This window comes from Bidens hawaiensis, unplaced genomic scaffold (genome assembly GCF_021521415.1).
Source record: "Bidens hawaiensis isolate Kalapana, Puna unplaced genomic scaffold, B.hawaiensis_p1.1 tig00000369_1, whole genome shotgun sequence".
Taxonomy (NCBI): Eukaryota; Viridiplantae; Streptophyta; class Magnoliopsida; order Asterales; family Asteraceae; genus Bidens; species Bidens hawaiensis.
Window position 1 is genome coordinate 5,654,691 of NW_027491028.1, and position 72,089 is coordinate 5,726,779.

General features: G+C 37.0%; 4 protein-coding genes across 4 annotated transcripts; 3 read left to right on the top strand and 1 right to left on the bottom strand.

Annotated features, from left to right (window-relative positions):
- Window positions 1-13,908: 13,908 nt before the first annotated feature.
- On the bottom strand, window positions 13,909-15,646 carry LOC143623165 (uncharacterized). Its single transcript, XM_077094134.1, has 7 exons — window positions 15,529-15,646; window positions 15,312-15,451; window positions 15,124-15,226; window positions 14,617-15,075; window positions 14,333-14,460; window positions 14,191-14,251; window positions 13,909-14,039 (listed from the first exon to the last, which is right to left on the bottom strand). The coding sequence occupies exons 1-7, from the start codon at window positions 15,644-15,646 to the stop codon at window positions 13,909-13,911; spliced, it is 1,140 nt and encodes a 379-aa protein (XP_076950249.1).
- A 1,509-nt stretch (window positions 15,647-17,155) lies between these two features.
- On the top strand, window positions 17,156-20,349 carry LOC143623174 (multiple organellar RNA editing factor 3, mitochondrial-like). The gene is made up of 5 exons (XM_077094142.1): window positions 17,156-17,170; window positions 17,260-17,615; window positions 18,719-18,819; window positions 19,869-19,934; window positions 20,021-20,349. The coding sequence occupies exons 1-5, from the start codon at window positions 17,156-17,158 to the stop codon at window positions 20,281-20,283; spliced, it is 801 nt and encodes a 266-aa protein (XP_076950257.1). The 3' UTR covers window positions 20,284-20,349.
- A 1,800-nt stretch (window positions 20,350-22,149) lies between these two features.
- Window positions 22,150-25,131, top strand: LOC143624433 (uncharacterized). Its single transcript, XM_077095093.1, has 2 exons — window positions 22,150-23,848; window positions 24,748-25,131. Exons 1-2 carry the CDS (start codon window positions 22,499-22,501, stop codon window positions 24,919-24,921), a joined length of 1,524 nt encoding a protein of 507 aa, XP_076951208.1. The 5' UTR covers window positions 22,150-22,498; the 3' UTR covers window positions 24,922-25,131.
- A 3,273-nt stretch (window positions 25,132-28,404) lies between these two features.
- Window positions 28,405-37,158, top strand: LOC143624440 (phospholipase D zeta 1-like). The gene is made up of 20 exons (XM_077095099.1): window positions 28,405-28,768; window positions 30,088-30,189; window positions 30,269-30,390; window positions 30,484-30,625; window positions 31,572-31,742; window positions 32,194-32,367; window positions 32,458-32,700; window positions 32,788-32,904; window positions 33,003-33,142; window positions 33,227-33,376; window positions 34,096-34,252; window positions 34,347-34,814; window positions 35,305-35,415; window positions 35,486-35,632; window positions 35,699-35,896; window positions 35,983-36,084; window positions 36,167-36,298; window positions 36,396-36,461; window positions 36,551-36,612; window positions 36,693-37,158. The coding sequence occupies exons 1-20, from the start codon at window positions 28,544-28,546 to the stop codon at window positions 36,940-36,942; spliced, it is 3,279 nt and encodes a 1,092-aa protein (XP_076951214.1). The 5' UTR covers window positions 28,405-28,543; the 3' UTR covers window positions 36,943-37,158.
- Window positions 37,159-72,089: the final 34,931 nt, after the last annotated feature.

The window sequence follows — 72,089 nt, forward strand, 5'->3', positions numbered from 1 at the left end:
AAACGGACAGACACTCGTATCCCACATAGTCAGGTTTCAATCTTTGAACAAATCAATCACCAATCAAAAAACAACTGCAGTCTTAAACTCAGTTAAACGCAGCTTTTCAAACACGAATTACCACCCGAATTGAAGTAATTTTTCAAGAAACCTTGCAAACGTAGAAAGATACAAGCCAAATAATCTCAAATGAAAGTTTTATCTCCCCATTTTCTTAACAAATTCGGCAAGGTCTTAAATAATCTTCAAGGTTTACAAACAAACACACTCCTCCTTAAATTACACGAGATCTCCCCCTCGGTCAGTCGAAACGCATTAACAGTCAGCCGGAAAATATATTACCAAAATTTGCACGAAGAGTCTCCAATACATTTGGAACATCCTAGAAAAATTTCGATTAAGAAAATTTTTCCGATTTTCCCGCCAAAAATTCATCGAAATTTTTCGAAAAATAAATATTAACGCCAAAATTTTCAAAAATGAAATTTCACTTACGAGGAGCATTCAGGAAAAAATTCGCGCAAGAAAATTTTTCCCGCCATTTTACTCGTTTTTTTTGTTTTTTTTACGAATTGCCTCTCTAATTCGTTATAGATATACACCATTCGTTACATTAGTTCGTGCTCTCCAATTCGTTATAAATTAAACTCCAATTCGTTATACACTTAACGAATCAACTCAATTCGTTATAAATTACCATTCTTAATTCGTTATAACAATCCTCATTCGTTATAACAGTTACACGAATGGCCTCCCATTCGTTAAGATTTCCAATTCGTCATACCCATTAACGAATTACCTTACTTCGTTATCATTAACCTAACGAATCTCCTTAACGAATTAACTTAATTAAGTGCCTTAATTCGTTACATTTAACTCAACGAATTACACTAACGAAGTACCTTAATTCGTTACTTTAACTTAGCGAATTACCCTAATTCGTTAAAAATTACATAACGAATTGCTACAGTAGATTCGTTAAACATCCTTAACGAAGTAGCTACAGTAACTAACGAATCAGGTTGTTGGATCTAAACAGTTCGCCGGAAAAACGATTTTTGCCTGAAAAAACTGTTACATGGCGGAAAAAGTAGATCTGGCCGGAATCTGCATTTTCAAGCTGCATCCATGGCAGATTCATCAAAACCAAATAATTATCCATAAAAATCTACCCGAACACTCGGTTTTCATCACAATTCCGAATCCATAATCAGTATAACTTAACACTCACTGAATTATCACCAAATAAATCAACCCGAAACCATGCTCTTTCATGGCAAAACCTTCAATACACCATAATTAACCACCAAAATCCACAGAAACATGCGGATTTCAATTATAATCACAAATCCATCATCCAATTAACTTAACAATCACTAAATCATCATAAACCGAATCAAAAGTTAACATGCTCTTCCATGGTGAATCACTCAATACACCATAACTTAACACCAAATTACACAGGAAGCATCATCTTCCATCCATAAACACGAATTCACACTCAAATCCATCTATAACACACTAATTTACTCCAGATCTGACCAAAACCCGAAGAACACGAAAAACACGAAAACTCAGATTTACCTTATTGATGCATCGAGAGCAGCTCCTGCTCTGATACTAATTGAGAAGACGTCATAGAGACCAAGATCTAGCCGCTAATACGATACATCAACATGAAATCGATACTTTAAATATAATACTTTATTGATAAATATTGAGTAAATACATTATGGTGGAGATAAGTTATGGAGAGAATAATTTAGATCTATGTACGAGTTCTCTACTAAATTATGAGCATGAGATCCCTATTTATAGGCTATTTACAATATACATTAAATACAAAGACTAAACCTTCTATAACTTATTCGATCGCTACGGACACCAAAACCGTGCACTAACATACACACATTCGTACTACATGATTTTGATCAATTGGTGTATTTACAGGTTTGGAAGCAGTTAAACCAAACTCAGCTAAAAGTTCAACACAATATTTTCGTTGAGACAAACAAATCCCATTAGAGGACCTTAACACCTCAATTCCAATAAAGTATTTAAGTAAACCAAAATCTTTAATCAAAAAAGACGTATTTAACATAGACTTAATTTTGTTTATCTCAGTTTCATCATTACCCGTTATAACAATATCATCCACATATACTAAAAGAATGATTAAAATGTCTTTATCAGACTTTATGAACAAAGATTAATCACTCTTACTTTGTTCAAAACCATAACCAATTAACACACTAACAAGTTTTTGATTCCACATTCGTGGAGCTTGTTTTAAAAAACCATATAAAGACCGTTTAAGTTTCCACACTTTATTTTCATTTTTTGAAAAATAAGCTTTAGGAGGTAACATATAAACGTCTTCACTTAGTTCTCCATACAAAAAAGCATTATTTATGTCAAGTTGATACAAATTCCAATCTTTTTCAACAGCTAAGCTAATAACCGTTCTAACTGTTACCATTTTCACAACCGGTGAAAATGTTTCATCGAAATCAATACCCTCTTTTTGGCTAAATCCTTTAGCAACTAATCTGGCTTTATAACGCTCTATTTCACCATTGGACTTATACTTAATCTTATAGACCCATTTACAACCAATGGGTTTTCTATTTTTTGGTAACTCGACCATTTCCCAAGTATTATTTCTATTTAATGCACTCATTTCTTCATTCATAGCATTTATCTAATTTTCATCATTGCAAGCTTGTTTATAACAAGTTGGTTCAACACTCTTATTTAACACAGACACCGAACACAAATTGTCAGAAGACAAATTTGAATAATTCAAGACCTTTTCTAGACCATATTTTACCTTACCCTCAATGACATACTCTTGCAATTTCTTTGGTAAATAGGTATTTCTAGTAGATCTCCTTACTGATACATGTTCATTGATATAAAAAACATTTGAGCCCTCAGGAGAGAATGTTTCATCAGATATTTCAACCTCATGATCTACACCATTAAGATTATCCGCCGATTCCGACAGCTGCTGATTCATAGCCTCACTGTCAGAAGGTGAACTATCACTAGGATGCTGATCATCGGCTAAAACATGTTGTGCCCCCTCTTCATCATCGGGAATTTTCCCACTTGCACAATCATTGTTTTTTCAGAAAAATACATATTAAATTTTTTTTGATGATTTAAAGAAGTGTCAACATCAAGTTCCAAATCCTTAGGAACTTCAATATTTTTAAAAGGGTAGATAGACTCATAAAATTTGACATCTTTAGAAATTAAAACTTGTTTTTTTCTTAAATCCAAACTTTATACCCTTTTTGAGTATTAGAATAACCAAGAAAAACACACTTAATTGACCTTTTTTCAAATTTATTTGTATTATTTAAAACTTTACTAAAACATAGACAACCAAAATTGCGCAAGTGCTTAAGAGAGGGTTTAAATCTGAACAATGTTTCTAAGGAGACCTACCATTTAACACCGAAGAGGGGTCCTGTTAACCAAATAAGTGTTGGAAGTTTTAAGTGTGTGAATGAAGGAAGTGGTGGAAGTGGTAAATGTTTGTCCCACATCGGTTTGGGAACAAATTAATGAATGGTTTATAAGGTAGAGCCCTTACATCCATTTGAATTCTGTATGACATGTTTTACCACAAGTCCTACACGCGCGCAGGGGAGGTGAAAATTTGGGTTTCTGGACTAGAAATCCATCGAACTAGTGTGTGCCCGCACGTCTCGCGGACACGAATGCAACTCCGAAAACCCGAGCCCGCGTGAGATAGTTTTTGAATTCGTTTTTGAAATTCAAATTGGTTTTCTAGTCAATACCATTAATAAATCATAATGATTATGATTATTGTGATTCAGTTTCAATTCTTTTTGATAATGGTCATTAGATGAATATTATTATTATTTAATATTCTTTAATGGTCATAACTAAGAATTGATTATACGGTTATGGTTATGACTCTTGGTTATAAATACCATGACCAGATTCTAGTCAAGACACACCAACTCGAAAAACACACTTCACTTCATCTTCTTCCTACTGCAACAACATTATTTTCATTTTCGTTTCAGGCAAGTGTCCGAGTCCGGCAGAGCACCGATTCTGTTTCGAACCGGAGTACCCTGGGAACAGACCGAGAATCTGTTTAAGGGAATTGTGTTAAACACAAGCCCGGTTTACTGTTTCGATTATTTCTTATTTCTTTATTTTCTGGTTATTATTAATACAAGATTTTCCAACAAACTTAAACAGATTACTTATTCTTATTCTTGTATTTTCGTTTTCGTTTCAGAATGGAATCCGAACCCATGAGTGCTGCCGTTTCTGCCATCGTGACTACCGTTGTTGCTGTCACAACCGGTTTGGTCGCTCCGCTACCTGCTGCTGTCACGTCTCATGCTGAGAAACCGGAAAAGTTCACCGGTGTGAATTTCAAACAGTGGCAACAAAAGATGTTCTTTTATTTGACCAATCTGAACCTCGTGAGGTTCTTGACTAAAATCGTTCCTTATGTTGATTAAGGGGTAACAGATGCGCTGTCGGTGAGCGCGGTTCACGCTTGGAATCATTCGGATTTCTTGTGCCGGAACTATGTCTTGAATGGCATGGTGGATGCACTTTATAACGTGTATTGTAAGGCCAAGACTGCCAAAGAATTATGGGAGTCGTTGAACCGCAAATACAAAACCGAATATGCCGGTACTAAGAAATTCGTGGTGGCTAAGTTCTTGGACTTTAAAATGATAGACTCAAAAACTGTTACGAGTCAAGTCCAAGATTTTCAAGTTATTCTTCATGATATTCATGCGGGAGGGATGTCGCTTAGTGAGACATTCCAAGTTGCATGTATTATTGAAAAGCTACCACCAAGTTGGGTCGATTTCAAGAACTATCTCAAGCATAAGCGAAAGGAGATGACCATTGAAGATCTTGTTGTTCGTCTTCGTATTGAAGAAGATAACAAAATTGCTCTAAAAAGAATTGACGGTCCCGGAACAACAAAGGCCAATGTTGTTGAACATGGTCAATATTCAAAAGGTAAAAATGGTGGAAAGAAAAATCATGGGAAAGGCTTCAACCTTGGTCCTAAGGGGGGGGGGGGAGTTGGGAAGAAAAAGAAGTTCCAAGGAACTTGCTACAATTTTGGAAAGCAAGGCCATAGAGCCAATGAGTGCAAGCTTCCAAAGAAAGAAAATGCTCGACAAGTTAACATGGTTCGTGAGGTTGAGAACCTTGTTGCGGTGGTCACGGGCCTCTTGATTATGGTCACCGAAGTTAACTTGGTTGGGAAAAATAACAAAGATTGGTGGGTCGATACGGGGGCTACCCGTCATGTGTGCTTTGACAAAAGTCTCTTTAGCACTTTCAAAGAGGTGACTAATGGAGAAAAGGTGTTTATGGGAAACTCCGCTACGGCCGAAGTCAAAGGTGAAGGGAATGTGGTTTTGAAAATGACTTCGGGAAAGGAACTTACTTTGTCAATTGTGTTGTATGTTCCTGAAATTCGTAAGAACCTTGTGTCGGGGTGGCAGTTGAACAAGTTTGGGTTCAAAATGGTGATTGAGTCTGATAAGGTCGTGTTGACCAAAAATGGTGTGTATGTTGGTAAGGGCTATGCCCTTAATGGTATGTTCAAGTTGAATGTAACCGTGTTTAACAAAATGAATGAGAATGCTACTAGTTCTGCTTATATGCTTGAGTCTTCTAATGTTTGGCATGGTAAACTAGGTCATGTTAATTTTAATTCCATTCGACGTTTGATTAAACTTAAATGCATACCAACATTCGGTATCGACTCAAATCATAAATGTGAAACTTGCGTCGAAGCAAAACAAACGAGATCGTCATTCAAAAAGATTGAACGATTTACCGAACCCCTCGAGATGATTCACACCGATGTGTGTAATCTAAAAGCAATTCCTTCTCGTGGTGGGAACAAGTACTTCATCACGTTCATTGATGATAGTACAAGATATTTCTATGTTTACTTACTTAAAAGTAAGGACGAGGCTATTGACAAGTTTATCTTATTTAAAGCCGAAGTTGAAAATCAACTAAATCGGAAAATTAAAAGAGTAAGGAGTGACCGAGGAGGTGAATATGTTTCACCTTTCATTGACTTGTGTGAAAAAGAAGAAATCATACATGAAGTCATGCCTCCTTACTCCCCTCAATCAAATGGCATAGCGGAACGTAAGAACCGAACCTTGAAAGAAATGATGAATGCCATGATGATAAGTTCTGGGGTAAGCCCGGACATGTGAGGGGGAAGCTATCGGCTAATTATGTCTTAAACATGATATCAGATAAGAAGAAAGATCTAACTCCATATGAGTTATGGACAATAATTAAACCACCATATAAATACTTGTGAGTGTTGGGGTGCCTAGCCAAGGTAGTGGTGACTCCACCAAAACGCCTACTAATAGGACCCAAAACCGTGGATTGTGTGTTTATAGGATATACCCTTCCCGGTGGTGCATATCGATTTCTTGTGCTTGATTCCAAGAATCCCGGAATATACAATGGCACCATAATAGAAGCAAAGGATGCATCATGGTTTAAATATAAGTTCCCATGTTTGGATAAAGGAAAACCGAGCTATTCTAGACCGGTTGAGGAAAGTATTTAAAACGAGAGTACTGGAGATGAACCTCGGGAACAATCTGAGACAGAGGAGGTTGAAATCAGAAAAAGTAAACGGCAAAGGACTGAAAAATCCTTCGGCCCTGATTTCCTTACCTACATGGTATAAGAGGAACCTCAAACGTATCAACAAGCGATGAACTTCGCTGAAGGACCTCAGTGGAGGGAGGCCATCAAATGTGAGATAGATTCTATCTTACAAAATCATACGTGGGAACTAGTGGATCTTCCTCAAAGGTGTAAACCACTAGGATATCGATGGATCTTTAAGAAGAAGATGAAACCTGATGACGCCATCGATAAGTATAAGTCAAGGTTGGTGATCAAAGGATATAAACAACGAGAAGGTTTAGATTACTTTGATACATATTCGCCGGTTACGCGAATAACATCTATAAGGTTGGTGCTTGCCATTGCCGCAATTAGAAATTTGGAAGTTCACCAAATGGATGTAAAAACGGCTTTCTTGAATGGAAATCTAGAGGAAGAGATTTACATGGAACTAGGGGTGTTCAAAACCGGATATTCGGAGTTTCGGATATTCGAACTTCGGATATCCGAAATTTCGGATCGGATTCAGATTATCCGTTCGGGTATCCGAATTCTTAAAAATAAATAAATAAAAAATATATGTATATAAAAAGCGCACAATAATTTTAATACATATACAATCAAAATCAGTTTAGATTTTTTTACACAATATATTAACAGATCTTGGTGCTGCAAAAAAACATACAAAAATAATTTTAATGAATTACTCTTTGCCACAAACAAGGGATCTTGGATCTTGAAGCTTTCATATTCAGTGACGTTTGATTGTTTGAAGAAGGTTCTCAAAGAATCTGCCATTAACAGAAACAATGGAGTACTGTAGCGAGATGCAGCGGCGAGTGTCGATAACTACGGGGGACGGTCAATATAGCAGGCTTGCAGCGGCGGATGCGAAGCGACCTCCGGCGATAGCGGCGTCGATAGCGACAGTCTAACAGGGAAAGTTGAAGGCTTGTAGATTTAACGACGAGAGGCGATTTGACGGCGAGAGGCAGATTTGAAATTAGACGCGTGGGATCTGATAAAGTTTGGATTTTAGGGTTCCAAGATTATACATAAATATAAAAATAATTAAAAAGTTTATTAAATTTAATATTTCGGATAGTTCGGATATCCGAACTATCCGAAAATTCTCAAAATTGCTATCTGAATCCGAATCCGAATTTTCGGATATCCGGGAATATCCGAATTTTCGGATATCTGAAATTTCGGATATCCGAATTTTCGGATATTTCGGATTCGGATTTCCGGATAATTCGGATATGGATACGGATACGGATTCGGATGTTTTTGAACACCCCTACATGGAACAACCCGAAGGCTTCATAGCCGTTGGGCAAGAAAAGAAAGTATGTAAACTTGTGAAATCCTTTTATGGATTGAAACAAGCTCCTAAACAATGGCACCAAAAGTTTGATCATGTCATGCTTGATGCTGGGTTCAAATTAATGAATGTGACAAATGTGTATACGTGAAGGACACATCCGATGGATATGTCATTTTGTGTCTATACGTAGATGATATGCTCATTGCTGGTAGTGATGACAAAATCATAACGTCCACTAAGAACATGTTAAAAGCAAGATTTGACATGAAAGACATGGGTCTTGTGGATGTGATTTTGGGAGTTAAAATCACATGAACCCAAAATGGACTTGTTTTAAGTCAATCCCATTAGGTGAGCAAAATTCTTGAGAAGTTTAATGCGAATGACTCTAATGTAGCTAGAACTCCCATTGACATAAGTCAACATCTAGCTAAGAATAGAGGTGAACCCATTAACCAGTTGGAATACTCAAGAATAATTGGCAGTTTGATGTATCTTATGAGTTGCACTAGACCCGACTTAGCATATGCTGTGAGCTAGCTAAGTAGATACACAAGCAACCCAAGTTCAAGTCATTGGAACTGTGTGATTCGGTTGCTTCGGTACCTAAGATACACTAGAGAATACAGGTTACATTATAACAGATATCCTGCAGTTGTCGAAGGACATTGTGATGCAAATTGGATATCTTACACGAATGATTCCAGAGCAACAAGTGGGTATGTATTCACACTTAGAGGTACTGCTATATCGTGGAAATCGTCTAAACAAACGGTTATAGCTAGATCCACGATGGAATCAAAATTCATCGCCCTAGATAAAGCGGGCCAAGAGGCAGAATGGTTACGTCAATTTGTTGAGGATATACCAAGATGGCCTAAGCCGACATCGGCCATCTGTATACATTGTGATAGCCAATCTGCAATTGGCAGAGGTAATAGCACAATGTATAATGGTAAGAATAGACATATTAGACGGAGACATAATACGGTACGGCAACTAATATCTACTGGAATTATCACTGTTGACTACGTGAAGTCAAAGGATAATATTGCGGATCCGCTAACAAAAGGCCTAAGTAGAGAGTTAGTTCAGAAGTCGTCCATGGGAATGAGACTGAAGCCCTTGAAAAATTAAAGTTCTTGCGAAGGAAACCTAACTCAACAGACTGGAGATCCCAAGAGTTTATTTCAATAGGAAAACCTAATTGTATGAATTAGTGCGGTCACTATGGGGGGGGGGATAACCCTAAAATTTTAAGAGGGAGTTTACCACGTGGCAAGGTAACTTTCCTAGTCCATTCCTAAAAGGGACAAGTGTGAGGCTAAGCATATGGCTTTTAATGATTCAACCAAGGTAGTCATACATGGTGAATCACCTATGTGAGAGAGAAGTGGGGTCGCTTCGAAGGGTGTTGTTGGGCACAATACTTAATAGCTCTTGCAGAACCAGGCGTATGTTCATGACCATAACGAACATAACTATGAGGACTTGACGTTGTCAGGGAGAGTCTTGTGTGAGGTGTATTGTCGTCTACACAAACGGCAGACGATTTCAAAGACATCACAGTCTACTCAGCGCCAGTGGGCTAAGTATGCTTCATAAGCAAAGGTTCAAAGGATAACACCTACCTATCATATGCAAGATTCAACTGCTGAAATCTAATCAGAATAATGTTGTTGTTTCGACCTCCATTCCTGTGGGGGATTGTTGGAAGTTTTAAGTGTGTGAATGAAGGAAGTGGTGGAAGTGGTAAATGTTTGTCCCACATCGGTTTGGGAACAAATTAATGAATGGTTTATAAGGTAGAGCCCTTACACCCATTCGAATTCTTTATGACATGTTTTACCACAAGTCCTATGCGCGCGCAGGGGGGGGGTGCAAATTTGGGTTTCTGGACTAGAAATCCATCGAACTCGTGCGTGCCCGCACGCCCCGCGTACACGAATGCAACTCCGAAAACCCGAGCCCGCGTGAGACAGTTTTTGAACAAATTGGTTGTCTGGTCAATACCATTAATATATCATAATGATTTTGATTATTGTGATTCAGTTTCAATTCTTTTTGATAATGGTCATTAGATGAATATTATTATTATTTAATATTATTTAATGGTCATAACTAAGAATTGATTATATGGTTATGACTCTTGGTTATAAATACCATGACCAGATTCTAGTCAAGACACACCAACTCGAAAAACACACTTTACTTCATCTTCTTCCTACTGCAACAACATTATTTTCGTTTTCGTTTCAGGCAAGTGTCCGAGTCCGGTAGAGCACCGATTCTGTTTCGAACCGGAGTACCCTGGGAACAGACCAAGAATCTGTTTAAGGGAATTGTGTTAAACACAAGTGTAAGGCCCCGTTACCGGTGCCTCACATTTGGACGTTGGATTTACTCATAAACACAGTTCTAAATATCAGAGTTAATTAAAACATTCGCGGAATATAAAAACTTTCATAATCATTCATAACCTATGTTGAAACATTCATCTTGTCTTTCAATAATCAAAACATAACTTATAGAACACAACAAGTCTTCAGATGCCAGACTCTTATTCTTCTGCCAAGTGTCCCCACTCAAGCCAGCTGTCGCATCCTACTCACCTGCGTGCATACTAAAAGTCAGCTACGCTGAGTGAGTTCTAGTTAATCAAGCAACTTACATACAACCATTACATGCAATTATATATGTGTCCGAAGACACATAGTCCACTATCTATACTGCTTACCTTACCGCTTAACCACTTACTTGTCACTTACGTCTTAGCCACTTGTTTACGGGAGTACGTAGAGGCTTATCCTCCCACATTCTCTCGTTATGCCACTTAATAACGAAGGTACGTATAGGCTTACCCTACCACGCACTCACGTTATGCCACTTAATAACGAAGGCACATATAGGCTTACCCTACCACGCACTCACGTTATGCCACTTTAATAATGAAGGCACGTATAGGCTTACCCTACCATGTACTATCGTCATGCCACTAACACCCTTAATAGACCCCTTACCACTTCTATCACACTTTCATCTACTTGTCTACAACACACTTCCTATCAGTTTAACATTTACATAATAAGCAAGTCACACCATAACATTCACACACTTATAATCACTTAGAGATCATTTCCTCTGCCGACACGTGCAATATCCGAAGATCGTTCACATACCGACAAGCAATCATTTGTATCTATCACATATATCATACATGGCATACACTTACCATTTAAGGTAAGTGTATTAACTATCACATCGAGTATGCACACAGCCCCGAAAACATAACAAGAAAAGGGGCTAGAAACTCACTTGGATCCTGTTTCTTTCCTCGTTTATCGTAATTTCCTTCTCTAACTGCACCCTGGTAACTGTATATAGGGTATGTGTATTAATATTCATTCTATTTGCATTCCAGTTGGAAATGACTAAGTCTGGTATGATCGGTTGGCCTTGTTTAGATTTCATTTACTTATTATATTTCTTACAACCCTAATATAAGGTTTTTAATTATTTTATTATTAGTTTCTCTTTCATAAAATATTTATTATTATCTTAAGACTCGATTATTTAAATATTCTTTTAATTTCTTTTCTTTATCGAATTCACGTCCCTCCTCGTAGACTGGCATGTGTTTATAAATATGCTCGTATTTAGACGTATGTGTGTGTATGTATAGGACACACGGGTTATCCCATACTTTTGAACCCCAAGTGAAATCTTAGGTGTATACTTAAGCGAGTATCTCTTTGTACTCTCGGGTTCTCAACGAGATCAATTACAAATTAATCAAGTCACTTCGTAATGTAATCGAATTATAAGTGATCGGGTGTAGGAGTGTTATAGGGCTCGGGTTTGTATTTGGGTTAGGCTAAGCTTTGGGCTAGACACAAAAACAAGTCCTTGGCTTATATGGGTCCAAGAGCCCACAACTGGGCCACACACAAATCTGATTTGGACCTGGCTAGTGTTTTGGGCCGGGTTTTGATAAAATAAATAAGAAACATAGGCCCATCCTTCTCATCCCATCCATCTGCTCATCCTCTTTATCGTCTCTCTCTTCTTCCTCTTTTTTTTCTTGTCTGGTTCCCCTATAGCAGCTCCTCAAAATCGATTACAATGAGATCGCTGATGATGAATCACTGATTATACGGACAGGTTCATTGTAATCGAACCTCCCTTGTATGCGAATCCTTAATAGCAGCTCTAAGGGTAATCGGGTTATGTGGAAGTAAGCGAGTTCTATATTGTAATCGAATTCAGTTGTATCTTCTGGTCGCGTGTGCGAGTCAGATTGTGTTCGAGCTACAGGTTGTAAGCGAGGTTCATTGTGTTCTGGTTGGATTGTAAGCGAGTATCTATTGTAATCGATTTACACATTTGTAATCGAGTTCCTCTATGAATCGATTACAATTGTAATCGAGTTGTATTGTAATCGACCTACTGATCTGGTCTTATTGTATGCGATTTTCTGTATATTGTATATTGTATGCGAGTTTGAGTTTACAGTGTCTTCGACAGGGATGAAGTTGAATGGCTAAACGGGTTTGGGCTGGGCAGATGGGTTTTGGACATTTTGAGGGTCAAGGGTCGGGTCTTGGGCAACATGAGGGTTACGGGTTGGGTTTCAACCCACTGCTCGTTTATTATTATTATTATTATTATTATTATTATTATTATTATTATTATTACTACTACTACTACTATTACTTAACACATAAACCTCTAACATGATGCTATCTTACCCCTTAAGCGTTCTCGTGTCCATTTTCGGGTAAGACTTGACTCGGGAAATCATAAAGCTTGGATCTTTTAAGCTTAAAATGTTTAGTATAGGTCTAGGGTGTCTTTAAACGAGCCGTTCATAGTTACGAGTTCGTTAAGTTCCATTTTAACATAAAGTTTTCAACTTTAAGGTTCGTTTATACCCGATCTACTCTCGTTTTAAGTTTCAAGGCCAAAAATTAAGGAAAACGTAATCTTTAAGAATCAAGAACATACCTTTTTGTGTTCGTTTGTTGTCGTTTGGCTTGGTTATGAACTTAAATCCTTGGATCTATCTTATATATAGAATATTTGATAATAGTTATCTTGATTTGGTCTCGGATCTCTTTCTTTCTCTCTTGGCCGTTTAGGCATAGTAAAGAAGGTGTGTGTGTGTGTAGAGATTATGGAAAGGATGGAATGAGAGTTAGGGTTTTAGGATGGTTTAAGGAGATATTTATACTCCTCAAAGCCCATGGACCTAAGGCCCATCCCATCATCTTGATTCATTTTAATTACCCAAGTCCATAATTCTTTCTATACTTAATATTAATTAACTATTAACACTCGTTTATAATTTCATGGACTTTCTTTTATCTATTATTTGTTCTTTTATTATTTCTCTATTAATCCGAGTAACTATTATGCCATAAATAAATTATATATTTAAATATTATTCTTTGAAAATCCGGGATGTTACAACAAGCCCGGTTTACTGTGTCGATTATTTCTTATTTCTTTATTTTCTGGTTATTATTAATACAAGATTTTCCAACAATAAGTTGCAGTCAAAACACAATCAGACCAAAAATTCAAAGGAACATTACTTTCAAATAAAAGAGATCTAGCAACACTAACAAGATGTTGATGTTTTCGCTCAACAATCCCATTTTGTTGAGGTGTGTGAGTACACGAGGTTTGATGTATAATACCATGATTTTTGATAAAATTTTCCATTTGAGAATTAACAAATTCTGTCCCATTATCACTCCTAAACATTTTTATGTTAACTTCAAACTGATTTTTTAGCAACTTATAAAATGTTTGAATATTATCAAAAACCTCACTTTTATTTTTCATTAAGTATACCACACAGCCCTTGAAAAATCATCAACAATAGTTAAAAATTATCTATATCCTTCTTTACTTTGAACTATATAAGGACCCCACACATCTAAATGTAATAACTGACCAACCTTATTAGTTTTCTGATCACTTAAAGGAAACGGATCACGACGTTGTTTAGCTAAGTGACAAACTTCAAAAGGATAAGACTCATCAATGGAACTAATCCTAGATCATTTTTAAGACATTTAACACTTGATGTGCGGGATGTCATAGCCTAGTGTGCCACATATTAACTTGATGAAAACTATTAAAACAAACTTTAAAATTGTTTAAAGACTCACCACAAAGATATAAACCATCAACTTGACTATCAGTCACCAGGGTTCTCTTTGTGAATGAATCCTGAATATAACAATTTGCTTCATTAAATAAGACCGACATCTTGTTATCCTTAGTTAACTTATAAATGGACATCAGATTAACATTATATTCTGGAACTACAAACGCATCAGTGAGAGTGACATCATCGTTTAGTTTAAAATTTCCAGTTTTAGTTACCATAGCATTAGATCCATTTGGATGTTTCACACTAATACTAAACCCAGTTACATCTATATTATCAAAAACGTTTTTGTCACTCATAACCATGTACTGATTAGTACCAGAATCAACCACCCAACTAGAATTAAGGTTAGGTGTGTTTCTACTATTAAAACAAAATATATTTTTTCTAAAGTTTTGGCTTGAGAAATTTGACAAAAAATTACCTCCAACATTGGAGCTTAGTTGCCCATCATCAGTTTTTTCATCTAACAAGCCTAACAATTTAGACACTTGATCAGGAGTTAGGGTACTAACAGCGGAATTGGATGAAGAACCTTTAGTGGGAAAAGAATTACTCGAAGAAAACTGTTTAGAAGTAGGTTTAAACCTATTTGAGTGAGGATAACCAACAATTTCAAAACATGTTTCAACCATATGGCCAATTTTATTACAATGAGTACACTTGAGATTTGGATTAGGACCTCTGTTAAACCTTTTCTTATTGTCAAAACTTTGAGTGTTTTTAGATAAGAAACCAACATTTTGCGATCGACCTTTGGAAAAACCACTAGAAAACCTGTGTGATTCTTCCCTAGATATAATCGAAAAGGCTGTTTTGACAGTAGGTAAAGGTTCACAAGTTAACATATTGGTTCTAACCGGTTGATATACATCATCTAATCCTATTAAAAATTGCATAAGTTTAATTAATTGACTAAAATCATTAAAACCTTTTGAAGCCTGACAATAACATGAGGGCAATTGTACCACGATATCAAACTGTTTCCACATTGTGGTGAGCCTATGGTAATACTCAGCCACGGTTGATCCATTCTGATTTAGAGAATTTATTTTGATACAGGTTAAAAACGACAGAACCATCAACCTTGTCATAAGTATCCCTCAAATCTTCCCATACCTCAAAAGCATTTTGAGAGTAAACTTGACCCACATAAAGTTCTTCAGAAACAGAATTTAAAATCCAAGTTAACACAACTGAGTTACATTTATCCCATTGATTAGCTAACACATCATTTTCAGTTGGTTTTATACACTTGCCTGTAACAAATCCTAGATTATTTTTAACTTGTAAAGCTAACACATAGCATTTGACCAAACCGAATAATTCTCAGTACCATTCAGTTTTATGCTAACAATAGACAAGTTACTCAAATCACTAGGATGCAAATATAGAGGATTACTAATATCAAGTTTACTAATAAGAACCTCATCATCAACACCACTATCACCCATTTTAATAAATTAGATAACAATTAGTAAGAATTAATACACAAGAATTAAAACCACAAACAAGCGATGCACAAATATTCCTAGAATGCCTGATGTACACAAGACTAGGCTAAGTAACCTCTGGCATCACCAATTTATGCCTAAATGCAAGAATATGTAAGAAATTAAAAAAACGAGTAAAGGAACGATCTCACCAAAAAACACCGCAATAATAGAACAGCCGTAACCTTCACTTAGGGTTACACGCCGCTAGCTAATAATGAGAATCACCGTCTTCAAACGTAGACCAAATCAAGAACAACCAATAATGTCGTTAGGGTTTCAAATCTGAGAACCCAAATACACCATAAACAGATCCAAGCGGAAGAGCAACGGATCAGAGCCTCAGAGCTCTGATACCATGTCACAAAACCAGTAATATTACTTCTATTAACCGCAAACTCGTTACAAACAAAGATCTCTGAAACAACTCGAATCAGAGAAGAACAAACCACAAATAATATTTTACACTATATCAACTGAGTATCTCAGAAAGTAGCAGATGAAACAGAAGCCCTAATTTGGTTTGAGACTTGAGAGAGCTAAAGACAGAGAAGACAACGGCTAGAAAACATGAACCCTATCTTCTATTTCTTGAAAATATATATTTTATTGTTCTGCTTCTTTGAGGGACTTGAAAGACCATGAGCCCAAAAAACTAACAGCCTCCAAGAGTCCAAACTCCAAGCCCATGGTAAAAACCAAAAAAAGAAAAAAACAAAATATTAGGCAAAACACATATAAACGTTTAAATGACTTAGAGCATCCACAACAACAAACCTTTACAAACTGCCATATCAGCGGCACATCATATTTCAAACTTTTATCACAAACTTTCACTTTTTTCACAACAACAAACCTCTCCAAACTACCACATCATACCTATTCCTTCAATTAATTTTGTATTTAAAAGTGGGGTTGGCCCACTTTTCTTGTCCCTTGAAAGTTTGCAATTTCAAACTTAGATCACAAACTTTAACACCACATTAATGAAATCTATCTCTACATCATCCATCCATCCATCCATCCATTTGCCACATCCTTTCAAACCTTGGAAAAAGGAGCCCCTTGTGGATGCTCTTAGAATTGACAAAACAAAAACACTAAATATTTTGACAGACGGTGAGGTTGGGACTAACGATTAATCATGATTAATCAGATCAGGCTTTAATATACAATTTTCAGTTGTATATACACACATTTTTATATGTAATTTTCAGTTTTATACATGCACAAACATAATTTAGTCGGAATCTCGCTGGAAACCACTGGCTTTTGCTGGAATCTCGCCGGAAAATGTTGATTTTTGTTGGAATTACGTCGTAAACCGTCGATTTTGGTCGGAATGTCGCCGAGAACGCTTGATTTTGGCCGGATTTAACTATTGACCGATTAATTAACCAACTAACCCAAAATTAAACAGTAAAGTGATAACTAACGATTAATCGTTACCTTATCGAGATGTTTGCAACAATGTTATGGACCACAGTAACTTAGCGTACAAGAAACATATTATATTAGGCCACAAAACGCCAAAACACTTTTTCAGTGTGAACTGAAGACAACTTTTCCGGCAGGAAGAATCTAATCTCCGGCAAGCAACGGCGATATTGACCAGCAGACGAACTCTAACCTCGCTCTTCACTCGCATTCGATCATCACCGTCTTTCTCAACCTCTTCTCGCTCTCGATTTCCTCTTCTCAACCACCACTATCACTCTCCCCAGCTCGCTCCATGGGTTCCGGTTCGATTCCAAACATCCGGGTCGGGTTATACTCCGTCGGACGACTCGTCACCGGACTGCAACGACAGTCCGCCGGGATGTGATCGCAAGCATTGGCTTGTGGTTATGGAGTTCACCAATGGTCCTAAACCCTCTGAAGACCAGATGGTTCACTCCTTTGTCAAAACCCTAGCTTCTGTTCTTCCAAGGTATTATTTATTATTATTATTAATAATTTATTTGTATATAATAATTTATTGTCTTACATATATGCATATCAAAGTACGTTTTGGTAAATAATTTATCATGTATATTATCAAACAATTTAAATGTTATATATACATAGAGTGAATCTTTTCAGAATAAGTATTATGTACTTGAGATATGAGAGAATCGTGTAAATCACTTGTACGTGGTGCATTGATGGCTAAATGAGATAGTCGAGTAGGTGGTTATGTAACCACTAACCACAGACTTGTGTATGCCATGGAGTCTGGAAATTTGACTTGAGCAAATGATTTGATTACCGGAACAAAAGGCCCAATTAGAGGGCTATTTTCCGATTACAAGGATAAATTGAGATACTTAAACATGAATGCCAACATAACTGAACATCTAAGCTATTAATAGTACTGAAAGTAAAGATAAATAACTGCCCCTCTAGCTAGTTTAGCTCCTCTACAAACTTGATAACTGGTTAAGGAGTGGGATACTAATCGGCATCACACTTGGTAAGCTATAAGTGCATTATGTAGTTCTTGTGGTTCTTTAACAATATTGGTTGAAAACAAAGTCTATATATATGTGTGTGTTATTTTTATATATGTTATTAAACTTCCCTTTTGTATATATTAAAGGTTTAACAAGTAAAATAATATTTTTCGTTTCTTTCTTAACATTTAAGATAATTTGGTGATAGAAAAATAAATATGTAAAGTGATGTTTGTGGAAGATGTATTGAAGAGAAAATGATCACTCTTTTTAAAAGAGTTGAAATCCGATGTGATGACGAACGTGATACATTTATTTATTCATTTGTTTTCGTGTTTTGGGATGGTCTTATTCTTGAATACACCGTGTTTTTGAATACTCAATGGAGTTGTGAGATTATTACTTATTAAACATTGAATTAAGCATACTGAATTTGCTACATCCTTGAGTGCATTGTGTTTTTGAATAGTCATACTGAACAGCTATGTTGTTATTTGAACTTACTTTTTGAAAGATCTTTGCATATTTTCATATAATCCATCTTTGATGTCTGTAATGTGATTATAATATGAAATGTGTTCTTTGTGTGATGGTTTTTCAGTGAGGAAGAGGCAAAGAAGAAGATATATTCCATTTGGACCACAACTAATCATCCCAGTTTTGGTGCTTTGATATCCGAGGAGCTATCCTCCAAAATCGAAGGTTTCCCTAAATCATAATTCTTTCAGTCACTTTAATATTTTGTTTTACTATGAGAACCTATTAGGAAAACTATATTGATTGCTGATCGTATTAAAAGTTTTCATTTTGAACAGTTCAACCTGGTGTTCTTTGGGTGTTGCCTGATCAGTATGCTGATGTTCCCAACAAAGATTATGGAGGTTTGTATTGATGAATCTCAACTGCAGTTCTATTACTTCATTCGTGTATCAATTTTCATCTCTAATGTGCATGCAAATGTGTTCAAACCATTTTTTGGATGCTTGTAGGAGATTTGTTTGTTGATGGGAAAGTCATACAGCGGCCTGAGTATAGGTTCCCAAAGAGGCCACAACCTCGGTATGATAAACATCGCTTATTTTAGTTATCGGTTATTGTTTGGTTATCTTTGCTCGTCATAACTCCCACACTAATTTCTTGATTGTGTAAAACCCATGTTGATCAATTGTTATGTTTCTTTATCTTGAGTTTTGTAAATGCAGTGAAGGGATTTCTGATTCTGATTCGAACAATCAAGTATTTAAGGGCTTCAGCTGGGACAACTTTTTATCCTAATTCACGATTCAAGAAGGGTAGGATAACAGTATTACTTAGTTCTAGTATGAAGAATTTCTGATCCCGCACGAATAGCATTTTGATGCTTGATATTTTGAATATCTCGTTCGGTTTGAACAACATGATAGTAGGATTATTTTATGTTTTGTAAATGGTCAATCTTGAATCTGATTTGCTAATTTGATGCTAGATTCTGTTTGGGTAAATCATGCTTGATTTCTTAAACAAAAGTTGGTTCAATCTGATTTGCTAATTTGATGCGAGATTCCTTGTTCATGTTTGTTCATTGATTAAACTAACAAACATAAACGAATTTCCCGTCGAACAGTTCGACGAATGCTCGGTTCGTTTACAGATCTTCTGACACTGTTTTTTTGTTAATTAGGTATTAGTTATTATAACGACAAATATACTATACATGTTTAGTAAGCTCATCTTGATTGGTGACCAAATTAACAAGTTGTCATTTTGAGCAGGTTTACCTGGTGTTCTATGGGTTTTGCCTGATTCATATCTTGATGTTCCCAACAAAGATTATGGAGGTTTGTATGAATCAAATTTTAGTTACAGTTCCATTATTTCATTGTTATTTTACATGTATCTAAACATTTTTTATGTTTGTTTGTAGGTGATTTGTTTGTTGATGGGAAAGTTATACCGCGGCCTCAGTATAGGTTTACTGACAGGCAGCAAAACAGCAGGCCCTGGTCAAGACCGCAATATGATAAACGTCGTGAGACAATGCAGACTATACGCAGAGAGCCCGTTCAAAGAGACGGGTGGGTCCAGGGTCAGGGACAGAATGTGGCCCAGCCGGCTGTAAACCAGGGTTTGGGTCAAAGTGATGGTGGGTTCCAGAACCAGGGTGGGTCTCAAGGGTCTAACAGTTGATGCTTAAATGATGTTGGTTGCTACTTAAATTTTTTAGTGGTGTTGCTTGTTTAGTTACTAATGTTACGTTTTGTCATAATTATACATTTGTTCACCAGGTTTCATAATTACTTTGTAGTTCTTGGTTATAGAGCTGGACTGGCAGGTGTTTCGCTGCCCGGGCTAATCTTTGTGAGGTTTTTTGCTCTGGCCCATGCTTTTTGTTGCATCGCCGGTTGAGCTTTAATGCAGTTTAGACCCAATTTAGGTTGGGCGTGTTAATGGCTTGGAAAAAACGTAACTAAACAGGGGTTCAACCGTGTAACCTGTTTATGACACAAATGACCCGTTTACCTAACCGTGTTAAATGAGTTAATAGGTTTATAAAACACGTTTAAACCTTGTCTATCAAATTAGTGTAGATTTATAATCGTATAAATAATTAAATATATCAATATTAAATTTCCTTCCCAAATCTAGCAAACTAAAGTCGTTAAGGAACTTATCAATAGTGATATTTGGCAACTTTTATTGTATTGTATTGACTATTGAGTATAAACTAGGGTTTATTATTCTTAAACACTATTAGGTGAGTCGTGCCTATAATCATATTAAACGTGTCATTCCATTCATGTTACATGTTATTAAATACCTTCTATTTAATCATGTAAAATGTGTCGTGCCACCAGGGCCGGCCCAACGATTTTGGTGGCCTAAAGGGAGTAAAAAGTTAGGGGCCCTTTTATAAAAAATTTAGAGTTTTACTTTTCAAAAACGTTTTTTATTCCACTTCACTTTGAATTAAATGAATAGGTTAAATTTTTAACTAAAATAGTTTCACTTTAGATACTCAATTTTATAATATAACTTACTACATAAATTTTTTTTAAACCAACCATAATTTAGATATGTTGAAACACGTCATGATATAACTTGATCGGAGAATATAAAAAAATATCATGTGGACAACAAAACACGTTGGTCATTTTCAACATTAGGGTTTACAATTATGATGCCGATATATTATTTTAATTTCAAGAAAAAACAAGTTGTATAAATAAGATAATGTTAAATATTAACCTTGTGAATTCGAAACATATTTTGATCGCTAATAAGGAACTACTAATCTATAAATTAATTTAAGATTACATTAAAATGTTGTAACTGATCATCATTGTGATTTGTGAGAAATAGAAAAATGTACTTTAAATACTAGAAGGGAGATGATTTTTTATAGGCGTTTTGGGCTTTAATGTTGTTCTACTTCTTGGGGGTTCCAAAAAACTTTAATTATTGAAGCATGTGTGAATCGATCCCTGGTCCCCAAAATAAATATAGGCAAAATACCACTGGAGTAAAGCAAGATATTGTTAACAACATTAAAGTAAAATTTATATGTATATATATGTCTTTGTAAAATAGGGGTCATAATTTTTTGGGGGCCCAAAGCCCTAGCTTGGGCTTAATATATAGTTGGGCCGGCCCTGCGTGCCACTTTTGTCATTGAACTAGTTAAATTATGTTAAACGTTTCATGTCGTGTTATTCATGTTATTGAGCTAGTTTTATTTAGTCATGTTAAATGTATTGTTTGCATATTAAAGATGCTTGTTTTAGTATATAAATAAACAACACGCTAATTCAACATGTTGCGCTAGCATTGAACTATCGTATTAAACCTGTCTTACGATTACCAATCAAGGTTAGTAAGACATGTTACGTTAATGATCTAACTTTAATTTAAACAAATAATGTTAGCAAGAAGCTAGAAAGAGGATACAGTTAGAACACAAAAGAATAAAAAAGACAACAACGTAATTACAAATTAACGATCTAACAGACTAATGGTCAATGAATGTGGGTTTAAAAGTCAAAGGGGTAAAACTGTACTCAACACACACTCAAGGGACCATTTATTCAACTACCATATTTTCATACCGTTCAGACCAAATAGCAGAAGTCGGTGCACAGAGCAAGAATCCAATAATAATAATAATAATAATAATCCATTTCTTTTCAAATCCATCAATCATCCTAGCTGGTAGGTATCCATCCGTCCGGTGATCCATCAATTCCGTCGGTACAAGGCGGCGCTGACGACGGCGTCCGGCAGTATCCACCAGGTACACCCTGTATTAATCCAGATCTCATTCATTATCCTCCGATCTATTCATTCCAATTCCATTTCTTAAAACCTAAATATCCTGATCCTGTAAACTTAAACCGAAATAATAACTATGAATTCGAACTACGGTAGATCAACTCAATCCGGATCTTTCGATTTCGATCTCGGACTTAATTCGAACCGATCAAAGCCTCTTAACGCTCAAACCAATAATAATACTTACACGCAACCTAAACCTAATACGACGCCCTCTTGGCAACCGAATAATAATAATAATAATAAACCTTCATGGACCCACCAACCTGCTGCTCCCTCACTAAACGGACCTACATCTATGGTCGGAGATATCACTGGAAGAAGCTGGGCCTCCTCCACACCCACACCGCAGCGCACGTCCAATACTGCGGCTGCGAGTGTCGGTATTGCGGGTAAGAACGCGAATTTGTTTAGTGATTTGCTTGGATCCAATTTGGGAGCGAAATCCAGTAATGTTCCTTTAAAGAATGCTGCACCGGTTTCGTCGCAGACGAGTACAAAAAGCGCTTATTCGATGGGGGGTATGGCGGATTCGTTGCCGAAAACTGGTGGTACAGTTAATAGTGGTGGCGGTTGGGGTTCAGGTTCGGGTTCTTCGCAAGGTTTTGGGAGTTATAATAGTTATGGGAATAATAGGAATCAGAATCTTGGAGGTCCGGCAATGAAAAGTTCAAGTTCGAGTGGTGCTGGTATTGGTATTGGAGGTAGTATGAATTCGAACAAGGATCCTTTTGGATCGTTAGTTGATTTCAGCTCTAAGCCAGCTGGAATGAAAGCTGGAAGTAAAACAACTAAACCGACATCATCAGGCGATGATGTGTTTGGCACCTTTCAGAATGCACCAAAACCTAGCGTCGGTTCTCAGTCTAAGTTTGATGATTTTGGTTTTGGCGGTATGCAAAGTCAACCCGCGGTTCAATCGAAAGTGAATGATTTTGGTTTTGGTGGTATGCAAAGTCAACCCGCGGTCCAATCAAAAGTGGATGATTTTGGTTTTGGTGGTATGCAAAGTCAGCCGCCGGTTCAATCATCAGGAGTGAATGATTTTGATGCGTTATTCTCTTCGTCTTCAGCTGCTAGTGCTTCTAAAGGTTCAGAAGCATTTGTAAACCAACAGTTTGCAGGGGCTGAGGATTGGGGATTTGAGGCTGAGATTGGCGGTGGAGGCGGTGATGTAGGCGGGACTACTGAGCTTGAAGGGCTTCCTCCGCCACCTGCAGGTGTCACTTCTTCATCAGCGAAGGTTAAGGGAATGGATAATTACAAAGCAGGGCAGTATCCAGATGCCATTAAGTGGTTGTCTTGGGCTGTAATATTACTGGAAAAGGCGGGTGATAATGCTGGCACTATGGAAGTTTTATCATCACGGGCTTCGTGTTACAAAGAAGTTGGGGAGTACAAGAAGGCAGTTGCTGACTGTTCAAAGGTACATTTTTGCTATCATTTATTGATTAAGTTTTGTGATTTAGTATAATAATGCATATTTGTTAGGGCACAAGATACACCCCTCTATAGGCACATATGTTTAAACGAACCAAATGCACACGAACGGAGCGTGTTTATGTTGCTTGTTTCACTTTAACCGAACAAGCTATCGAACATGAGCACTTAATTGAAAAGGGTTTTCTTGTTCGTGTTTGTCAATTAAGAAAATGAACGTGGCCCTTTATGTTCGTTTGTCAACAGTATAAACGAACGAATATAACATAACACAGATGAAAGAACATAACCGAGCTAAAACCGATCAAAATTATATGTGACAACAGTATGTTAGGCCTAAAAGGTTATTAAACAGACTATATTGTAGTGGGCCTAAAAATCTTTGTATGATTATATTAGCAAATGTAACTAACGAACTGAAACACGCGTAAACTGACAAACGTAAATAAACGTAAACTAACGAACATTAATGAATGTAAACGAACGGACATTAACCGTCATAAATGAACGATCATGAACATAAGTAAACGACAAGATATGTGCTCATTTTTGTTCGTTTAACTAAATGAACCAAAAAAATTGTTCATGTTCGTTTGTTTATTATATAAATGAACTTCCCGCTGAACGTTTACAAGCCTAGTTTTGAAAATTTCTCTTGTTGTAGATCACTGGTACACTTTTTTTCTTTGAGTTCTTTTTTTTTAATTTTTATTTTTATTTTGTTGATAACATTTATCGTAGTGAGCGATATACAAGTTTGTTTCATGGGGTTTACACAAATTAATAACTGCATGGTGACCAATGGTCAACATTAAAGCTAGAAACAATTAAGGATAAAATCAAAATAGATAGTCACAAATTTACCTCCTTATACATGTTATGTAGGTCCTTGAGCAAGACGGCAAAAATGTTGCGGTCCTTGTACAACGTGCACTTTTGTACGAGAGCATGGAGAAATATAAGCTTGGAGCTGAAGACTTGAGAACCGTTATGAACATTGATCCGGGAAATAGGGTTGCAAGAAGTACCATTCACCGCCTCACCAAATTGGCTGGCTAAGCATTAGCAAGGGTAAAAAAAGTAAAAAACAAGTATTTTCACGCTCCCTTTCTTTTATTCGTGTTCAAGAGTTTCAATACTATACTTCTTTTTAATTTGAACACACCGGCAATAATCATTAAACAGTTACGTGATGTTTTTGTATTTCTGGTCTCGTGTTGCATTGTTGTTGTCTGTTACTTGTATTGACTGTAAAATGACTGTTTCTTGCCACATTTTTTTCTTTTTTTTTTTTAAATAGTTTTGTTCAAAATATACATTTTAATTTGTATTCACTCTTTGTTATGATTGTTACGCCTGCTAGCATATGACATCTTTATTCATGGGTGCTATTTGTGCATCTTTATTCATGGGTGCTATTTGTGCAGTCTGTGATGAACTAACTCTGTTTGCATGGACAAAAGCTAATGAAAAGTTACTTGCAATCTTCATGTTTGGGTTTTGATTATATGATTGCACAAATCAATATGTAACAATAATGTTTGGCACAATCCGTGTGAAACTACACCAATTGCCATTTCCCATAACTAAGTTAGTTAAGTGTTATAGTCTTATTCATTATGGGCATCTTAGAAGTAGATACAAGAATTAAGCATAAGAATAACTCCATAACGTTCACATAAATTGTTAAAAAATATTCAAATGTGTAACAAGTGTAAACGCGAAGAGTATGTAGGACGACTAAAATTGAACCCTATATCTGGTTGTGATCATGAGATGTTTTAACAGCTCATTGATGTGATCAAATGGTGAATGGCTTTATTTATATTACTCTTGATTCTTCATATCCGTTAAATTAAAATTTTGCGCTACCGATTTATTTGAACATTTTCTAAGAGTAGCAAAAGTAAAACGAATCTTGATTTAGGTTAGTTTGTTAATTGGTATTTATAAACGTATAAGATGGCTTAGCAAAACATGCAAACCAAACAACGAAAAATATAGTGATTTAAATGAACAAATAATATATTGAGCGACATATATGAACGTTTTTAATTATTTAAGATAGTTCAAAACCTAACTGCTTCTGGTTGCTACCAAAATTCTCATCGGTCAGTTGGGGATCATGGTAACACCAAGTTGAACGGTTCATTTATCAGAAAAGATGTATCTAGTATCCTACAACAAAGAACGTGTGGCCAGTGGAGCTGTATACTGCATAACATAACCTTAGAGAAAATAAGGTTTATAGCTCTTCACATGTTAACCCTATACCATTGGCTTTGCAAGTTTACTAATCAGGCTTTTAATCAATAGTCACATGCTAGATATGATGCACAATTCATTATCCAAAAGATGCTATTATGTTGCTGAAAATTTGGCATCCACCATGATCTTAAGCATTAAATGTTTCGCTTAACTGTCCCGATAACGCCAAGTCTAACTCACCATTAGTACGTGTTTGTCTTCGGTCTCTTTGCTTTAATCAGGGTCGAGTAATTAATGCACGTCTTCGAGTTTGATACTCCATACACTCCTTTCGCCTATGTCCTTATCCCATTTGCCTCATCCAAACATCATATGCCCACCTATGCAATTATCATGTACAAGTTATTATAGATTATCAATTTCATTGACCACAAACAATTACATTACAATAAAGTGGTGTGTAAAAGGAAAACAACTTATCCCATCACTTTCAACGTGTAGTAATTTTTTTAAAAAATAATATTAAATAATAACTAAGATATTTATTTCTGAAAACAATATATTCATTAGTCTTTCACCATATTCAGTTCCTACACCTATTATTTAGTTTCAACGGCACCAAGTGATGAGAGATTAGACGAGTGGGTGTCGTTCACCAATTGAATCCTTAAACTGAACTAGCTTTATCTTACCACGCTGTCATGTATTCACATGGGCGGATCTACGTATATACTTGCGGGTTCACAGGAACCCACTGAGTTTCGGATTTTATATAGAACATCTATATAAAATATGAAAATGAACCCACATATAAATTATGAGTGAATCCATACATAAAATTGAGCCTTGTCTTGATGGTAAACCACCAGCGCTTCTACTGTGATAACCTGGGGGTTCGAGTCCGTTTTAAAGCTTTTTTTTACGAGATGAAATAGAAGAGGATTTATCTTTGTGGTGTTCTTGATTCTTCGGTGGAAACAACATATATATGCCTCATATATTTCTCCTCTTTTACATATTCGGTGTCCAAAATCTAGTTTTCATTCATCCTTCTAGTATTAATCAATCTAGTTTGCAACCAATGTATGTTTGATCTAATCAAATATTGGTTTCAACCTATTTTTAATAACATTATCAAGTCAAAATTTTATATTTTTAATGTTGATTTCATCTGTCATATATGAACTCTTAATGCAGCTAATATTTGTAATTTAGTTTGAATTTGACCTGCCCTTTGATTAAGCTTATGAAAGGTATCCATACTCTTCAGAAACATTTCGTTTCAGGTCTCCTAAAAGTAGTCAACATTTCATGTATATTTGATGTTTTGATAGGAACTGGAAGTGGAAGAAAAGGAATTATCCACGCATATTGATATGTCTGTTCCATAAAAATTTTTTTTATTCTTAATTAATTGTTTCCGATTCACCGGATCTTGCCTATTTCGAAAAATGTTAATAAAAAATCAAGATATGCACTAACTTATTGAATCATTTTATATTAGTATTTATTCTGAGTCTTTTTAAAATCGTTCAAAAAAAAAAAAAGAAGTTATAATTGGTCAACTTATATGCCCAAGTGACATTTAAAAACGAATACTGATAATAGTAAAATAACAATAAAGCAAGGATCTAAATTTAAGCTAAAAAGAGTACTTTATCCTGATATGAATTATATGATTAACTAAGAGCATCGGTCTAATGAAAAAAAACCTTGATTTTAGTTAGTTTATTCCAACTCATTAACTAATTCATTATGGGATTGCTTTTCAATCAAAACAATTTATTGGTAAAGTTATTAGTAAAGTTTAGAAGCATATTTTTGTTTATTTATTGAAATTAGAATTAAAACGAATGAATGATTACGTTGAAATTTGTTAATTGAATTAGACAGATAGTGATGTTTAAATTGAATTTGTAGGCATTATTATGTGAAAAACGTTAACCAACCCGAACAGTTTGATTCATAATTTTTATTATGTGATAAACCTTAACCGACCCGACCCGAACAGTGAACCCATCGAAAATAATACCTAGATCCGTCACTGTGTATTCAGGCAATTGTTTACGATCGTTGGTCTTAGATGAGAGTTTTCCTTAATTCGGAAGATGAGTGTATCACAATATGACGTTGGTGTTAATCTTCGGTTCTTCACCATTCTATAACTCGTGGGGATTAAAAAATAAAAAAAGTAAAAAAGTTTGGCCACCACGAGACGACCATGACATCCCCAAAGAAAAAAAAAACCGCTGAACACACTTTCAATTTCAAAGTAGCCTTCACAGATTTGTTCCATTTACGTTACCTACCCATTCTATTTATTATTCTCTCTCATCAAACCAAAATTAATAACAACTTCATCTCCCACATCAATCCAACACAACTCATACACGTAACACCAAATTTACATTCATTATTATCATCATATTGTTTCCAATTTTGATCGGAGTTGAGAGTAATAATAATAATATCCATGGCATCGGAGCAGTTAATATCATCGACTGGATCTCACTACGTCCAAATGCAATCTGAGCCGTCCAGGCTCTCATCCTTCTTCTCCTTCCATCAGAATCCGCCTGAGTCAACTCGAATATTCGATGAGTTACCCAAGGCTACAATTGTGCAGGTTTCGCGTCCTGATGCCGGTGATATTAGCCCTATGCTGCTCTCTTACACTATTGACTTTCACTATAAACAGGTATTTATATGTTTCTTAATTCTTATTGTAGCTTGTGAAACAGTTGTAATTGAATTGGTTAACTGTTTGAGCATTTATGTTGTTAGTTTGGGAATTTATTTGAATTTATTGAGATGCGATTTATTTGAGGTGGTTAATGGTTGCTTTCTAAACCTAGGGTTTTTCGGATGTGAAATTGATCAGTTTTGTAGCAAGTTGTCAAAAGCATTGATGTCATGTTATTAGCTTTGGTGTGGCCTGTATCAGTTTATGATTGATCAAAATATAATTTAGAGTTAGATCCAAGTTACTGGGAAATAAATAGCATTATAGCAACACTTTGCTTAACAGACAAGTTAAAACGAATACTGCTAAAAAGTCTTCTTGATCAGTTGGCTAAACTCAACTGGCATCTTTTGTATATTGTAGAGTGTAGTTTTTGTGACTGAAAATTGTCATTGCAAGTAATGGCGCCATTCAAACAACTAAAAGAGTATTGACGTATTGGAACTTGACCTATAGTGAGATGTCGAAAACCAATTAAACAGTTGAGCTGATGTAGATTCTGGAATTGTATGTGAAAGAACTTAAATTTACCCTAGATATTATCAGTTTCATGGGCTTTTATTCCATTCCAAGTTTTTGAATTTGCTTTAGAGATCGAGGCATTGAGCAAGCGGTATAGGAAAGAGTAATCTGGTAGGTTTTACTAGATTTTTATTGGAGTAGACATTGCATAAGTTTATGGATGTTATCGTAGCACAGTTGATTGAGCATTTCTCTTACTTGGTTGCAGAGATTTAGCTTTTTTTTTTCTTTGCAATTCCTGATTAATTACTAAATAGATTATAGACTAAAACAACGATCCCTAAAACCAGATTGCACATACATGAATTTAGTTCTCGCGCATACATTTTCTCTCTCTCTCTCTCTCTACCCGTTTCTCTTCCATTCTCTCTTGGATGAAACTTTAAAAGCAACCTGTAGACATCTACTAGAAACACTGCAACATGGTATAAGGACTTATATTTACGCTTGGAGGATCTTTAAGAGTCAAAATACTGTCATATCTTCAAGTTATTCGGTATCTGATATCTAGAGTTGCTTTTCTTGGTAATGAAAATGCTGCTCTTTTATTTGTGTTGTCCCTTTAGGTTATACAATTTTGTTTTTGAATTAGAAAATTTGGATAGCATAAGTTGCATATAACTTCCAGATGCTAAGGTTTGGGACTGGATATTGCAACCATTCCAGTCTCTTTATATACTACTCTTGTATTACAGGTCTACTCATTCATTATCTAGTTCACTTTTCACCTACTCTGTTTGTGTACCCTGCAGTTCAAGTGGCAGTTAGTGAAGAAAGCTTCACACGTATTTTACTTACATTTTGCATTGAAGAAACGTGCCATTATTGAAGAAATTCATGAGAAACAAGAACAGGTTTGTCTATGAGTCTATCTTATTATCAGCTTATTTATTCTTGTTTGTTTTCTCATAACTGACAATTTTTCTTATAAAGGTTAAAGAATGGCTTCAAAACCTAGGAATAGGGGACCACCCAGCAGTTGTGCATGATGATGATGATGATGAACCTGAGGACAATGTAACAACATTAAATAATGAGGGAAATGTTAAAAACAGGTGATTACTAAGTATTCAACTTTACAAGGGTTAGTGGAAGAATTTGTTCATGGCTATAATGATCATAGTTCTTACAGGTGATTTTTTGTTCAGAGATGTTCCATCAAGTGCAGCCCTACCAATGATACGACCAGCTCTTGGGAGACAACATTCTATTTCAGATAGAGCAAAAACCGCAATGCAGGAATACTTGAATCATTTTCTTGGGAACCTGGACATTGTGAATTCAAGAGAGGTAAAGTCGTTTTCACTTCTGTTACAGGTGGCTAAATGGGCGGGTCTAACGGGCTTGCAAATGAACTAAGTGAACAGCTTTAACCAAACAAACGATCGAAAGAGAACAGGGTTTTAATGTTCGTGTGCGTTCGTTAAGATAATTAACGTGTACGTGTTCATTTATGTTTGTTCGTTAACAGTGTAAACGAAGGGATTACAAACGTAATTGATAAGATATACTTGAAACTGATGAACCAACATAACTGACCTATAATTAATTAAAAATAAATGTGAACGAGAATGTGCCGAGCCTAAAAAAGTTATTAGAACTAGATTAAAGTGCAACGGGCCTAAAAGATTTAATGAATTTAATAATAAACGTAAACTAATGAACATAAACAAATTTAAATGAACAAACGTAAACAAACATTCACTAACATAGATGAACGAACAAGACGTGTGTTCATATTTGTTTGTTTAACTAAATGAAGATAAATTCTGGTTCATGTCCGTTTGTTCATTAAATAAACAAACTTCCCGTTGAATGGTTCATGAAATCTGGTTCATTTACAGGCATACCAATGCAATCCCTAATTTTTAGTATTTTTATAAATGATTTGTGTGCCAAATATGATCAAAAGTTAAAAGTTTTTCAATAATGTTTTAATTTTTGAATAAAAATGATATAGTAGTTTATGTAATAAAGTTACACTTTTGACTACTTTTTTAGACCCATATACTTTTAACCTTTTTCTTATTTTTTTTAATTTATTCGTTTGACCCGTTAGAGGTAAAATATAAATTGAATCAACCAAATAATTAAAAAGGTTGGAATTGTCATATTTATTTCTGATACTTCAATTATCCAGCCTGCGTGTATCTACTTTTGATCAGCCTTCTTTTAGACTATTTGAAATACTGCTCTATCACTTTCTTACAATACATATGAATGCTTTTGTAAGCAGGTTTGCAAGTTTATGGGTGCTTCAAAGTTTTCCTTTTGCCCAGAGTATGGCTCCAAGCTAAAAGAAGAATATGTATTAGTGAAGCATTTACCTAAAATTCCCAACAGGGAAAACGACAGACAATGTTCAGCTTGTCTTTGGTTCAATTGCTGTAATGACAATTGGCAAAAGGTATCACTAGGTTAGAAACCCATGCATAACAAGGGTTGAATAAATCCAAACTGTTGTAAAGCAACAGTTTCTATGAAGATATGTATGTTGGATATCATTAGCCATTGGTGAAATAAGAAATCGTGAAGATTAATGAAGATTAAAGAGTTATTAATAACAAATGATGAAGATTTAAGATTATAAAATTATATTTTAAGATAAGATATGATTGAAATCTTCTTATGATTCAGTAAGTTTTAATAAAATATTAGAATAAATTTGGGATATTTAATTATTTAAAATTATCATTTTTAATCGGAGAGAGAGTGAGAGTTGCTTAATAAATGAGAGAGGCTGGAAACAAAAATCAAGACTTCACTAGAAGTTGACATGTAACAACCCAAGTTACTCATTTATAATAAGATGTGCTCTTGATAACAAATTTCTTTATAATATTTTCAAATGCTTGCAGGTATGGGCTGTATTGAAACCTGGATTCTTAGCCCTGTTAAAAGATCCATTTGATGCTGAGCCATTAGACATAATTGTCTTTGATGTTCTACCTCCTTCAGATGGGAATGGAGAAGGTCGTGTATCATTAGCTAAAGAAACAAACGAACATAATCCCTTACGCCATTCTTTTCTGGCAAGTATAGCATAAATGTTGATAATTTAACATACATTAGCATGGTATCTAATAAATAAGTAAATGATATTATCATGGAATTGGCAATAGGTATCATGTGGAAGCCGAAGCATAACTATAAGAAGTAGAAACAAAACAAAAGTAAGAGATTGGGTTGCAGCAATTAATGATGCTGGACTCAGGCCACCCGAGGGCTGGTGTTATCCTCACCGATTCGGTTCATTTGCTCCACCTCGTGGTCTAACTGATGATGGCAGCCAGGCTCAGTGGTTCGTTGATGGTCGAGCAGCTTTTGATGCAATTGCTAAAGCAATTGAAGGTGCAAAATCAGAGGTTTGTTACTTTGTTCCTCATTTATATATCCTGATTAATGCTATTCTTTGTGATTAAATGTATCTTTGATGGTTATTAATTATGTAGATATTTATTTGTGGGTGGTGGTTATGTCCTGAATTGTATTTGAGACGTCCATTTCAAGCCCATGCTTCATCTCGCCTTGATGCTTTACTTGAGGCAAAAGCCAAACAGGGTGTTCAGGTTGGTTGTTTCCTTAAAGTTTGAACTGCATTGATGATGAAAGTAATTAACTTTTTTACTCACCCAGCATGTTTTGTTGCTAAACATTTTGACTGCAGATTTACATTCTCATGTATAAAGAGCTTGCACTTGCACTGAAAATTAATAGTGTGTATAGTAAGAAAAAGCTGGTTGCTATCCATGAAAATGTCCGAGTCTTACGTTTTCCAGATCATTTTTTGAGTGGTGTGTATTTATGGTAAGCAGTCACTTATTTTACATTTTTATTTCTTGATTTTTATATTTTTTATAACTGTTTTCGTTTATATATTGTAATATGTAGGTCCCACCATGAGAAACTGGTCATTGTTGATAATGATGTTTGCTTCATTGGTGGAGTTGATCTTTGCTTTGGTCGCTATGATACATCTGAGCACAAAGTGGGAGATGACCCTGCTATGTTTTGGCCTGGAAAAGACTATTATAACCCCAGGTATTTTATTATATTACCACCGTGGTAATATGCCCTGCTAGGTACTAGTTACAATATTTTGACTTACACACGATCTAACAAGAACAATTAAGCGAACTGGGTTTTCTTGTTTCTGTTCGTTCATCGTTCGTTAAGAAAATGAGTGTGTTTGTGTTAACATGTCCGTTTATGTTCATTTGTTAACAGTAATAAACGGCAGTTCATGAATGTAAATGAACGAACACAACTGTACATAGATGAATGAGCATAACTGAGCTAAAACCAAGTAAAAGTAACCGTCAACAACAAATTGTTGGGCCTCAAAGGTTATTAAAACTAGACTAAATTGTAATGAACCTAAAAAACTTAAATGAATATATTAACGAGCGTAAATGAACAAACTTAAACTAACGAACATAAATGAATTTAAAAGCACGAACATTCATGAACATAAATAAACGAACGAGACACGTGTTCATGCTCGTTTGTTTAAAAATGAACCATAAAATTTATTCATGTTCCTTCGTTCATTAAATAACCGAACATAAACATACTTCCTAGTTCCTACTGAACGGTTCACTAAACTTTCGGTTCGACTTCGTTTACAGGCCTAGGTATCCCAACTTTCTAGTTTTTCCTAAGCCGAACAAGATACATTTTGCAAGCATAAGAGTAGAAAATCATATAATTATTGAAGTCATGACATGTAGATTCACTCAATTTTGATCCAAATGTTGCAGGGAATCTGAACCAAATTCATGGGAAGATACAATGAAGGATGAGCTGGACCGTAAAAAATACCCTCGTATGCCATGGCATGATGTCCATTGTGCCTTATGGGGCCCACCGTGTCGTGATGTTGCTCGACACTTTGTTCAACGTTGGAATTATGCAAAGGTTTTTGCTTTAGTTTTACCTCATATTGACAGCTGTACAGTCAAAGTTAAAACATTATTGTAATCTTATATTTATATCAATTTTATTCTTTCAGAGAAACAAAGCTCCAAATGAGCAAGGTATTCCACTACTCATGCCTCAACAGCACATGGTTATCCCACATTACATGGGCAATAATAATATTGAACCCGAGCATGAAGATTCAACACTTATGGGCCCTGTACACAGCAGACGAAATTCTTCTTCCTCTGCATCTTCTGAAGATATCCCATTGCTAATCCCTCAAGAAGCTGATGGACTGGAAGCTTCTAATGCTAACGGGTCAATTCATGGTCAACCGAGTAGGACTTCTAGGGCTCCTTTTTCTTTCAGAAAATCAAAAGTTGAACCTTTAGTTCCAGATATGCCAATGAGAGATTTCGTGGATGAACGACACACGTTGAACCTTGAGCATATGAAATCTACTGATAAAGAATGGTGGGAGAATCAGGAGCGTGGTAACCTGGTTGTTTCTGCAGATGAATCAGGACAAGTTGGTCCACGTGTTGCGTGTCGTTGTCAGGTTAGCTTATATTCCTTTTTTTTTAATTACTTGTAGACTGTAGTAATATTGTTGCTTCTTTATTATAAGTTAGTGATTAGAGATGGAAAGATGGGCAGTTCAGGAAAGTTGGGTACCATGTCAAAATGGGTTAGGGTTGACCTGTGATAATATTTTACTCCATTTTTTTAAAGTTAATAAAGAACCTATGTGTAATTATGATTAAAAAAAATATATTATACAATAATAATTATAATGATCTGACTTCTGAGTCTTCAAATACAACGGATTTGGAGATTGTACTCATTAAAAATAGTCTTTGTGCCTGTTTGACCATGTTTGACTTGATTAGAACGTGTTGTGCGCTGAATTTGCTACATGCTGTCTTTCCTATGTATCTTTTTTTTTTTTTTTTTTTTTTTGTGGGAATGCTGGATGTTAATCTGTTCTCTTTTGAAAAAAAAGTTCTCAATTTTTTTTATTATTTTAAATCATAACTTTCCCATTTTAGGTTGTAAGGAGTGTGAGTCAATGGTCAGCTGGAACAAGTCAAGTTGAAGAGAGCATTCATAATTCTTATTGTTCCCTTATTGAGAAAGCTGAACACTTTGTGTACATTGAGGTACATTTATATTTTCTACTATTTCTTATTTTACATTTTGCTGATATATTAAAAACAATTTTGTTTCCAGAACCAATTCTTTATCTCGGGTCTTTCTGGAGACGAGATCATACGAAACCGTGTTTTGGAATCCATATACAGACGTATCATTAGAGCATATCACGAAAAAAAGCATTTTAGGGTCATTATTGTTATACCACTCTTACCTGGCTTCCAGGTGAGTCAACTCGGTTTGTTACAGTAAAATTTGGGTTTTCAGTTTTCACATAGTTTAGTTTTACAGGGTGGTCTGGATGATGTGGGGGCTGCATCTGTAAGAGCCATAATGCATTGGCAATACCGAACAATATCAAGAGGAAACAGTTCTATATTACACAATCTCTCTGAGCTGCTTGGTTCCCGAGTTCATGATTACATATCTTTCTATGGCCTTAGGGCTTACGGTAGACTTTCAGATAATGGTCTTGTTGCATCCAGTCCGGTATAATATTCTAAATGAGTTATAACTTCCATTTTAGTTCAACTTCAAGATCATAGTTATTAACTGTTATCCTGTTTATAACACAGGTATATGTGCATAGTAAAGTTATGATAATCGATGACAACACAGTCTTAGTTGGATCTGCTAATATTAACGATAGGAGTTTGCTTGGATTACGAGATTCCGAGGTAAATTATTTATTTTCAATTTATCATCACATGTATTTTCAAAATTAATAATTGATATAAAAATTTGACTGTTTGACCGTAGATTGGAGTACTTATCGAAGATAAGGAATTTGTTAAATCTTCAATGGGAGGAAATACATGGAAAGCTGGAAAATTTGCCTTGAGTCTTCGCCTTTCACTATGGTCTGAACACCTCGGTCTTCATAATACAGAGGTTTGCTTATTTATATATTTATTTATTTTATGCAGTTACATTAATAAATGAATGGTGGTTTAAAATCTGAAACCATATGTTTTTTTGTTCTTTGCAGGTTAACAAAATTGCTGACCCGGTGATTGATTCCACCTACAAAGATATATGGATGGCAACCGCAAGGGTAAGATCATCCTAAATCCAAATGATGTTTTACATAAAAATTGAAATCATTCGGTTTTAACCATCAGGAATTTGGTTTATTATTGACAGACAAATACCATGATATTTCAAGATGTCTTCTCTTGCATCCCTAATGATCTTATACATTCCAGGTAAAACCACATTTTCTTTATTTATTTTTTTAATTTGGTGTTATTGGGTGTAATATTTAGTTCCAAAATCCAAAATGCAGAGCATCTTTAAGGCAATGTGTGAGTGAGAGAAAGGCGAAACTTGGGCATACGACAATTGATTTAGGAATCGCCCCGAAGAATCTTGAATATTATGAAGACGGGAATGTGAAGGGGATTGATCCGATGGATAGATTACAAGCGGTGAAGGGGCATTTGGTTTCTTTCCCTACAGATTTCATGTTGAAAGAAGATTTAAGACCCATGTTTAAAGAAAGCGAGTATTATGCATCGCCTCAAGTTTTTCACTGAATTTGATAACATAACATTCATCAGTGGGTTTTCAGTTTCAGGGATCAAAACCGTAAATATTTACACCAGAAAGTGCGAACCAATAGTACCTAAAAAACAAAAACATAATCTTCATTCATATTTGTTGTATATTTCAACTATTCATGGCGAGTTGCAGCTTGCAACATGAACTGTTGACATTCTTCTGTTGTGAGTTGGCTCACAATGGCCCACCAGATCTTGTCATTGTTGGCTCACGACTGGCGGTCTGAGTAGATCCAACATCCAAGTGGGTTCGAATGAAGGGAATCAAATATTTTTGGTTATAGTGGATGGTTTTGCTTTGAACTCCATCTCTAGATGCTGCAACTCTTATAAAACTCAGTGTTTACTTTGAACCATTCGTATATATAAAACTCTCTCGGCATTATTTATTATATTCTATTTTAATTACATTTTGAAATTATACTCTGCAAGGAACGGTAAAATCGTGTAATTATGAAAAGTGATGTATCCCTAATATGGGGTGACAATGAGAACAGACAGTAGAAACCTGTTGATTAAAAACCAATGTCAATCGCCTGATTCGTTCTTAGTTCTTAAAAGACACGGTGAGATGGGTTTAGGTTTTTCGAATTCTTGATCGATCATGTATCTACGAATATGGCATGGGGATCCCTTATTGATATGTGGCTTTATAGAATCACTTACCCATGATGAGTCAAGGTTAGATAACTTACCTAAGTGTGCAGAGTTGGTTTGGGGCCTAGAAGCGGTGGGAGTTAAAACAATTGTCGGAGCCTATTAAAGTCCTCATTGTTAAATGGCCTCTTTTATTGAAAACCATGTGGTTATGGTTATTGCACTTTGTTTATTTGGAACTAAAGACTTGGCAATCTAGGAGATAACCTTGGCTAAAGTAACATGAAAAACAACTTCTAGGTGACAAATATGGTGGACAGTAATTCGTGAATATGGGAAAACAGGCTCTGGATAAGAAAAGTGAAAACTGAGATTAATAGTGAAAACACGTTTGAACTGAAACCACGGCGGCAACTGGCTAGGTTTTATGTCATCTCATAACATAACAGATAAGTGGGAAACCTGTAATTCTAGACAAGAACTTGAAAGGGAAACTTGTTACAAGTGAAACTAAAGTGACAAGTTACCATTCTATAGTTTATTAGTTTAGGCCTGTTTTGTAAAAATGGAATTGTAAGGACTAGTTCTACCAATTTAGATAGAGAATTGGTTAGTCATATTCTGTATGTATTAATAACGATCTTGTCTAATGATTTGGCAGCTAAGAGTTTGACGGATTTCCTGTCTTTTCTTCTTTCTAATTTCACTTAGCAATCAAATCCTAGAACACGGATTCGGTTCTTGAAAGCGGTGGTGACCAAGGTCCGTATCGAGAGTCTTAGCTTTAATACCACATAATGAGAACAAAAGGTTACTTTGAACTATTTTGCCATGTGTAGTGGAGGGGCTATAAAATAGACGTTTTGTGTCATGTGATGCCTAGTCAGCAAATGGTGGGTTTTTGTTTTATGGGTGTAGTGGTGTTGTAGAACAATATACATATATCTCTACAATATATAATGGAGGAGTCAAAGACCTCTTAAATTTTAAGAGGTATAAGATTTATTGCTAATCATACAACACACAATGCATAAGATTATGAAGATTTAGGGGTATTGTGGTCTTTTGTAACTTCATGAACGGTTAACATTATTCCATTCAAATATAGTTACAAATATGGTCCTTTTACTTTAATCAATTATGTTAATTTTGTAGTATAGTTACATATAAAATCCTTTATCTTTACCCATTTATTTGACAAGTTTATTTATAATTTTTATTTCTTCTATATCTTCTAATATATTATATATAGAAAAAAAACCGAATTTACCATTGTGACGCGCTTATTTTTGTCAACATTTTGATATAAAAAAAGTTTCAACACCTAGGTGTAATCTATAATGTACAAGTTAATAGAGCATTAATGTACAAGCAAATGATGCAATTATGAACCTATAACATGTTACACATACAATCCATGTTCTCATTTTACTTTACCTCAAATATACAATTACAAAACCAATCATTCCAATTATACCACAATTCAAATTACAAAATTTAGTGCCTTAACTTAATAATTATATATCATTAAACCTTATAATAAATAAACCGCATAACAAATGTGAATTGGTTTTTTAACATTTCATTTTTAACATGACATATAATGCAATTATTATAACATAAGTTTGAAACAAAGTATTGACTTTATTATTGCATGATCAAAATTATTAACATAAAATCTTTTTTTTTCGTAATTACGTATATCCCATAAACCTATAATATGTTTTAACATCAATTGAAACCTATTTTCATTAGATTATATAAAGAAATATTAGCATTAATCTATAAGTTTGTAACTATTGTAACATGTTAAGCTTCTACTAAGGAACTGAACTGAACTCACATAGCTCAAGTTTTTCTGAGACGAGTCTTAACTCAAGTTCGAACATAAAAAAGATAAGCTCAAACTTGGAGATATTAAGAAAATCAAGCTCAAAATATATGACGTGCCACTTTATTATGGTTACTTAAAAATATGTTAAAAAACATGCCACTTATATTAAATTTTACTTTGTATGCTGATCTTTAACAAACATAAAATGAGAAGTTATGATGACAAAATGAGTAAAAAAACATCTACAAACAACGTTGAAAACTTAACACGTAAAAGTCATATAACAACTTTTAACACATATAAGTTCACGTGCTAACTTCGAACAAAATTATGAAAATTTTATAAAATGGCATAGCGTAATGTATGACCATTATAAAATCACATGCTACATAAATTTACGTTAAACTACATCTTATTCTAATATGTAATGGTCACAAGGGAAAAAAAACATTGGTGAAGTAAGTAGCCATAACGTAATGTGTAATTCATGTAGAGTTACTGGTTATACTAAGTCATATAATATAAAAGAGTGAAGTGTCTCACTTAAAATCTGTTTTAAAAAGGTAGCATATCAAATCCATTTTAGCTAGCTCGAATTGTATCATAGCCAAATTGAAGTTCTAAGTTTTTTTAGTTTTAAATTCATTGTAATTTTTTTTTCTTTTTGAACGACAAATTTATTATAACTTAGTTGACTACTATGAGCCCAAACTATCTATGATTTGTTATGGATTATGTTGTAATGTTAATAGTTGTATAAATAAAGAGAGATCAAAATTGAATGATGAAGGAGAAAGAGTTAAAATTTTGTTAAATACTTAAATCATCAAAAATGCTTATAATAAATGTGTTATCCCAATACAAATATGTCATTCATTTACCACCAAAACTAAAATTACAAGAATAATTTCATCTTTATTTAAGTTGATTTTTTAATTTGTTCGAAAATATTGCATTATATAGGGTTTGAATAATTTACCTTATATTTCACATATTAAACACTTTACCACTCAATCAAAGTAGGAATGTGTTGGTGCATGGTGCCAGTAGTTCAGTATCTCGTGTTTAGTTGTGTTTGTAATCGTTTATATTGTTAGTTTATATTGAACGTGTTATTGTATGTTCGCTAGTGTGTTAAGCGAACTTGAAGGATTAGCGAAGTTATGACAACTTCGCCTAGTATGTTAGGCGAAGTTGTCGAGTTATATAAACTCATAACTTCGGGGTTTTGGTTAAGTTTTTGGTTTTGGAACGATTGGTTTTTGGTGATTCTCTGAATCACGTGTTAGCAATATATCAAGTATTATCTTATGTTCTTGTGTGTTTGCTTATATTCAACGTATTAATCGTCTCGACACTCGTATCGTATACGTGGGGTCCGCACCCTCGTGTTACGAGATATTCCCGTGTAGATCCGGCTGGGAACCTACAATTGGTATCAGAGCATTTTACTCGTGATTGTGTGGTTCGGGATTATCACACGGGTGTTAAGATCGTTCCGTTAGACTATTCGCGGAACTAGTTTACGTTGAAAAACCTCTTTTTTGTCAATTGCCCCTCAATACTCATCAATTACATCTTACAAACAACCTCACAACCCTTGAAACCTACTGTGTTTAACCTGCAAACCACGTTCGTTCTTCCGGCGAAGTTGCCGTCACCCAAACTAGGGTTTTTAGCGAAGATACAGGATACAACGAAGTTGTGTGGTCAGCGAAATTGTGTGGTCAGCGAAGTTGAGTAGTCAGCGAAGTTGTATGCCTAGCGAAGTTGTTAAGAGTCTGCGAAGTTATCTTTAAGCGAAGTTACTAGCGAAGTTGCAGTAACTTCGCTGCTTACTGCACAGAATCTTATTTTCGAATTCTAAGCCTCGTTTCTTTCAAGTATGACTTCGATAAACATCACTGAACTGGTAAAGATGGAGGTTGAAGCTGGTTCAGCAACTAAAGCTCCAAAACTGCTTAAAGGTACTGATTTCGTTGCATGGAAAGATAGATTTGAACAGTATGTGAAGTATCAAGACGCAAAGATGTGGGTATGCATTCAAGACGGGTACATTCCACCAACATCCATGTTTGAAGGTCGTGAACAGATTAGAAGTACAGTAAGATGGAAGATGATGAAAAGAAAATGTATGAGGCAGAGAGTAAAGCACATGCAGCTATAACAATGGCACTTCCACAAGAGATTCTTCATACTTTCAAAAAATACAAAACTGCTAGAGAGCTATGGGAAGCACTAGAGAATAGATATGAAGGAAATGTTGGGATACGTACCTCCAAGACAAAGCTGCTGAAAACTCAATTCTCAGTATTCAAGTATCTGAAAAACGAATCACTTGATGACATCATCACACGATATTATCATCTGATGACTGAGCTAAATAACTACTCCATTGAATACAAGGAAGAAGAGATAGTGGAAAAGCTTCTTGATGCTCTCCCACCAAAATAGGAGATGTACACTGTTCTGATGAGAGAAGATAAGGACTTTGAGAGGATTGACTTGGAGACGGTGGTAAATAAGTTACGGAATTTTGAACTTAACATGGCTCGAAAGGAGACACCTACTGATCAGGTTCAGGATCCGGGAATGTATGGTGCTAAAGTAACTCCAAACTTAAGTTCAAAATCAGACCACTGCCTACTACTCAAAGGAGGAACCAAACTCCACTCCAGATGGTCATGTGATTCTCAATATGGATGGTGACGTATGTTTCGTAGCAGGAGGTAGTAGTTCCTCAAAACCTCAAACCACAACTGGTAATTTCTCAACCAATGCTTCGAGCAAGAACTACTCACAAATGCCTATGAGTGTGAAATCAGCTGAACAACAGTTTGCTCTTTATGCCTCCTTCATTGCATCTTATGAGAATTACATCAAAGGAAAAATAGTTGACCCTGCAACGTTGGATGAAGACTATGATCAGATCAACGCTGATGATCTGGAAGAAATGGATCTGCAGTGGCAGATGGTATGATAGTAAGAAGGGTGAAAAGATTTATGAAGAAAACTGGTAGAAAGTTCGTTGGAGAAAGACCGGGGTTTGATAAGTCCAAAGTTCGTTGTTATAACTTTAACAAAATGGTCACTTTGCTAAAGAGTGTACAAATGAGAGAGTCGAACGAACCCAAAACAGGCCTACTCAACAGAATGGGAATGGGAGTGAAAATAAGGCTATGGTATCTCAACAAAACGGGGGGTAAAACTGGAATATACAAGTTGAGGAGATGTTCGAACAGGCAAATCTGGTAAACATCAAAACTGGAGGGAATGACAAAGAGACTGGAGAAGATCAAGCATACATGGCAGAAGTGAACGATCAACTCTCCGATGTATGTTCTGAATCTCATTGTGAACAATGTGAAAACTGTCTGATCAATTGAAAACATTAACTGATCAGTTTGTTAGTTTGGACACTCAATTTAAAAATTTAAAAGAAGAACATCACTATTCTAAAACTAAAGAAAACAGTTACTCGGTAAAAATAAAAGCTAGTGAAAAGGATATCAGAAGTCTAAAAGACACTCTAGCTGAAAAAATACAAGTGATTGATCTTAGTTATGAAGTGTTAGAAGAAAAGACCAAACTAATTGCTGAAAAAGATAAACAGATAGCTGATTACCAGGTAAAAGTGGTGGAACTGAACAGAAAAATTGAACAATTTAGAAATTCTTCTGCGATGTTAGATCACATCATAAGTGTTCAACGTTCTCCGATTATCAAAGGGGGAATTGAATTCTCTGAAGTTCCACCACCATACAACAATAATTATACATATAATCCTAGTAATCAGCAATCCGCGAATGTTGAAATTAGTCAGACAGTTCCAATAAAAAATTTCTGCTAAAGAAACTGAAGTTAATGAGAGTGACACCATTAAGACAAGTTCTAATGTCACACGTTCTGTCTCTAGTTCTGTCTCGTCAAACTCGGACAAGTCGTCCGAATCGGGTGAGATAAAAGAAGATGTTGTGTTACTAAAACGAGGGGAGGACTAAAAGTTTGATGAAAAGAAATCTTCCCTAAAATCGTCCGTCCCACCATATGTGAGACAGACGGATAGTAACGCAACCTCGACATCTGCAACAACTTCTGATACGAAAGTTCAAAACAGCCAGAGTAGTTCGAACAGAAGTTGTTTTAGATGCAACAGGATAGGACACCTTGTCGCTGATTGTCCTCTGAAACAGAGAAAATCTAGAAATATGAGGCCTACTAAAACTGAGAGTAAAACGAATACTAATTATGATGCTGGTAAGAATGTGAAAACACCAAATTTCAATCATTGGACTAATCCAAGATTTCAAAAAAATCAGTCTCGTTTTTCCCGGTAAATTACCAAACCAACAATTATAATTCAGTTAATTCACGAAGGTTTGGATGGCCTCATAGCCAGTCATCTAGAAATTTTCCTTTCAGAACTTATAGAAACTCACCTCAAACTGACTTTGGGCAACCAAGGTATTGGATGCCGGATAACATGTTTAATCAACCCAAGACCAGAAGGTCTTGGGTCCCCAGATTTTAATCTATTTCTTTAATTGTGCAGGAACAGTCAAACAGGGCTGTAAACAATATGTGGGTTGTTGACAGTGGCTGTTCCCGGCACATAACTGGTAACAAGAAATTGTTACGTGACTGGAAGTTTGTTCAAGGAGGAAGGGTTAGTTTCGCAGGAGAAAGTGGAGGAAGAATTAGTGGTATTGGGACTGTGACGAATGGTAGAATAAAGTTGGAAAAGGTGAATTTTGTGGAAGAGTTGAAACACAACCTGTTGAGTGTCTCTCAGATTTGTGGCCGTTCATTTTACTAAAGATGAGGCACTCGTACTTTATCCTGGTTTCAAGATACCAGAGACCTGGGTTGTGATGAGAGCTCCAAGAGAGAAGAACACGTATGTGATAGACATGAGATCAACCGAGTTGACAACGGAAGAGTCATGTCTTCTGTCAAAAGCAAAAGAATCTGAGTCAGAATTGTGGCACCGAAGAATGGGTCATATTCATCTTCGCAAAATGAATTACATTGTCAAGAACGGGCTGGTACTTGGGGTTCCCTTGAAGAATTTTAACTTTGAAGATCAATGTATGTCATGCAAGAAAGGAAAACAACACAAAAAACCTCATCACTCCAAGAAGATTAACTCAATTGTCAGCACCTTAGACCTACTTCACATGGATCTATTTGGTCCTGTGAATGTAAAGAGTCTAGGAGGAACTTCATACTGTTTGGTGATAATCGATGACTACTCACGATAATCTTGGGTATATTTTCTGAAGACAAAAGATGAGACAGTTCAGTTGGTAATTAACTTGATTACCAAGGTGGAAAATATTGTTGGGAGGAAGGTGAAGTACATCAGGAGTGATAATGGTACAGAGTTCAAGAACTATCAGATGGAGATGTTTTGCTTGCAGAAAGGGATAGAGCATCAATACAGCGCCCCATATACTCCGCAACAAAATGGAGTAGCTGAGAGGAAGAATAGAACTCTAATCGAAGGCGCCAGGACCATGCTGGCTGATGCTAAACTTCCCGTGGTGTTCTGGGCTGAGGCTGTTGCTACAGCCTGTTATATCCTTAATCGTGTTTTAACTGTTAAAAGATTAAATAAAACCTGTTATGAACTTATGCATGGTAGAAAGCCAAATTTGAAAGGTCTTGAACCTTTCGGTTCCCCATGTTCGAAATTAAAGACTAACTCTAAATTTGGTGAGAAAGCTGATGAAAGCATCTTAGTTGGCTATGTTGTTGGGACACCCAACAGAAGAGTCTTTAATCTATCAAACAGCAAGGTTGAGGTGGTCTGTAACACGGACATTACTAGTTACAAATCACCAAGGCCTAGCATGGGACTGGCAGAGGCTTTCGACTATGATAAGTTATTCAAATCTTTTAATGTGCCTACTTGGATTTTGCAGACATTGATGAGAAAATGGCCTCACAGATGTTGTATGACGAAGAGGAGGACATTGTGCAACAACCGCAATACAGTGAAAATCAACCGAGCTCGTCTAGTGCGGTTGACACTCCAGCTGTCTCGAATGAAGATGAATTCTATAATTCATTTCACACCCAGCCTCACCCTGATGAACTCTCTTCAAATCTTGAGAATGATCTGGAAGTCGGTCCGGTATAGACCACCAAAATTCACAAGAACCATCCTTTGGAAAATGTGATCGGTAATCCTTCTGATGCTGTTCGTACTAGAAGTTTGGATGAACACACATGTGTGTATGCAAACATTAAAGACACGGGTATTATAAACGAGTGCTTGTACACCTGCTTCATCAGTAGATCGAACCAAAGAATTATCAAATGGCACTGAAGGATAGCTCGTGGGTTGAAGCCATGCAGGAAGAACTGACACAGTTTGAGAAGATGGAAGTATGGCAGTTAGTTGAAAAACCGCAAGAAGTGAACGCTATCGGTACAAAGTGGGTTTTCAAATGTAAGAGAGATGAGAAGGGGATAATCATTCGCAACAAGGCAAGATTGGTAGTTAAAGGGTTTAATCAACAGGAAGGAATTGATTACAACGAAGTGTTTGCTCCTGTGGCCAGACTGGAGGCAATTCGACTGTTTCTGGCATTTGCTGCACACAAAGAGATGAAAGTGTTCCAGTTGGATGTGAAGAGTTCGTTTCTTAACGGAAAAGTCGATGAAGTGGTATACGTAGTACAACCTCCTGGTTTTCCTGACCCAGATTTTTTTGATCATGTGTATAAACTAAGCAAAGCATTATATGGGCTACATCAGGCTCCTCATGCCTGGTACGCAACTTTGTCAGATTACTTGTTAGAGAATGGGTTTGAGAGAGGGAAGATCGATAGTACCTTGTTTGTCAAACGGAAAGGGGGTGATTTTCTACTCGTTCAGGTTTATGTGGACGATATCATCTTTGCTGCCTCAAGAGTTACAATGTGTCAGGAGTTTGAAGCAGTCATGAAGAAAATGTTTGAAATGAGCGCCATGGGAGAATTAACTTTCTTTTTGGGTTTGCAGGTAGATCAGAAGAAAGATGGTATGTTTATTCATCAAACGAAGTATGTCCATGATGTGCTTAAACGCTTCAAGATAGATGATAGTACTCCATTCGACACTCCTATCTGCGTCAACCACAAACTGGGTGCTGAATTCGACAGTGATGAAGATGTGGATCCAACTCAATATCGGGCAATCATAGGTTCTTTAATGTATCTAACTGCGTCTAGACCTAACATTATGTTTGCAGTTTGTCTTTGTGCTCGTTTTCAGGCAAACCCGAAGGAATCACACATGTAGGGAGTGAAAAGAATCTTGTGGTATCTTAAAGGAAAGCCTAAGTTGGGACTATGGTACTCGAAAGGGGGAGAACTGGATTTCTTAGCTTACACTGATTCTAACTATGGAGGTTGCAATCAGAGCAGGAAGTCAACAACCGGTGGATGTCAGTTTCTCGGAGGAAGATTGGTGTCGTGGCAGTGCAAGAAGCAGACCTCTGTAGCCATTTCCACCTGCGAAGCAGAATACATGGCAGCATCGAACTGTTGCTCCCAGGTTTTATGGATACAACAACAAATGCGCGATTATGGTATGAATTTCACTCAAACTCCTATTTGCATTGATAACACTGCTGCTATCTCAGTAACTAACAATCTCGTTAAACACAGTAAAACTAAACATATTGACATTCGTCATCATTTTATACGGGATTGTGCTGAGAAGAAATTAATTTTGCTTGAAAAGGTGGATTCACTGGATAATTTTGCCGATCTTTTTACTAAAGCGTTTGACCGATCCCGTTTTCAAAATCTTGTTGAGCTTAATGGGATGATCAATCCCGAGTAACCTTATTTTCTCTATTATTTTATCCTAAAAAAACATCACTATCGCTTAAATTATGTCGGTTGCTCAAGTTTGAAGGACATATCCAAGGATATGTTTGGTCCTTACTTCTACGTGTAGATTATAAGGATAGCCATTAACTAGATGACTGAAAGTGACCGGGGCGGTTTATGATGGGTTTTATTCTTTCTCTTAAAATTAGTCGTTCATACTTAGTCAGAGGGACACATACTCGTATGTGGTCGGTCCGGCTGATCCTTTGGATCTTCAGGATAGCCGTTTACCGAAAGACTTTGACTTGATCGGGGCGCTAGATTTTAAAATTTTTTTTGGGGAGATGATATAATTTTTCAGTCTATAACTTCGTAAGAAGTTTCAATACGGTGTTAAAATGTAAATTGACCCAACCTTGGAAAGTGATAGATAAACAGATTTTGTGTGCTTAACTGGTGAAGTAATTAGGCCTAAAAGACTCTAGAACAGTCATTGTATGTTATGGTAGCTTTCTATGGTGCGTAAAAGTAGAAGTGATACAAATTAAATCTTCTCGATTTAATGTGGAGAATCATCTTGAGTTGTGCATGTCTCCATATACATCTTTCCAAATGATAGGCAGAAAACTGATTACCCAGTCATACACGAGCCCGCGAGTGTTCTGATTCCCGCGAAGATAGTGTTATGTAATCTGCAGTGATCCCGATTCGGGACTTGCAGTTATATTAGACTTGCAGTTGTATTATTGTCTTTAACTCAAAAAAAAAATTTATATATATCTATAGTTATTATTGTTTGAGCCTTTGAAGCTAGTCTCGTTACAAATATCAAGAAAGAGGCAAGAAAGAATATTTTCTAAGTATAAGAAAGATCGGGAAGACGACTCTGAAGTTCGACGTGTGCTCATTGATTAATCAGACACTACGGGTCGAAGTCAACTTGGGGTAACTTGGGGAAAGCCAAATACGCTTTGAGAATATATATAGGAGGCATCACAATCTCTCATGTGATGTGCATCTAAATTTCAAGCTTAATTGAACCTAATCCGTATCACAGAAGCGATGAAAACCATACTAAGTTTTATACCTGCCTACAACCTGTTTCTTTATGTCATAATACCGCTGAACATGGATCTGTGTGACAGCCACTTAATTAGTATGATTCCTGTTTGGATCTTTTCTAAAACATGCAGGTTCTCGTCAAGACTGAAATTTAATCCCGTCTATTCTATTATTCAAATTTTCGTTATGTATTTGGTATTATGTTTAGACTTCTACACTTTTGGTTACTTGGTTCTTTGATCATTAAGTTTAAATCTTTTTCGGAGAATTTTAAAGCGAAGTTGACCTTTGGTCAACTTTATGCGTTTCTGTTTATAAGTTATAATAGGCGAACTTAACTTAACGACGAAGTTATCAAAAGAGGCGATGTTGACCATGCGTTGATTGAGCGAAGTTGTTTTTGGGCGAAGTTAACTCAAACTTCGCCTCTGGGGTTTCTCTACACTATATAACGCGAAGCGGTGGTCAAACTGGTCAAATTATTTTCAAAACTCTAACCCTCGGCGAACTTATTCAACTGAATCAAACACCTCTATAATCTGTTTCTCGTCCGTGTTCAAGGTTTGTAGGATCCTCGTGGCTCATAATTTGTTTTGGGTGTTGCTAATCTGTTTCTCAATGATCTGTTTTGTAGTCACTTTGCAACAAACCCTTAACCCTCATTTATCAATTAGTTTTAAAATTGTTTTGGTGAAAAATATGTATCTCTGAATCTTAATCGGACTACCTCATTCATGTTTTTACTCTCTGATCAGCCATTCTTTGCCCTAACTGGGTGTGAAGTGTGCGCCATTCAAATGGCGAAGTTAGGGTTTTGGCGAAGTTAACAAGTTCGCCACTCCCTTAACTTCGCTAATGATACAACTTCGCCTGTTCCATGCAGGGAGAAGTTATAACCTGCTATCATACTGAACTGATCTGGGTCGTTTGTTTTGCAGATATGGCTGCTGTGGCAGATGCTGGTGGTGCGGTTGGTGATGAAGGTGGAGATCATAACATACAGTTCTTTCCGGGTCACAACATGTATATCACCTTAGATCCAGATGCTCGAGGAATTGATGATTACCGTGAGATCATTTCGTTTCTCATACGCTCACGCATCTTTCAGGCTATTACTACTACTCTTCCGATTACACTACCGAACATTGAAGATTTCTGGAACACGGTTGAGTATGATTGTCGTGTCGATCCACTGGTGATGCGAGCTACTGTAAATGAACAGGTGGTACAGTTCTCGGAAAATTAGATAAGGGAAGCCTTACAGTTTGGGAATGAGACGACTGAGGACCCCACAGACTTTCCGGCTACGTTCAGAGATGGTGCGTTTCTGCGTATGGGGTATTCGGGTTCGTTGGGAGACTCTCAGAGGAGAAAAGGATTTTTGTTAGATCAGTGGCGGTTCCTTATGCATGTGATGATAGTGTGCATGTCCGGTCGGAAAGCTGGTACAGATGGTATGGGTGCAACAATGAAATCGGCAATGACTGCTTTGACTTACACAAGCCTTACAGCTTTAGTCAGATGATTTTTTATGAGACTGATCGTCAGAGACGCGCGGTGGCTAGGGAAAGATTTTTGATGTACCCGAGATTCTTGCAGATGATTCTAAACCATGTAGCTCCCAATCTACCACAACGACGTGCCATTTCGTTTGTGGAGAGTGTGTCTAAAAGGATCTTTGCACAGTGTAAGTCATCGAGTGCTCGTAGCAAGCCTGAACTGCGTCCGAGGCACACTGCATTGTTTTGTTATTTGGTGAATCCTGCGTATGTTGCTCCTCCAGGTGATGAATTTCTTGATCCGGCACCGCAACAGGCAAATGTTCCTCCACCACCTCCTGTGGTTCAACCACCACCCGGGGTACAGCAAGCACCGCCTGCTGAGCCTGTTGCAGCTCTGGAAGAACAGGTTGACCTTGAAGTTGCCTTTGGAGGACAAGGGTTCTTTGACATGGAACGGGTTGATCCAGCTGCTGAAGTTCATGCCTCAGTCGCAGAGGCGTCTGGTGTAGATGTTTCCATAGTTGCTACATCTGTGGCGGACTCTGAGAGAACTGACTCTGACTCCTCCACAGGCGATATAGTTGAAGCACAGCAGATACTTTCCCGACAAGAAAGAATTCATGGCAAGAGGAAGAAAGACTCAGATGATAGTGAATCAGACTATGAGGAGGATTTATATCGTCCAGTACATAGATCAAAGAAGCAAAGGGCTGGTGAAAGTTCAGGAGTTGGTGAAACTTCGAGAGTTGTTCGGTTTTCTCCACCATCTTTATCGGGTATGACTATGTTACCTGCTTCTTCGACTGTTACACTGCCAATAACCTCAAGTGTTCCTTTGGTGACCACGTCATCATCATTTGGTACTCCTCCAACCTCGCTTCAGTTTATGGCCCCAGAGGTTGTCTCTCTACCACCACCTACCCTTAATCCATCAGAGGTGGTGGCTATGTTTGCCGAGTCCACACTGGTGGCGACTGCTGGTTCATCTGTATCGATGCCATCCTCAACTCCTACTCAGCATACACCTATTATTCCCGCAAGCTTGGAGATCCCACTACGGTTTGCTCAGGCTACCTCTCCCTTGAATGTTGATTTTGATTCAAATTTGTCTGATTCAGAGAGGATTGCAGCTCTTGAGAGGGTGGTTACTGAACTGTCACGGGTAAATATTATTCAGTCTGAGACTATTAATCGTCTGGTGGCACAAAATCAGGTTCAGACTGCACTGCTTATTGAGCATGGTAAGATGTTTGATCGGCTTAAAGAGTTCTTAGCATCTTAGGGGGAGTATAGTTGCAAGGGTGATGAGCTGAGAACAAAGAAGAGGCAAGACACAGACGATGATCCCAATGCATCGAAAGGTGCAGGTGGTGAGTTGCCAAGAACTGAACAAACTCTTAGGACTTCCACATCTCAGGGGGAGTCTGCTGGTCCGTCAAGCAGTACAGGTGGTGATAAGTGGTGGTTGTAGATGATGAAGGGGTTTTGGGAAACGATGATGAGGAGTTAGTCGATAATGTGTTAACTATTGATGAGATGGAAAAGATTGGGGAAGAGATAGAGATTGATAGTGAATTGGAATAAGGGGAGATTGTTGATGATGGTGTAGAGCATGATATTCTAAGTGCCGATGAGGTGCAGCTGAGTTTAGATGAAAATGTGTCGGATGAGTCTGAATGGGAAGAACAACCAAGATGGAAAGAAGGCTGTGCTCAGTGGTTCTTCAAGACAAAGAAGCCTGCGGTACCAACAATGTTCAAGAAAAGCTAAAATATCAAGGGCTATGTTGAGTCAAAGAAAGGTATTATCTGTTGGTTGTATGATGAACAGCTGAAATTGTTTGTGATTAAGCGTTATGATGGGGTTCAGTACTTTAAGAAGGCTTTGAGATCGCTCGACACCTTGCCTGCGTGTGAGGTGAAAGATTTGGCTCAGTTGAGATTGATAAATAGAAGTGGTGATAACTTTGCGGATTGGGTTGGAAAGATCGTATGGAAGGAAAGTGTGAAAGAGAAAAACTTTGAATTGTTGAAGCCACAGAAAGGGAAGTTAGTCGAAGACAAGGAAAGAGGCATGAGGACTGATGGGAAACCTTGGATGGTGATGAAATCAAGCCGATTCGTTGCTTGAAAGAGGTTCCGATGAAGATGATGCCCAAGGATGTGTTGAAGGATCTCAAGTGGTGGTACGTTGACTGCAAGACTGCTGAAGCTGTTATGGAAGATGAGGATGAACAGGAGATCCTGAGAGTGTATGATCCCATGCACTTGGTTAATTTGTCTCAAGCTGATTTGCAGGTACTCAATGATAAGAAGATTTTCTACATTCCTGCGTGGAAATATGAAGCTAATAAGTACCAGAGGGTGGTCTCTGTCTGTGTAAGACAGGGCGTTCATGCTTGAAGACGGTGGGTACGTGATTTTTGGATTACCAGACACGAGAAAGAAGATAGAGATATGAAGCTACTTCCAAGGGGGAGTCTGTTGGTGCATGGTGCCAGTAGTTCAGTATCTCGTGTTTAGTTGTGTCTGTAATCGTTTATATTGTTAGTTTATATTGAACTTGTATGTCCGCTAGTGTGTTAAGCGAACTTGAAGGATTAGCGAAGTTATGACAACTTCGCCTAGTATGTTAGGCGAAGTTGTCGAGTTATATAAATTCATAACTTTGGGGTTTTGGTTAAATTTTTGGTTTTGGAACGATTGGTTTTTGGTGATTCTCTGAATCACGTGTTAGCAATATATCAAGTATTATCTTATGTTCTTGTGTGTTTGCTTATATTAAACGTATTAATCGTCTCGACACTCGTATCGTATACGTGGGGATTCCGCACCCTCGTGTTACGAGATATTCCTGTGTAGATCCGGCTGGGAACCTACAGAATGACTTATTTAATTTGAAATCTTTGCGATCGATGATCTTTGATTTTTCAAATAACGCAACTTTTTTTAGATATTTGTAAATTTACATAGCTATACTATATATAATGCAAGAGTGGTGGACCACTTAAAACTTTTTTATATGACAACCATGTAATGCTTATGAAATATATATAACACATTCATGCTATTAACTTAAAAACTTTAATTACTAATAAAAACAAATAATATTATGAACTGTTGTAACATATTGCATGACTAACAAAACTAACAAAAAATACTATATATTATATTACGAGATGATTGATAAATCAACATAAATAAGTATAGCGTTGCAAATTGCTGACGCCGCAGCATCGCGCGGGCACCCAACTAGTATATATATATATATATATATATATATATATATTTATACACACACAAAAATATAATAATAATATTAATCAAACAATAACCTGCGACAAAAAACACTCACCCCCTATCAACCCAATTATCGCATGGGGGCAGTGTTTAAACAAATAAACGCGCCATTTTTTGGCAATTTGTCGCCCACTACAGGTGGCTTTAGGCTGAGTGTAGTGGGCGATATTCAAGAGGCGAGAGGGGCGATTTTTGTGTGACACCCCCCCCCACGCCAACAAACTCGGCGATAAAGGGGGGGGGGATGAGTTTTTGTCGCCCAAACATATTGTTATTATTATTATTATTATATTCGTTTGATCGTTGGTAACATTCATTAAATAAAAAAACAAAATTAAATAAAACAATTTATGTATGCATATATCTCTTCTCCCCCAACCTCATCTCCATTTCATACAAACCATTAACCAATTCTTCAAAAGAACATACAAAAATGGATCCTAGAAACAACCCGAACCAACCAAGCGTAAACATGCAATGGTTCCAGAACACCGGAAATCAACCGAACCTAAACTATCCGTTTCCTTTTCCCAACCCAAACTTAAACATGTATTCCAACTTCCTCAAGCCCCAAAACCTCATGCCAGCGTTCGGGTCTAGCTAACTGGAGCTGGAGCCGGAGCCGGTGACGATGCCGGAGACTCATACGACATGGGCCTCCGGTTCAAGCCAAAAGCCGACCCGTAAACATAAAAAAAAACAACAACCAGGAGAGCCGATGGCGCAGCGTGATCCATACAAGCAATGGACCTAGTGACGGTTGGTTAATTTGTACATAATTAAGTTCGTTTATTTACTAGTTTTAACTGTTTATTGTGGGAACTTCGATACTTCATACGTGCTTATTGCGTTTCAGGTCACAGACGCTAAAGCAGTTAATTTGGACCTGTTGAAGCACGAGATGAAGACTCGGGACGCCAAGCACCCGAAAAGAGAATAAGATTAATTTATTGCTGATGAGAAGACCCATCGCGATACTCAATGGGCAAGCCTGAAGACACATCGCGTATCGAGATGGGATTATTTTATTATCTTTGACTTTGGTCCATCGCAATACGCGATGGACCCCAGAAAACCCCATCACGTATCGCGATGGGTTAGGAAGACGGGAAAGGGTTTTAATGTTATTTTTCTTGTGACGACCCTATCATTCAACAACGAGTTCCAGACAGTTTCTAGAGCTAAGAGAGGACAAATCCATCACTCCGGATCATACCGATATCATATCTATGTCCATTATCATTATAATTGAAGATTCCATGATGTCGATGCTCAGCTAAATCTTTCGAGCCATACCCTAGATGCAAAGTTTGTATCATTTTTAGTTTTCTCATGTATTAAGAATGAATGCTTTGTAATTACTATTTGATTAATCTATGAGTATTGATGTTTAGTATTGTTGTTCATTCAATCGGTTTAGGTTTACGTTGATCAGAACGATTAGTTTTTCGGTTGCTATAATAATTGCTCATATATCTGTTTTGACTAGTTGAATTCAATGAAGCATGCAATTGCCCTTAGTTGAGTCACACCGGTATGGATTGTTTGATAACCAGTGCCGTGTGTTAGCAACTGTTGGCACCTAAGGTTTAGCTCGTTAGTCAGTCTATGTTAATCAGTGATAGTTAATCTGTTAGGTTGCATGAGATTACTGTTTAGGTGCATTTTTGAACCCCGTGTGTGATTTGCTTTTATTAATTGCTTGAATTTGTTAAATTGTTTGATCAATATTAAAACTCAATCTTTTTTCTTGTGTGATCAACACTACCAATCATACTTCATAATACTAGAACTCGTTTGCACGATTACATTGACCACATGCTCCTCGTGTTTACTTACCCTAGCTTGCTTAGGTGATTAGGAACTTGATTTAATTGTTTTTTTACTAGATAGGCGCCGATGCCGGGGAGTTAGTGCGCTTAGTGTTTTTCGTGTTTATTTTAGTTTTAAGTTTAGTTTTAACTGTTAATTTTTTAAGTTTAAATTTTATTTTTCCATTTTACGCGGGGTGTGTTGTTTGTGCGGGTAACATGTTTATGCACACCCGCCACTCGAGCAGACAGTCACAACTTATTTTCGTGCCCGAAATTGAGAGATTAGCTCGGCAGAACCGAGTTCAGAACATCAGAAATGGAATGTCAACACTAGACCAAAACCTGAATCAGAATCAAAACCAGAACCAAGACCCGAACCCACTCCCAGAAAATAACGTTATTAACCTAGTTGTCGAAATCGAAAATTACCCACTTCCACCAATAAATTCCAACCAGCAAAACAACCCGAACCGCTCAGCTTGTTTTTCTAGAAACTAAAATCGAAACCAAAAATTCGATCAGGCCGGACCATCAGCCCCACATGACACCCCTAGACGCAAAGTTCAGATTGATTATGATGAGGATCATGTCAGTATCCATACAGAAGATGAAGAAGAAGGGGAAGAAAATGATGCGGGTCAAGGTTTTGAAGATAATAACGAGGCAAATTGGCGAGTTAGACGGAATGAGGGGTTTGAGATGTTAAATGAGGAAAATAATGATTGGGATGAGGATGTGGATGCACCGGTGAATCAGAGACAGGGTGATGTGGTTAATGGAAACAAGGGAAAGAACAGTATTAGGCGAAACATGTTTAACAGAGCAGAAAGGTTCGGCAAAGTTCAGGGTATTCAGGTTAACAGAAGAGGTTTGGTGAATGGGGGGTGGGGGGCAAGAAGGAATTATGTAGCCCCAGTTCAGGGTGTTAACAATCGGTTTAGACCGGCTATTTCAGACGGAGCATCCCCTATTGTTCCACAGGTGCGAGTATCCGGACAACAGACATTTAAGTAACGACCATCATACATTAACATCGTGCCACATTTTCACGGGATGGATTCCGAGGACCCGTATTCACATTTGTTCGATTTTTTGGCAACTTGCGGGTCAGTTGGTGATGGTACGTTTAATCAAGACGAGGTTCGGTTGTGGTTATTCCATTTTTTACTAAAAGACAAAGCAAACATTGGTTTATCTCGCTACCGATGCATAGTATTGCTAATTGGGCCGAGATGCAGCATGTTTTCCTTAATGAATATCACTCACAGTCGAAGACAAACAAGGACCGAATGGAAATTCGCCACTTTTCACAATTATTGGGCGAACTGTTTCACTAGGCATTCACCAGATTCAAAGAGATGATTGGAAAATTCCCACATCATCAGATTGAACTGTGGGAATTGGTGAAGTGTTTTGTTGACGGGTTGACTTACGAGGATAGAAAACACTTGAAAACCTCATGTAGTGGTCAACTGTTGAACCAACCCGAGGAAGATGATTGGGATTTTTTGGAGTTTATGTGTGAGGACTTGAATGCAGAGGCAACAACAGAAAGACGAAGACACCAGACTTCTTCCAGATCAGTAAAGTCAGTCATGCATGAATATGAAAGAATAGCTGAACTGGAACGTGAACTGGCCGGGTACAGAAAGGGGAAAAAGAAAAAGGTTGGTAAAGTTCGAGTAAAAATTCCCAGTATGTGATGAATGTGGTGAGTTTGAGCATAATTCAGAAAATAGCCCCGAGTTATATGATGATGATGATAAGGAGGAGGAGGAGTCCGAACATGTTAATTATGCTTATGGGGATTCCAAGGGCCAAGGGTTAAATTCAAACACTTATCACCCGGGCCTGAGGAATCACCTGACCTTTTGATACGGGAACGCGGCTACTCAGTTAAACCAGAACTTTCAGGGATCGAACCATAACAGACAGTAGGGAATTACAGCCAAGGCGGTTATCAGCAGCCGGGTTCGTATAATCAGAATAAGGGGGGGTATAATTGAGACGGTAACCGGGGTGGTAATTCATCGGGTAGTCAGAACCAGCAGAAAGGGTTCTTGGGAAATGCAGATGAGTCGGTGCACTCAAAGTTGGATGCGTTGCTGAAGATTGTGACAGATAATTAGGCTGATACAAAAAAACAGTTTGAGTTACGGGATAAATCAATGGAGGCAATTTCAAAGCAGATTGGTCAACTCGCAGCAGATATGGCAAAATTGCAGAAGAGCGTGGGTCAACTCTTGAATGATACCACAGTTAACCCGAACCACTACAGCTCAAGTTCAAAAAAGCACGTTAACCAGGTAAGCATTTTACGAAATGGAAGAAAATATGATAATAAAGTTGGGGTTCCACTACCATTGGTTGAGGGGGTGGTGGTAGAAATTGATGAAAATCTCGTTAGTGATGACGGGTCGGGACCGGTTTATTTTAAAGAATCTAATAAAAGTGAAAATAATATTAATAAACCGGTCCCGAGAGATGACACCAACAACCCTAAGGATAAGGGGAAAGTGAAACCGTTCCCTATCCCGATGCTTTGTTGGCGCCATCTAATGCGAATATGACATCCAAAAGGGGCCCACAACAAGAAGAAACGTGAGAAACATTTCAACAAGTTAAAATTAATATTCCCCTTCTAGATGCCATAAAATAGATTTCTGCCTACGCGAAGTACTTGAAAGAATTGTGCACACAAAAGAGGAGTCATAAGATTTCCAAACAGATTGATTTATAGATAACGTGAGTGCAATCCTTTTAGGTGCTCTTCCACCCAAGCTACAAGATCCGGGAACGCCCATTATACCCATTCAAGTGGGTGATTTTAAAATGACACAGACGCTTCTAGACCTTGGAGCTAGTATCAGTATTCTTCCGGGAAGTTTATAATGACTTCGGTCTGCTTTGGGCAGCCGCTACCATGGTTGTTTTAGCTAACCAAACACTAAAACTTACTCGGTGGATACTGACTGACGTTATCATCAAGGTGGAAGATTTTTACTTTCCAGTTGACTTTTTGGTCCTCGATTATGCTTTGGGAGAAAGGACCAAACAGCCCACCGCTATCCTCGGTAAGCCGTTTTTGTCCACAGCAAATGTCAACATTAATTGTAGAAATGGTATTGTTGACCTGGTATTTGGTAACCGTAATTTTAGGATTAATGTTTTCACACATGGAAATAACTATCCGGTCGATGACGAGTGTTTCATGGCTGATGTCATTGACGAGTGCATCCTGCTATACGACTCTGTCGTCAGCAAGGATGGCACAACAGAGACGTGTTTTTTGTTTGACAGGTTACAGGTGGAAGCAGATAGGTTGCTGGAAGAGGGGGAGAGACAGCTGGAGGTCGCAACTGTGCGAGGAGACCGTCCACCATGGTCAGTTCAGGTGGAATCACTTTCCGAGAAAATAGATACCAGGCTAAAACCATCACTGCAGGAGGCACCAAAAGTCAAGCTGAAGGAGCTCCCAAAGCATTTAAAATATGCTTTCCTTGGTAAGAATGAAAATTTACCTGTTATCATAGCTCCTAATTTATTTGTTGAACAAGAAAGTGCTTTGATGGCGGTGCTGATTTCAAACAAGGAAGCAATCGGGTGGACGATGGCGGATTTGAATGGAATTGGTCCTTCAATTGTGATGCATAAAATCTTATCATATTCGGATGTCAAACCCGCACACGATGCTCAGCAGAGGTTGAACCCCGAACATGCGGTAAGTGGTGAAGAAATCAGTGCTGAAGTGGCTAGACGCTAGGATTATTTTTGCCATCTCGAACAGCACGCGGGTAAGCCAGACACAGATAGTACTGAAAAAAGCGGGCATCCAATTCGTCAAGGACGACACAGGTAACGAGGTCGCCACCTGGACGGTAACCGGGTGGCGTATTCGTATTGATTATCAAAAACTGAACGCGATAACATCGAAAGATCACTTTCCGCTTCCGTTTATCGATCAAATTGTTGAAAAGCTATATTGTCAAAAATTTTATTGCTTTTTATACGGTTATTCAGGGTATTACCAAATAGCTATTCATCCTGAAGATCAGAATAAGACTATGTTACGTGCCCGTATGACACATTCTCTTTTAGGCGAATGCCATTCGGGCTATGTAATGCCCTCGCTACCTTTCAAAGGTGCATGATGAGTATTTTTTCTGATATGGTTGGGGAGTCTTTAGAAATTTTCATGGATGACTTTTCGATTTTCGGCACATCTTTCAAGGCATGTTTAAATCAACTTGAAAGAGTATTGAAAATATGTGTTGAAACAAATTTGGTTCTTAGTCGGTAGAAGACCATTTAATGGTCCAAGAGGGGATTGTTTTGGGCCATGTCGTGTCGAGTCGTGGGATTGATGTTGACCGAGCTAAAGTTCAATTTATTTCCGCTCTACCTCATCCCACAAATGTCAAGGGTATTAGATCATTTTTGGGGCATGCCGGGTATTATAGACGATTTATTAAAGGTTTTAATGATATCACTCAACCATTATGTAATTTATTGCTAAAGGATGCCCCGTTTTACTTTAATGAAGAATGTTTTAAAGCCTTTGACATTTTGAAGTTGAAATTGGTTGAAGCCCCGATCTTGCAATCACCCGATTGGAATTTGCCTTCTGAAATAATGTGTGATGCAAGTGATTATGCGGTTGGGGATGCTTTGGGTCAACGGGTTGACAATAAACCCTGTTGCCATATACTATGCAAGTAAAACTCTCTCGGATGCTCAATTGAATTACAAAACAACCGAGAAGGAGTTACTAGCAGTAGTATATGCTCTAGATAAATTTTGGTCTTATATTTTGGGTATTAAAGTAATTATTTATTTTGACCCCTCTGCAGTCAGGTACCTTATGGACAAAAAGGATGCAAAACCGAGGCTTATCAGATGGGTTTTGCTACTTCGAGAATTTAATCTAGAGATTCAAGACAAGAAAGGAAGTGAAAATGTTGTTGCAGATCATTTGTTCCGAATTATGGTGGAAGATGGAGACAAGGACGGGTCCATTAACGAGTCCTTCCCGGATGAGCACATTTTGGCAGTCTCACAAAATCCCTGGTTTGCTCATATTGTTAATTTTAAAGTTTCAGGTGATATACTGGAGCATTGGCCAAGGAGGAAGAAGAAACACTTGATGTCACAAGCTAAACAGTATATTTGGGATGACCCGGACATGTTCAAGATTGCTGCCGATCAGATGATCAAACGATGCATACCCGAGGAGGATTTCAGATTGGTGTTGGAACACGTGCATTCGTGTCACACCCCCATCTTAGGCCTAGGAGTGCGACCCAACAGTTGGTACCACATTTGTAAATAAATCAGAGTTACGGGTTATTAGCGGAAGACTTTATAAAACATGTGGATTTAAAGTTAAATATTTACATTACAAAATATGGAACGAGAGTTCCATTTACTTGTTTAATTGTTTTACAAATACATCATATTTTAATATTCAAACAAAATATCCAAGCCATTGGATTCTTGAGCCCTTCGTCCTTCAAGCTCTAATCTTGGTTACCTGCAAAATGTTATAAAATACGTCAGCAATGATTGCTGGTGAATATGCTGACGCTAAAATATTTTCTTTTACTTTGTTATCCCTCGAGGGTTACGCAAGCCTCGGCCCATCTTGGCTTAGGAATAACAAAGTTAAAACAATATCATTATAAATTCGAGTCTCTACACTAGGTCACCCCAGCAAAACACCGCAGCGTTTCAACGAACTTAGGTACCATAAATATACACAATGTCATTCTCACTCGAACATACTTTGGTTCGGCCCATCGTGGCTGGAGGTCGTAACCAGGCGTGGTGCGATGTGCCCACCGCATTTAACCACATATGTAAGGATCCAGACAAACGTATACTACAGCATGAGGGCTAGGCTTTTACTTATTTACAATGTTTTTAGAGATATTCAATCTCATGTAAAATTTTACACATAACACATTTGCTTGTTTGAAAACAAGTTTATAAAAGTGGGGCGTATTCACCTTTTCTCTTTAGGATCGGCTTCAACATCGTCCGAGGGTCTTTCCCTTGCTATCTCGCACCTATAGTACGAGTATAACCATTTGTTAGTCGGATATACAATCCGGATTAAGACCTTTAGTCTTATTTTATAACTCTATCTCGATGAACCTTTAGTTCATAAATCTGTTTTACTTGAAAACCTTTAGTTTAAAAGTAATTTATAAACCTTTAGTTTATTTATAAAAACCCGACGTTTCTTCTTCTCAAAGAAACGTATTCTTTCTTTTATTATTTAAGAATACTCATTATTACTTAAATAATATTTTCATAACAAAGAATATATACTTACACACATATATATCAATACTCATATTCTTATCTTTTGTTTCTTTCTTTGTTATGTTTCTTTTTCTTTTATCAAGGTGTCGAGTATAACCTCGACTAAAGGTTTGAGCCTTTATAATATTTTATTTTTTAATTCGGGCATTAAGCCTACCTTTTACTTGGCTTTAAAATCCCTAGACACTCGAGCAGCACCTCGACGCCACTTGATATTTTCAACTCTCTTTGATCAACACATTGCTTTAAGCACGCCAATCGAGAAACCTGTTTGATCCCGGATTAACAGTCGATGACAATAAAACAGATCTCAGATCTGTAGATTATCCAATTACCACTAATAAAGATCTAGCTCATAATTAACCTTGATTTAATGTTATGTATGTGTATATATTATCAATAATGTTAAGATGAAGCTTGAGAGAGAGTAATTACTTAAGATTTTTCTCTATACACTTATATCTCAAAACTTTATTACAAGTGAACAGTTGTTTACTATATATAGAAGGCGACCTGGTTCGCTAACATCCCCTAGCGAACCAGCTTCCCCTTCGATACATAACTTAACATAACGAACCACCCCCTGGTTCGTTAACATCCCCTAACGAATCAGGAGGGAATATATTATAATGTCTTAGTTCCGCTAACATCCCTAGCGAACTAGACTTATCCTTAACGAACTAGTCTTAGTTCGCTAACATCCCTAGCGAACTAGACTTAATCTTAACGAACTAGTCAAATATAAACATTAAATATTACATTAATTATCAAATAAACATTAACGATAAATACAAAGACTCCAGACGAAAAACCGTGCACTAACAGACACCCCCTCGTCTTGAGCTCTTTGTCTTTAACTTATTTGAAGCGCTTGGACTGCCAGTCTCTGCAACTATGAATTCCATGTTCGTGACACACACGAATGACTCGTTGGAATTGCATAGCCAGGTCGTAATCTTCTTGGCGTTCAAACAAAATCTGCTTCCTGTATAGCACGTCGTTGTCTGTCTCTGATAAATTAACCAACCACATCGGGTCGATTATCTTGATGAGCTCGGTCTGCAGTTCTCGACCACGAACAATAACGGCCTCGCCAGTACGATTGTCATAGTACCAACGGTTGAAAGACATATAAATATCTTGAGGCATTGTCTTCACAGGAACCTTTTTCATTGTCTTTGGCTGCTTCACTTTCAAGACAAGTTTCTTCCAGCCGGTCCTTGGATCAATCTCGTCAATGCGCTTACGTCTTGGAACCTGGGGCTTGAAGATTTTGAAGCCATGATTGACCTCGAACAGTAAGTGTTAATGAAACCACTTAGCCGTTCGGTGACTCCCACGATTGATAAATGGACGTCTAGCGAGGGTACGTACATCCCAACGCGGTAGAGTTAAAACATCCATTATCCTCTCGTAATACTGGACACCCTTTTCCCACTTGACTATACATACTTTAAGGTCTGAATCATAGAGCCAGGAGACAATATCACCATGTACCTTAGAAACAGTCTTGAAGGTAGTCACCTGAATCTCCTCAATCCAAGCAGCAGCGGTATCTTTTCTTTCTTGATCTACATACCGATAAGCACTGATAATCTTACCCACTTTCTGACGTTTGAACCATCTTTCTATGTCATCATCAGTCACTTATTTGAGTGAAGAAACTGTTCGCTGCACAACATTTTCTAGTTCATCCTCGGTCTCTTTAATTACATCTTCGTGAAATACCGGAGCACCTTGATCAACGTTTGCGTGATGATATAAGTACGGGTACTCTTCAGCTGTCACATCCTCCATCTCAATATCCTCGTTCTCATAAATAAAATCCGTATCCATAAATAACGGATCAACTTCCATTTCTTCTTCATTGATCACTTCGACATCAGGCTCAGTCTCTAAAGCAGTCAACTGATTGTCATTCAGCCCAAGCAGAATCGAAATCTGCTCCCGTGTCAAAGATCTAACAATAAACTCACCGACCTCTATCTCATCTCTGTTCACCACACTTCTAACCACCCCCGATCCATCCTTAAATATCACCGTGTTAGCCTCAATCATTTCTATTGGCTTGGCGGCTGATGGATCTTGATAGGTAATTATCTGTTTGTTCGAATCATCAGCGCCACTAACACCAACACCAGAGGATGAACCATGCGATTGTTTAGGCTCACCTCCTGTATCAGATTCGTCAGGATCATCATCGTCATTTTTAATTTTCTTGAGGGCATCATCTTTACAAGTTAATTGTAAAATCAACTCTTCTTGTTCCTTTAATTTCACCCCCTGAGACTCAACAATCGTACGTAACGACTTAGTCTCCTTCTGACAGAAAGAAATATAACTCATCATTCGACGTTGATTCTCCATGAGTCTTTCTTGAGTTTGACGGTCAGCTGCCATTTGATTTTCATATAGATGTAGCAGATTTAGCAGCATTTCAGTTTGACGACCTGGTGGCAAATTGTATACAGATGGATTTACTGGTTGAACAGGTCCTTGAGGTCGAGTAATCCTCATAAAAGAGACATCACTAGGCGGAGGTGGAGGAAGAGTAGTTGTTGGCAGAGGAGGAGGTCTCATTGATGTGGTGGAAGATACTGTAGACAACACAGCAGGAGGCCTCGGTATCTCGGTCAACGACATTTGAGGGATTAGACCGAGCCTCTCATGTGACACCATCGTCGTCGTCAAGGTAAGCATCGGAGTGCTAGTAGTTAGCGACACCGCCGAGCTTTGAGTAGTTGATTGACGTGGTGGTGGAGTTCCAGTAATTACCCTAGCCCCAGCAGACACACGGGGCTTCTTTGATGGTTCACCAGTAGCTATAGCTTTCCCCTTTCGTTTTATTTCTAGCTGAGCTTTCATGGTGGCAGCTAGAGCAGCATCGACTGCATCTTGTTGTTCTTTAAGAGCTCGTTCACCAGCTCCACCATCACCATCATCATTGTCACCATCATCATCTCCACCATCATTGTTCCCACCTTCTCCCCCTTCACGCTCGGAATCCGAATCATCATGGATCCAGTGCTCACTAGGAGGACATACGTAATCCGGATTGATTATATGACCAATTATCCGTTTATCCTGTGGCTTGTCTTTTCTATAGATTAACATACGATGCACCGTTTCAGCTTTCATATGTTCCATATCAAGAACATCGTTCACCAATGATCGATCAATCACCAAATTCGGTATCAAATCCTGAATAATTAGCTGTAAAAAGCGAGGATACATCAAGAACTTCTTTGACGGTAGAGTTTGCTGAACTTGCTCTTTCAGATGATCAAAGATGAGTTCTGAATAGTTGAAGGGCTTATTCAGGATTAGAGCAACAAATGCCGATTGCAAACTTAGTCTACACTCATCAAAATCACCGCGACGTCCACTCATACAATGAAGTAAAACATGCAGCAGATACTTGTATGGTGGACACAACCCATTCTTGTTCAACATAGACTTACGAATATCACCCCCATAATTCAAACGTGTGAATAAACCCCTAACCAATGTCCTGTCAAATTCACTCGGGTAATCATCATTATCGTCAAATTGAAGTACCCGACAAATGATCTCAACATCAATCGTAATAGGGATCTGATTAATTGTAGCTCGAACCCAATTATTTTCCTCAACATATTCCGCCGTGTTCCAAAACTGCCTGATTATACTAAGATACACTTTAGGTTTAGCAGTAATTGCATAGCGTATCTTTGAACGTCGTAAGAAAGTCAACATAGCTCCAAACGTTCTCAAATCAGCCACATCTTGATCAACATAAGCACAAATGTTGTGCTTCTTATCGAACGGCAAGAAGCTCATTTCAGCTTGTTGATCTTGTTGTTGTGGTTGTCCTTGTGGAGGTTGTTCCTGTGATGGTTGATTTTGTTGTTCTTGATCAGCCATGTGTTACTGTATAAATAAAACCGAATATTAGGATATATAATCAAAAATATGTGTAATTAAGCTATTTACATATTTTAGACTATTTAAATCCTATAAATTAAAATAAATGAATATTAAAATTGCAATTTTTTTTTATAATGTCATTCGTTAGGAATCACACTGATTCGTTATACTAAGATAACGAATCAGGAGATTCGCTATCAAGTAAATACGTTAACAAACTAAAACTAGCGAATCACTATTTAATTTTAACGAACTAAATTCCAGTTCCTTATATTTAAAACGAATCCAAATCTGATTCGTGTAACATCTTATTCGCTGAGCTAGTTCGTGTAAAATCTTAACGAATTGGACACGAAACAGTTCCAATTCGCTAAGACTAACGAATGGTCATAAATAAGACTTTTTCTTTGACTTCACACAGTCAATAGTCAAAATTAGGATGAACACGGATAGTCAACAAAATGAACCCAAGAACAATTAGGCCATAACTATCGTCGAATCATCACGCTAATGAGCTCGTTGTACTCGGAATTACAATCGTAATCGAAGATGAATGAAATTAAGAATCAAAATCTCTAAGTACATAGGTTAGACGAACCCACAGTAAACACCAATGTCACAAAACAATAATTAACCCGGCAAACAACAATCAATTCATGATTGAAGCCCACCAAGGGTATCGGAATATGATTCCGATCATAATGACATTAAAAACATATATGAATTAACATAAATTATACACAAATGGGTTTTAAAATATCAGAAACCCTTAAACTCCTAAAATTTCATAATTTAACTATCAACACATAGCCATTTTTGACGAAAATGATATCGCCATAATCAGCTATACCTTAGAAACTCAAATATGTCCTTGAAATATTCAAACAAGAAAGTCGAAATTTCAGAGAGAATTTGAACATGTTTCTTAAAAATGAAGAAAGAAGGCGAACAGTGGAAGACTGTTCGTTTTCTTGTCTTATATAACAGTGCACATAACCCTAGGTACAACTTGTACGAATCAGACGATTCGTGTAATTTAAAGTCAACGAAATAGCCCATTCGCTAACTCAATTCGTTACCTTATGTTGGCGAATCGCTACTTGATTCGTTAAATTAAAGGTAGCGAATCAAGACATGATTCGTGTCATGATTCGTTAAATATGCATAACGAAGGGATGATTCGTTACGGAGTGCGGAAGCGAATTAGGTTAGCGAACCAGAAGCTAGTTCGCTAAAGAATCACCTAGTTCGTTATCCATAAATAACGAATTGGATTTTAGCGAAATAAACTCTTTTATTTAATTTTAAATTAAAAAATTAAATGAATAAATTAATGAATTAATTAAAGAATTAAATAAATAAATCAATCAAATTATCGAGAAACCCTTTTATCCCGACAACCAGATACGTTAAAAATGTTTCAGATTTCTGAAACATAACTTAAAATTATTTAAGTATTTTGTACAAAGAAGACGAAAATATTTTTTGGTATTTTGTAAGAATTTAAAGAATGTATTTACAAAAGAATATCCGGTTCGTTTTTTTTTGTTGAGTTTGAGCAGAGAATCATATTGACCAAAATGCCCTTCCATCACAGTTTTATATTTCAGCAATATTATGACTGGCGATAAGTCGGTCATTGGTATTGTTGTCCACATAAATCTAATAACACACATTCAAGTATTTTTGTGATATGATTAAATAATTCAATTAAAGCACAGAATATCAGAAACTATCAGCCTCTAATCACGGTTCAAGCTTAATTTGATTTTTGCCAAATCACCCCAACTTGACTTAAACCATTATATTGTTGATCAAAATTTTGATACCAATTGTAGAAATTTTGAGCCATGCATCAAGTTTCCTTTACTGTGAGTGAGTATGCACGAGTCCATCTGTCGGCTTACATACATTGTATCCCCTGGCGTCCGTTTCTTAATGGTATTAAGACGCACGCAAGGGAGGAACAATTGTATGACTAACAGCGGATTTTGATCAAGTCAGTAATTTAAATTGTACAAAGTACAGCGGTGATCAAGTTTAATGACTTTGGGTTTGCTCTAGAAGGCGAGTGAAATATTCATGCTTATGAATACCCAGATGGTTAAGCCGCATAAAAACTCACAGTGTCCAGAATCTTAACGCTTGTTATTTGCTTTATTTGATTTTTGGGTGATCAACAAATATAAGGCTTGAGTATGACTGGTTATTACATTTCTGCCATCCTCACCGAGACTTTTGCTAGAGACTAACACCCCTTTCAATTTGGCGTTTCTTTATGTTTATATCACATACTTTACTCTACTGGGTTGTTTTAAGACCTACCAATGCACCAATGCAATTAAGCACACAGTCTTTTAAGCTTACTTTTTGCTGAATTTGGGGTCAAGATAATCAATGTACTATTATGTTCTCTTTTTGCTTCAAAAACTCAAAATTTTGAGGAGCATAAAATTTAATCGCCCCAGTTAACTTAAGTTTATAAATAAATGGCTAACCATCAATTCACAAGTGAATAATAGGACCAAGACATGCAAACATGCTTCACAAACTTAAATAACCGACATAATTTTCAGTGAGAAAATAATCTAAAAATCTTTTTGGATTTTCGGATTTTTCTGTACAAAACATAAATCACATTCTTTTTGGTTTTTCAAAATTTTAAATTGTTTTTGGTTTTTATCTATACAAAAAGTTAAAACGTGTTTTATCAAACGCTTTGGTAAATAGATCGGCTTTTTGAAAATCTGTGTGCACTTTCTCAAGATCAATTAATTTCTTTTCATAGCAATCCCGTATGAAATGATATCGAATTTCGATATGTTTCGTTTTAGAATGTTGTACGAGATTCTTGGTGATACTAATAGTAGCAGAATTATCAATCAAGATGGGAGTAGTAAGAAACTTCAAACCATAGTCGCGAAGATGTTGTTGTATCCACAAAACCTGGGAACAGAAACTCGAGGCTGCAACATATTCAGCTTCGGCGGTTGAAGTGGAGAACGTTGTCTGCTTCTTACACTGCCAGGAAACAAGCCGGCTTCCTAAGAATTGACATCCCGCTGTCGTTGATTTGAAGTTTATCTTGCATCCTCCATAATCTGAGTCTGAGTAGGCGTTAAGATCGAAAATATTAGCTTTGGGGTACCATAACCTGATGTCAGGATTTCCCCGTAGATATTGCAAAATACGCTTGACCGCTGCCAGGTGAGTCACTCGGGGACTAGCTTGGTACCTAGCACACACACAAACAGCAAACATTATATCGGGTCGAGAAGCAGTTAAATACATTAGAGAACCAATCATAGCACGATAAAGGGTCGGATAAATGGTATCCTCCAATTCATCCGGTGATAAATTGTGACCCACTGGAAGAGGAGTAGAAGGTATTTTTCCGGCAGTAATCTTGAACCGTTCCAAGACATCGTTCACATATTTTATCTGATGAATGAAGATTCCCTTATCAGACTGGTGAACCTGCAGCCCTAAAAAGAAATTTATCTCTCCCATCGAGCTCATTTCGAACTTTGTTTGCATGGACTTCTCGAACTCCTTACACAATGTGTCGTTTGTAGACCCAAAAATAATATCGTCAACATAAATCTGGACTAGAAGAAGATCATCACCAACAGTTTTATGAAATAAAGTGCAGTCAACAGTTCCTCGTTTGAAGCCATTATCAGTCAGATGGTCGGCGAGCGTGCCATACCAAGCTCTCGGGGCTTGATGTAGACCATACAGAGCCTTGTTTAATCGATAAACACGGTCTGGATAATCAGGATCTTCAAAACCAGGTGTTTGTTGGACAAACACTTCCTCGTGTAATTCACCATTGAGAAAAGCACTTTTAACATCCATTTGATAGACCTTGATATTCTTATAAGCTGCATAAGCCAGGAAGATTCGAATCGACTCTAATCTTGCAACTGGAGCATATACCTCTGTGTTATCAATACCCTCTTGCTGATGAAAACCCTGCACCACTAGACGTGCTTTGTTTCTGACAATCACCCCTCGATCGTCCTTCTTACACTTAAATACCCACTTAGTCGGAATGGCTTTCTTGACTCTAGCAGGTTTGTCTATTAAATCCCAAACACCCAAACATGCAAATTGCTGTAATTTCTCTTGCATAACTTCTACCCAAGAAGGATCTTCAAGTGTCTTACGAGCTGTCGTTGGCTCAACTTGAGATAGAAAGCAATTGAATTTAGCAATATTCACAATTCCCTAAGAATGTAAGTTAGTGTAAGCACACAATGTGTTATTGTCACTTGACGAAGCAACTTGATGACGTGTACGAACGCCCACATCAAGTTCTCCAATGATGTTTTCATGTGGATGATATCCATGAATCCGAAGAGTGGGATTTTCAGGAACAACAACATTATCAAATAAGTTAGTGTAATGTTCACCCAACTCGGGAGATGAAGCATTATCACTGTCAAGTTCAATAACTTGAATTTCAGCTTGATCATCATCAGAAGAAGTAGAAACATTATCAATAGCAACTGGAGAGACAACTTGAGATTCTTCAGTTGGAGCATCTGGTTGAACTTCAACTGCATTAGAACTTGAAAATCCTGGAATGTTCAAATGTTCTTCAAAGTATGCTCTAACCAGATCTTCATCGATGTGTTCAGTCGAAGGAGTAAAAGAATTAAATAAACTATCGTAGTCAAACATCCAGTCTGGACCTTCCCCTTGAGGAGGAGTTGTGTACTTTTGACAGTCCACATGGTACCATTCTTCAACACAGCCAAGCGTGAAATTAAAAACCCTTTTCTTTGGAGATGCATATCCCAAGAAATACCCTTCGATAGCTTTTTCTTCAAATTTACCCGAATCCTTCTTCAACATTGTACACGGATACCCAAATGGTTCCAGGTACTTTAAATTAGGTTTTCTATTATTTAAGATCTCGTAGCTTGTCTTCTTGAGTTGTTTCACTGTTAGAACTCGATTAAGCGTATAACAAGCTGTATTCACTGCCTCATTCCAAAATTGAACAGGAAGCTTTGAATCAGCGAGCATTGTACGTGCAGCTTCAATCAGAGTTTTATTTTTCCTTTCAGCAACACCATTTTGTTGAGTACATAAGGTGCACTATATTCTCGGTGAATTCCCTTTTGAATACAAAAGAAATCCAATATAGTGTTTTTGAATTCAGTACCATTATCACTTCGGATTCTCCTCACCTTTTGTTTATACAGTGATTCGATCTTAGTAATAAGGTTTTGTACCAAAACTGGTGTTTGATCTTTTGAACTCATAAATAACACCCATGAATATCTTGAATAATCATCTGTCACTACAAGACAATAACAGTCTCCAGAAATACTCGCACGATTCACTGGACCAAACAAATCCATATGAAGTCGTTCAAGAGGAGTATCAACGGAATTCAATAACTTAGAGGGATGTGTCTTCTTCTTCTGGTTGCCCTTTTTGCATGCAACGCAGTGATCAGATAACTTAAAATTCTTTAATGAGACACCCTCAACTAAGTCATTTGCCACTAAATAATTCATCTTTCTGACATGTATGTGACCACCCATTCTACGATGCCATAGAATCGAGTCTTTCTCGGTTGCTTTAGAGACAAAACATGTTTCGATCGATGTTGATATCTTAGAACTCATATTTAAGACATAAATATAATTAGATCGTGGTGATTGCATGACAACCATGTCCTCGGGAATAACATAACCCGGTTTCAAGATAAGACACTCTTTGTCAGTAAATATCGTAGTGTACTTTTTATCACAAATCTGCGATACACTCAATAAGTTATGATCAACCTTGTCGCAATAATTCACTTTCTCAAACGTAATGTGACCATTTGAAACTTCACCCTCTTGTGTGATCATGCCCCCAGAATTCCCAGCAAACGCTACATAACCCCCTTGAATATTTCTTACGTTGGTTAATAGGTTGAGATTCCCAGTGATATGACGAGAACATCCGCTATCCATGATCCAGTTTTCACCAGAAATGGTCTTGGATGAACCCTACACACAAACAAAAGTGATTAGTTCAAAAAGGCAGCCCAGGCCTCGGTCTTGGGCACCTTTTGGTTTTCTCTTTGAACATTAACCTTAACAGATTTTAATTGTTGTTCAGCCACTTGTGAATAAGTTACTGGCTTCTTAGACTTTCATCTTAAGTACGCTGCTTGAACAATGTTTGAATTCTTGTTTTGACATATAGGTTCAGTTGGAATGAATTTTGGTTTCACTTGACCGTGTGTCTCATTGATATGAAAAACCTTCCGAGGATTCACATCAGAGAACAAAATATGAGTATCATCAGCATACGACACAGGTCGTTTCAGGATCTCCTTGACCTCTGGAATTGACTTAGATTTGTCCTTGATAAAAGGATGAAGATTCTGAAAGTTTTGCTGACTACAATTCCTCACAACATAACCTTGTTGACCGCATAAAAAACAAGTTCGCATGTCTAAATGATGATGTTTAGAAGAAATTGGAATAAATGATGCAGATGATTGATGATGACTCACATTTTTAGTCATGCTCTTAGCAAACTCATTAGATAAGTTAGATTTCTTCTTTAAATAAAATCTAAATTAGAACAGTTCGAAAAGCTTTTTAGTGTATCTGTTCCAGTTGACTTCACAAAGTTAATCTTCTTATCTTGTTTTAAAAATTGTTTTGCCTTAGTCAATGGATCAGATGAAACTGATGTTTTCGCTTGAGCATACATACGTTCAAGTTCACGAACTTTGGAAGTTCCATTGTAAAACACACTTTCAATTAGTTCAAGTTTAATGATACTAATTGGAATGTCTTTTTCAGTGAACATTGTGTCCATTCCCTTTAACTTAAAAACTCTAGCCGATGAAGACTTAGAACTAGGAGGATAAATGAAACACATTAAGTCCTCGTCAAAAATCTTTGGTTTAACTGACTTCTTTGTCCTCACTGATTTGGTTTTCACAG

Excerpts from the sequence above, each read along its gene's own strand:
- LOC143623165 (XM_077094134.1), bottom strand. The coding sequence starts at position 15,646 with ATGGGTGATAGTGGTGTTGATGATGAGGTTCTTATTAGTAAACTTGAT. Across the intron at positions 15,452-15,528 it reads TGTTAGCATAAAACTGAATG|GCAAGTGTATAAAACCAACT; the intron begins GTACTGAGAATT and ends GATTTGTTACAG. Across the intron at positions 14,461-14,616 it reads ACTAAGCTCCAATGTTGGAG|ATGTAACTGGGTTTAGTATT; the intron begins GTAATTTTTTGT and ends TTGATAATATAG.
- LOC143623174 (XM_077094142.1), top strand. Across the intron at positions 17,616-18,718 it reads CTAGCTTCTGTTCTTCCAAG|TGAGGAAGAGGCAAAGAAGA; the intron begins GTATTATTTATT and ends ATGGTTTTTCAG. Across the intron at positions 19,935-20,020 it reads TCCCAACAAAGATTATGGAG|GTGATTTGTTTGTTGATGGG; the intron begins GTTTGTATGAAT and ends GTTTGTTTGTAG.
- LOC143624433 (XM_077095093.1), top strand. The coding sequence starts at position 22,499 with ATGAATTCGAACTACGGTAGATCAACTCAATCCGGATCTTTCGATTTC. Across the intron at positions 23,849-24,747 it reads CAGTTGCTGACTGTTCAAAG|GTCCTTGAGCAAGACGGCAA; the intron begins GTACATTTTTGC and ends CATGTTATGTAG.
- LOC143624440 (XM_077095099.1), top strand. The coding sequence starts at position 28,544 with ATGGCATCGGAGCAGTTAATATCATCGACTGGATCTCACTACGTCCAA. Across the intron at positions 30,190-30,268 it reads TTCATGAGAAACAAGAACAG|GTTAAAGAATGGCTTCAAAA; the intron begins GTTTGTCTATGA and ends TTTCTTATAAAG. Across the intron at positions 36,085-36,166 it reads TTGGATTACGAGATTCCGAG|ATTGGAGTACTTATCGAAGA; the intron begins GTAAATTATTTA and ends GTTTGACCGTAG.